General features: G+C 30.2%; 7 protein-coding genes and 1 non-coding gene across 18 annotated transcripts in view; 4 read left to right on the top strand and 4 right to left on the bottom strand.

Annotated features, from left to right (window-relative positions):
- Positions 1-3,799: 3,799 nt before the first annotated feature.
- On the top strand, positions 3,800-5,541 carry LOC101507483 (ethylene-responsive transcription factor 8-like). Its single transcript, XM_004493696.4, has 2 exons — positions 3,800-4,428; positions 5,377-5,541. Exon 1 carries the CDS (start codon positions 3,963-3,965, stop codon positions 4,392-4,394), a length of 432 nt encoding a protein of 143 aa, XP_004493753.1. The 5' UTR covers positions 3,800-3,962; the 3' UTR covers positions 4,395-4,428; positions 5,377-5,541.
- A 10,670-nt stretch (positions 5,542-16,211) lies between these two features.
- On the bottom strand, positions 16,212-23,073 carry LOC101507166 (E3 ubiquitin protein ligase DRIP2-like). 3 transcript variants are annotated; one of them, XM_027332298.2, is made up of 8 exons: positions 22,823-23,072; positions 22,487-22,718; positions 21,758-21,857; positions 20,313-20,646; positions 19,573-20,003; positions 19,152-19,202; positions 17,354-17,426; positions 16,212-16,738 (listed from the first exon to the last, which is right to left on the bottom strand). In XM_027332298.2, exons 2-8 carry the CDS (start codon positions 22,602-22,604, stop codon positions 16,562-16,564), a joined length of 1,284 nt encoding a protein of 427 aa, XP_027188099.1. In that variant the 5' UTR covers positions 22,605-22,718; positions 22,823-23,072; the 3' UTR covers positions 16,212-16,561. The 3 variants fall into 3 exon arrangements, with proteins under 3 accessions (XP_027188099.1, XP_012569351.1, XP_012569352.1); XM_012713897.3 differs by lacking the exon at positions 17,354-17,426 and adding an exon at positions 18,333-18,405 and having other exon boundaries at positions 16,347-16,738; positions 22,823-23,073; XM_012713898.3 differs by lacking the exon at positions 17,354-17,426 and adding an exon at positions 18,333-18,405 and having other exon boundaries at positions 16,347-16,738; positions 19,573-20,000; positions 22,823-23,071.
- Positions 23,074-34,659: 11,586 nt separating this feature from the next.
- Positions 34,660-37,830, bottom strand: LOC101506603 (magnesium transporter MRS2-I-like). Of its 3 annotated transcripts, XM_004493694.4 has the most exons (11): positions 37,386-37,830; positions 37,263-37,292; positions 37,028-37,160; positions 36,789-36,910; positions 36,335-36,409; positions 35,947-36,171; positions 35,673-35,717; positions 35,551-35,595; positions 35,425-35,454; positions 35,233-35,352; positions 34,660-35,081 (listed from the first exon to the last, which is right to left on the bottom strand). In XM_004493694.4, the coding sequence occupies exons 1-11, from the start codon at positions 37,623-37,625 to the stop codon at positions 34,995-34,997; spliced, it is 1,152 nt and encodes a 383-aa protein (XP_004493751.1). In that variant the 5' UTR covers positions 37,626-37,830; the 3' UTR covers positions 34,660-34,994. The 3 variants fall into 3 exon arrangements, with proteins under 3 accessions (XP_004493751.1, XP_004493752.1, XP_027188096.1); XM_004493695.4 differs by lacking the exon at positions 36,335-36,409 and having other exon boundaries at positions 37,386-37,770; XM_027332295.2 differs by lacking the exon at positions 35,551-35,595 and having other exon boundaries at positions 34,777-35,081; positions 37,386-37,823.
- A 6,098-nt stretch (positions 37,831-43,928) lies between these two features.
- Positions 43,929-50,610, top strand: LOC101504348 (probable galacturonosyltransferase 6). Of its 5 annotated transcripts, none has more exons than XM_027332658.2 (9): positions 43,929-44,289; positions 44,382-44,416; positions 44,760-44,798; positions 44,938-45,085; positions 45,187-45,263; positions 46,939-47,258; positions 47,664-48,021; positions 49,032-49,547; positions 49,945-50,610. In XM_027332658.2, exons 1-9 carry the CDS (start codon positions 44,178-44,180, stop codon positions 50,218-50,220), a joined length of 1,881 nt encoding a protein of 626 aa, XP_027188459.1. In that variant the 5' UTR covers positions 43,929-44,177; the 3' UTR covers positions 50,221-50,610. The 5 variants fall into 5 exon arrangements, with proteins under 5 accessions (XP_027188459.1, XP_004493747.1, XP_004493745.1 ...); XM_004493690.4 differs by having other exon boundaries at positions 44,757-44,798; positions 45,193-45,263; positions 46,942-47,258; XM_004493688.4 differs by having other exon boundaries at positions 44,757-44,798; positions 45,193-45,263.
- A 479-nt stretch (positions 50,611-51,089) lies between these two features.
- On the top strand, positions 51,090-51,761 carry LOC101505752 (photosystem II reaction center W protein, chloroplastic-like). Its single transcript, XM_004493691.4, has 2 exons — positions 51,090-51,283; positions 51,382-51,761. Exons 1-2 carry the CDS (start codon positions 51,181-51,183, stop codon positions 51,693-51,695), a joined length of 417 nt encoding a protein of 138 aa, XP_004493748.1. The 5' UTR covers positions 51,090-51,180; the 3' UTR covers positions 51,696-51,761.
- A 148-nt stretch (positions 51,762-51,909) lies between these two features.
- On the bottom strand, positions 51,910-57,543 carry LOC101506071 (phospholipase A1-Igamma2, chloroplastic-like). The gene is made up of 3 exons (XM_004493692.4): positions 56,124-57,543; positions 52,750-52,994; positions 51,910-52,432 (listed from the first exon to the last, which is right to left on the bottom strand). The coding sequence occupies exons 1-3, from the start codon at positions 57,368-57,370 to the stop codon at positions 52,404-52,406; spliced, it is 1,521 nt and encodes a 506-aa protein (XP_004493749.1). The 5' UTR covers positions 57,371-57,543; the 3' UTR covers positions 51,910-52,403.
- Positions 57,544-67,891: 10,348 nt separating this feature from the next.
- TRNAD-GUC (transfer RNA aspartic acid (anticodon GUC)) lies at positions 67,892-67,963 on the bottom strand. The gene has a single exon. It is a non-coding gene; the product is annotated as a tRNA-Asp (tRNA).
- A 5-nt stretch (positions 67,964-67,968) lies between these two features.
- Positions 67,969-71,336, top strand: part of LOC101503710 (putative uridine kinase C227.14) — a 7,064-nt gene continuing 3,696 nt past the window's right edge. For 2 of the 3 annotated variants that reach the window (XR_003471754.2, XM_004493683.4), the window contains exons 1-7: positions 67,969-68,126; positions 68,211-68,350; positions 68,500-68,543; positions 69,038-69,115; positions 70,450-70,642; positions 71,052-71,082; positions 71,169-71,227. Coding sequence is in view for 2 of the 3 variants with exons in the window: in XM_004493683.4 (XP_004493740.1) it covers positions 68,093-68,126; positions 68,211-68,350; positions 68,500-68,543; positions 69,038-69,115; positions 70,450-70,642; positions 71,052-71,082; positions 71,169-71,227 (579 nt within the window). In the remaining variant the exon portion in view is untranslated. The remainder of the gene's footprint in view (positions 68,127-68,210; positions 68,351-68,499; positions 68,544-69,037; positions 69,116-70,449; positions 70,643-71,051; positions 71,083-71,168; positions 71,228-71,336) is intronic. The other variant, XM_004493684.4, reaches the window with a different exon arrangement.

Here is a 71,336-nt window from a genome sequence, read left to right as displayed (position 1 = left end):
TAGTTCATTACTTTAATGGTAGTAACTAGTTGGTCTATTAGCAGTCACTTACTACTTGATACAAGGACACCTACGCTATATAGAACTCCAGCCATTGCTTGATGAATGACATAGTGGCAATCTTGGGCACATTTCAGACAAAAACAAATTGAGTTATAAGTCAAAGAAAAAAAAAAGGTTTGTGTGCTTAAACTAACCAACACAACTTCCTACAATAATACACATTTATTGCTCATTACAGCATAAAGGTGGTGTTGAGCTTGTGATAGTAGAAGCCTTAATCATTCTTGCGGATTATAAATGGAGAGAACTGCAATAGCAGCTGAAAACAAATTACTGTTATTCTATGAACAGTTTGATGTTTAGGTGACGGGTAGAATGCGTCCTCAAAAATGTTATTGGACACACTTTTGACACAAATATGAGACATTTGTATTTACTATTCATCACATATTCATTTTTTTGGATAAGCATGAAGGGAACATTGTATGGTATATTACTAACCACTTAAACTATTTTATTAATCAACCACTTATAACTTATTTAATATAGTTATAAAATAAAATGGCTAAAGTATAGAGATATTATCTCATTAATCACTTGTAATACATAATTAACTATTAAAATGTATTTTATTAACCATTAAAATAAAGTACTATAAATTGTTAATGACGTGCGTTTTAGTGGTTAGAAAGCACTCTAAATAATTAATGAAATATTTATTCACTTCAGTCATTTTATAATTATGTTAAATAAGTAATTAATAACTTTCGTTTTAGTTTATAATTATGTTAAATAAGTAATTAATAATTTTCGTTTTAGTTGTTAACAAAATATTTTGCAATGATACATAGTTAATGAGGCTACTTCATTTAATGAAATATCACTCACTCTATAAAAATATTTTTGTACTTTATTTTTGTTAACCATTAAAATATATGTTATTAATAACTTTCGTTTTAGTGGTTAAAAAAAATAAAGTACAAAAATATTTCTATAGAGTGAGTGAAATTTCATTAAAATTCAAGTGAGTTTATTGTTATCTCCCTTTAAATCAAGTTTTGACTATACTATAGATTTTTCTTTTGTAAACCTTAGTATGTCTCATTAGCGTTGTCAAAAAAACCTCCAACTATTAGGCCTTGTTAATTTTTTTCTTATTAAACCCTTAATATTAGGCCCATATAAAAATAATGTTTTTAAAATTTCGGCTCATTATTTTATGGGGATTAAGAGAGGGGGTTCAGGGGGCTTACATGCCTTCAATATTTTGATAATATTGAGATTTTTTCTTGAAAAATTTTAAAAATTATTTTTTTCGAAAAAAATTTAAAAATATTTTTTTTCGAAAAAAAATTTGTGACGAAAATAAATAAAAGAATTCTCGAATAAAAAAAAATTGAAATTTTTTTATTGGTGAAAAAATCGAAAAAAATTATTTCTCGAAACAAATTTTAAAAAAATTGTCAACTTTTTTTTGAAAACGTGGCCCTATAGGCCCACTATATAAGCCCACAAAATTTTAGGGGGATGGAGTTTACTTTTTGGAGACCTTTTAAATTATATAATTTTTTGGCCCCTCCAACATGTGGGCTGAAACCAATAATTAGGGGGTTTGTCAAATTGACACCTCTATGTCTCACATGCAATTATAGGATTAATCTTGTAAGATAATTAAAATATGTTTGAAGAGACAATGTTTTTTTAAAGAAGTTAAGTATTTATTATTTATGTCACATTATTTTGTTCTTAATCAGTAAACTCTCATGTGAACGGGGTATTAATAAGAGTAATGATATTTGAATACATTTTTAAACACAAATACAAGTGACCCTCCATACAATCTCTCTCTTCATTTAATATTTTTTTTTTTACTTTCTCCCTTTTTATCTCTCTTTTTTCATTTTTTTTATCTTCCTCTACAAAAATAAACTTCATTCATCTTTTCTTTCTTCCATAATCCCTCATTCTTCATTTTATTTACTGATTTTAATTAAATTTTTTATGAAGTAACTTGAGCAACATTATCTCCTCACTTGCAATGTAACTTTTCATTTCATTCTTTTCTACGATGTTGAGTTTCAAATTTTGTCTTTCGTAAATCTAGTTAATGACTTAAAACAATATGGTTAATAGATTTGAATAGAAAGTTTTGTCATTCTAATCAAACAATATAATCTGATTAATGGCTTTAAGAAACATGGTTAATATTGTGAACAACTTGGTTAATGAATTTGAACTGAAAACTTGAGCATTCTAATCAAACAAAATATAAATTTGGTTAATGACTTAAAACAATACGGTTAATTCATTGCAACACTGGGTGAATAGATTTGAACAGAAAGTTTGGTAATTATAATCAAACAATATAAATCTGGATAATGACTTAAAAAAAAAGTGAAAAAAGAGAGATAAAAAGAGGAAAAGTAAAAAAATAAAAATGAAAAGAGAGATTGTGTGAAAAATAAAAACGGAGTAAATTAAACGAAGAGAGAGATTGTATGAAGTCACTTGTATTTATATTTAAAAATATGTTCAAATATATTAATCACAAATTAATAATTTAAAATTTAATCAAAAGATTATAAAGTCTGAATTATAATTATTTCAACCAAAATTTTGAATTTGACATTTTCAATTGGTTCAACCTTTAGTTTCAGTCCAACCACTTGTTACAAGTATTTGGTCAAATCATATGTTTCTGTTTATGCTTTGGTTTCATATTAACACAGTTTTATGCATTATATATATTTTTTCGTCTTAAATATAAATAGAAGTGAGTAAAAGGAATTACTGTCTTTGGTCTAATAATTCTTTTATATTTAAGGTTGGAAGAGGAGTATGTCGTTGCCTCTTCTTGGAACCAAATTTCCCTTATTAAGTTAAAAAAATTAATCTTTCTTTTTATATTGATTACTGACAACTCAAAATATGTTTGGATGGAAGAGTATTTATATGAGATTCTGATTTGATGACAACTAAGACAAAGGCCATACATAGCATTAGGGGGAGGGAAGATTGCATTGCAGCTGAAGCTATAACGTTTGGGTTGCATTTGCATTTGCATTGAGTGAATATATGAATTGTTTTTGGTAAGACAGCAATAAAGGAAGGGGAGCTGTGAACGGTTCTATATCAGGCGTGCCCACCTCATCATTTCATCATGTCAATCCTTCAGTTTCACTGCTTTCATTTTCTTTCTCCTATCCTATCCTAATCCTAATCCTATCATATCATTTCATCTTCCAACCTGTAACCCTATGACCCTACGTCCACACCAATTTGGAGGTTTTATTTTTACAATACCCTCTTTTTGAAAAAAAAACACCAAAATACTCTCATTTGAAAAAAATATACCAAAATACCCCATTTTTTTTTTCTTTACTTACAAGTCGTCATTTGAAATGACGACTTCCTTAAGAAGCCCGAGTTTCAAATGGCGACTTCCTACTTGATTTTTAAAAAAAGGAGCATTTTAGTATATTTTTTTCAAATGGGGGTATTTTGGTGTTTTTTTTTTAAAAAAGGGTACTAAAAAAAAAGACCCCAATTTGGATGTTCTGTTTCTGTAGCAATATAGCATGTGCTGCCCGTACTGCCTCTATTTTTTGAATTCAGGTTGCAAGGTAATGCGCACAAGCACATTTTCACGCTATCAGTATCAACTAACTCATTCATCATTGTTACATCCGAATTCGATTCTAAATACTAATTTATATATTTTTTTATTATCATTTAAATATTAATAACTGTATTTAATGTCTTACACAATGAAATTGAATCCACTTATTTGTACAAAAAAAAAAGTATGTAGAAAGAGAAGTTAATGAGTGAATAGTATACGAGCACTACGCAAACCTGTCGGCGTAAACACAGACTGTCCCTACTCCTATTTATTTCTACTCACACTCTTCATTCACACACTTCCCCACACAAACTCTCTCTCTCTCTCTCTCTCATCCATGCCCATTGACACGTTTCCAATTCAGGCGGACTCTCCGGCGCCGTCCAATCACTCACGCTACGCCGAGCAGTTACCCAAACAGTCCCATTTCAGAGGTGTCCGAAAGCGTCCATGGGGCCGTTTTGCCGCCGAGATCCGCGATCCATGGAAGAAGACTCGCAAGTGGCTTGGCACCTTTGACACCGCCGAAGAAGCTGCCAGAGCCTATGACGAAGCCGCAAGGAACCTCCGTGGACCCAGAGCCAAGACCAACTTCTCTTACGTCGTCGCTCCCATTATTCATCAATTTCCTCCACCGGTTTATTTCATGTCCGGTGCGCCGGTGAGGTCGGAGTACAAAGGTTATAAGTTGGAGAATATTGTTGTGAGTAAGGAAGAGGAGAAGAAGCCGTTCTTGTTTGACCTGAACTTGCCGGCGCCGCTTCTTTGAAATCGGCGGAGGGTAATGTTGTTTTTGGACGGTGGTAAGGATAAAATATTGTTTGTTTTTAATTAAGAATTTGGTTTTATTACTTGTTTGTTGTTGTCAATTTTGGTTGAGTACTACTTTGGTGATGTACAGACGTTTTGAACCTCGTGTTAATTATTCACAAGTGGCAAAATTCCCCATATTTTGTTTTTTCTTACTAGTATCTAATCAAACTAATAAGATCAGCATAACTTAACACATCCAATTTGAGATTTTAAAATTATGACAAATAATTTAATAAAATAGTTGAGGAAGAGAATATTTTAACTCACTTTAATTAAATTTACGGGAATAATTAAATATTTTATGATGCCTCAATTTTCATACACTTACAGTTTTAAAACTCAATGGTAATTTACTTTATATATAAAATACTTTTATAGACTAGATTTCTCGTATTTTTTTTCCAAATATTCTTTTCAGAAGTGCATCTTAATTGAGATACGAACATAATAAGTATCTTTTACCGACGGCTTTCAAACTTTGATTCGACATAAATTTTTATTTGTATTTAATACATAATTTGAATATAATTAATACTTTACTCAAGTTAAAATACATGCTAGCCAGTACTATAATGTGATTGTAGTAGGGGTCTCTACAAAGGACGCGTAAGTCCGATTATGTTCTTTGCTTTGTTCTAATATTTGAAGGAGTCGCTGAATAATAATTAAATATATTTTAGAAAATAATTTATAACATGTAACTTATGATTATTATTATATAATAATATTTAAGTTAATAAGTTAATGGCTTAATTAGTATATTTTTTGAGTAAATTAATAGTAATATAAAATGTTCATTTATTTTTAAAATAATTTGAAACAGAACAAATAATCCAATAAATACTCGAAATTTGATTTTTATTTATTTATTTTGTTCTTGTTTTGTTTATTATTTAGTCTTTATATTTTATGAGTCAGACTCAATCTATTATTTATAGGTCATGATAGATTCGTGAGACAGAGCAACTCCTCCGCATTCACTATTTCAAAAACAAATTCACTTCAGTTGAAGAAAATCGCGAATCCCATTTGTTGCAATGTAAAAACTTGATGGAGGGAGATATTAATGCAAAATAAATGCCTCTTCTTATCTTTCTTTCACATATGGTGGTGTAATCCGTAAAATACTGGCTCATTTTCTCAAAACATAGATTCAAATTTCAGAAAATATCAATGAAAGATGAAAAAAAGTGATGGTATATCGTCTAATTAAAAGAGGATTCTTATTTTTTATGAAAAATTTAAAAAACAAGAATAATTTATAAAAATAAGGTATTTAGTTAATTAAAAACTCATTGACCATACATGGAAAGACCGAGTGATTATGAGTTATAAGTATTATGTGTTTGACACATATAATTCATCTTTTTTTTTTTTTAATAGTAAAGTATCATGAAAATTAGCATTTTCCTTGATTTAAAATATGAAGCGCTTACGGTCCACGTTAATTAAGATTCATGTCGTGGTCGCGCCTTTTATTTTTTACTGTTGCTGTTATCTTACACTTGATGATGAGTTTAAACCGAAAGGTTGCGTCTATCTTATCTAGTTAGTATTCTCCCATGGTGCTTACATTTTTTAAAATCCCGATTAATGAGGAAAGGTGGTAATAATTTAAAATTCGACTGTGATATAAATAATAAAGAAAGTTCATATTAATTTAATTTCCAATAATATAATTATTTCACATTCAAATTGGTCCTCTTAAACTATTCATATGTAACGGAAACTTATTAACTATTTAAATTTAATTAATGGTTATTAGTAAATCAATTTTTTAATTTTAAATATATTTTGAGTTCAATGAAAATGTTAATTGATTTTACATAAAAGTTGAATAAGAATCGTCTTTTATTTATTTATTTTATACTATAAAAGTTAGTTGATTTAAAAGAATATATACTTATTATTAAATATTAATATAAAAAAGTTTTATATTGATAATATATAATTTATTTTTTATAGTCTAAACAAATATATAATTTTTTGTTTTTATTTTTTTTAATTTTTGTGTTTTTTGTCTTTACATATAAATTACTTTTTGCTTTTAGTCTTAAATATTTTGTTCTAATCCTTCTAACTTTTTATGGAAATTGATCCCTGTAATTTTATTCTAGTCATTTTGATGCGTTAATATTTCATATTTTACATAAAACAGGTAGCAATTTTAATATGATTTTCTTTTAGGTATTAAAAAAACATTGACAACATAAAAAAGTAACATATAATTGAAGGATTATAAAAAATTAAATTGCTAAGACTAAAAAAATAAAATAAAATGGTATATTTAAATGAACTAAAAATATATTTAAATTTATTTTTTATATAATCATATTATTTTATTTTTTAAATATTCTTGTTAACATCCCCTGCCTTATACTATTATATCTCTTTAATTTAGATTTTTATTTTTTAATATACATGAAATGGTGAAATAGATTGATTATTGTGGAATACAAAAAAGAAATAAATAAAAATATAGTAGTAGGAATAAAGAAATAAATATTTTATTTATATTCTAAAAATGAAAGATAAGCGGGATAATTAAATCACAAAATTTATGTATTTTTCGTGTTGTTTTTAACATAAAATATTTTTTTGTTGTTATAATCAATTTTAAGAAAAATATAGATTTGTGAAAATCACATATGGTTATTCAGGTTATAATAAACTATGACCTTGCTTATGATTAGACAAAGCCAAAAAATTATATCTTTATAGTCCACTTAAAAAAGTCTTCCTATCGTGCTTGTCTACTTGTTTAAATATAAATAAATTTTTCTATTACTAGTTATACATATTTTAAGTTAAAAACAGAAAGAAAAAAATAATAACATTTAAGGAAACTCAGTTAAATTTACCATAAACATAATAAAAAATGCGACCATATGATATATGAAAAATATTGTGTAAATTATACATGTCTCTTAATCAATTAATACTCACTCCATGGTCAAATATAAGCAACAATAATTCATAGCATATTAATTAAGAACAATATTTAATATCTATTATTTGTTTGATATGCAGGGTTGGTTCAAGGGAATTGCAAGTAAAAGTAAGGCATCCGCTTGAAGCCTCGAAATTTTTTAGACGTCAAAATTATATTTTTTTAATTAATAATATTTGAGTAAAAAAATTAAAAGTATAAATTTTAATCACAAATTTTTGTTGTTAATAGCTCTAAAATTTTGCTCTTATTAGTTTTGATTACCTCATTTTGAATTTTGTTTAGGTCTTTAGATTTGTTGAACCAGCCCTATTGATCTGATTCTATCAATCGACTTAACTTATACCTACTCTACATGCATGAGACGAGTTACTATACTTTTTATTTTTATGAAAGGCAAACTATATTTGTTAGCTACAATATTAATCACACTAGTTAGAAGATTCGTTTTACTATATTGTAACAAATAGCACTAGTACCCAAAAAGCTGCAGTGATGGCAGGCAAACTAAAACAAGAAGCCTTGCTAGAACTCAACATACAAGTCTGGTCAATTTACCGGTCAACTAGCCCGATTAAAATCCAAAAACTATTTGATTACTCTCAATGTAGACCTATAGAGTTTGGTCTGTTTAGCCCATAGAGTATACATTATTGGTTGGATTAGAAGGTGAGGTTCATCCTTCCTCCTCATTTTCGGTGTTTTATCTTATCCTACCATTTAATAGTGAAAAACACACTGATTTGATTATAAAAAAAAAATGAGATTAATAAGTTCATTAAAAGTTTCAATCTAATAGTATTTTTTATTATGTATTTTAAGTAAATATTAGAGATGGATCAACAACCATCAGACAAGAATCTTAACCTTTTAAGTTTGTTTTGTAGTTGTTTTCTAATATCCCACCTAAATGTTAATACGTATATAGTTTTTAGTTTTTTTTTAAGCTAATTTTTTAGTTATTTTATGGGATATACATTTTTTTTTAAGTTATTCTATTTTTTAAAAAAGAAATAGTACAGTGGTTAGGCTTAGTGTAGAAAAATATTGTTTTGGACTAGGGGTGGACAACGGGCCGGGTAGAGAGGGTTCGAACCCAAAAATTCTAACCGACCCACAGATAAAAAATACAGACCCATTTCCGTTCAATAAAGAGTTCGGTTTAGTCGAGTAACATGTAAAACGGGTCACAGGTTAACGGGTGATTTCCTACGAGTTGATTTTATGGGTCATTTAGTTTTTTGATCCAAATAATATTTTTTTGCCAGCTATATTTTTGGTCCATTCATTGTTAGATATTTTTAAATTAAAGTAATTTTTTTAATTTTATTTTTTTGTCCATGATTTCTGTTTGTATAACTATTTTAATTTTTCATTTAAAAATGAGCAATTTTGTCCCAATTTTCTTTTGTAATGAACATTTTATAGCTCTAATTTTTAGTTGTTACATATAAAAAATAACCATTGAAACAACATTAATATATACAATTTATAGGTTGTGATGTAAGCATGTCTATAAATACAACTATCCGTGTGAAATGTAAACTTAATATACGTTATTCATTCATATTTATAAAATCTAAATATTTTATGAAATGTAAACATAATGCACATTGTCTATATAACAAATCAATACAAATAACACAATGTTTGATGCTCATTCTAACATATAGAATCATGTTAATAACCCAATACAAAAAAACTAAATACACATTTCTCATCTTTGCTCGCCAATATGACAAATTGTATAGAAATTAATTGATAATCGCTAATTAGAGTATAAAATGACTATACAAGAAGCTTATCTTACTCTTCTCCTTCAAACTCAATGGATGACTATAAAACAAGTTGACACAACAATTCTCAAGGCATAGAACTTAATAAAAAAAACTTAACAAAACAGCATACTACAATAATAGAAAATAGCTTCAGTCCAACACCAACAAACATCAAAGTAATAGTTAGAAATAATTAATTATCTTTATAAGTGCAAAAATAAGCAAGTCAATTAAAAAAAATGTAATAGGAATACATGAATAGCACATTTGTTTTCTTTCAACAATGCTTTAAAGCATTAAATCTACAAAACAATCACTAATTAGCAGATAAAAAAACACACAAAAATATAGAATAACATAAACATAATCCAAGAAAGGAAAAAACCTTCCAGATCTGGAAACAAAAAAGTAAAGAAAATAGTGGTTAGAAATCATTAGTATTAATATGCAGGGAAAATGTTATAACAAAAAGCAACCCATATAAATATTATCACATGATATTATAACATATAAACATAATATAAATAAAAGAATATTACCTTGCATACATGGAAATCAATTATTAGAGAAAATGAAACAAAAAATAAATATATGAAATAAAATCAACAAATCTAAAAAAAAAATTAAATAAAATTAATAATATAATTTATCTCTTAAATCTGAAAAATGCAGAGACAAATTTAAAAAATGCAGAAACAAACAATTTAAAGTTAGTCATATAAATAAAAATCAGTAGATAAAAAAAGTAAATAAATATAAAAAATTTAACAACAATTTCAAACTAACAAATTGGATAACATATTTATTACAAAGATGAAGAAAAATAACGAGATGAAAACAAAATCCTATTCAAGCAAAAAATTACCTAAATCAAAATCCTAATATAGAAAAACAACAGCAAAAAAAATCTAAACTCTAGTAAACTCAGAAATAGAAAAAATAGCTAAATCAAAACCCCAATCATGATAAAAAGAAATAATAACCCTTATACAAAAATAAAAAAAATAAGAATGATTGCAAAAGAGATTAGAACAAGATCAACAAATTTAAAACAACAAAGATGAAAAAAAATGCATTTTTTAAAAAACAAGATCTAAGAGACCGAAAAGTGTAGAATGATAAATTAAAGAGTAAGGATAGAAGGAATAGTAAGTGATAACAATCTGTAGGAGAAAGAATAGACATTGTCTGTCGTTGAGATTTGAGAGGATTATGGTTAGTTGTTGTGACTTGTTAGAGTGTTGAGTGATAACAACTTGAAGGAATAATTGTTGTGTGTGAGTGTGAGTGTGAGTGAGGAGAGAACTTGAGAGGTTGAAAGTAGGGTTTGGTGATGGTGTGGTTGTGTAAGTGTCATTGTGTGAGTGATGAAATTAAGGTTGAGTCGGATCAAATTAGGCTTGGTAAATATTCAGTCCAATACCAAAAATTATAATTAATAATAATAATAAATAATAAATCTATATTCGGACGGGTTGATCATTGGCGGTCTCAAATTCATGACCCGAACCCGTCTGTCCCTACCTATTTGAACCCTAATTTATTATCCGTTGGATCCGTTAGAAACTAGTCCAACCCGCCCAATTCCCCTCACCCGCATCGATCCGGGCGGTAATGGGCGGGCCCAGTTTGATGTCCAGCCCTATTCTGGACTGGTCCAACCTTAATTCAGGCTCGTACACCGACCCGACCCGGTATCACAATCCCAAACAGATCACTAGAGTTATACATCATTAGGTCATACCTAATTCCAACGCTTCTATAACAATTCCATCAAATCCGCCAACATTGATCACATTCAATGTCCTTGCCATATTCACGTTGGACATCCCTATATAAACAGTGCCTTCATCATTGACACAAATACATCATTCTCATCCTACTACCTCGTAGGACTAGACACGGACCCGAGGTCCGACCCGAAACCGACAAAACCGTATAGAAAGTGAAGCAATCGGGCGAATGGAAGTCGGGTCACGGGTCAACGTTTTGGAAAAATCAGTTTCATTCAGCTTTATTTGGACGAGTGCTAGTGCTCATATTCAACTTTGTTGGTTTCCGGAACTGACCGAGCACTTGTTACTAAAATTGATTTGTTTACTATTTTTACCTAGTCGAAGAGAGACAAACCAGTTACCTTCTGCAACAAATTAACCTAGCGCCTCCCCTCAATCTTTCCACCTCCTATGCTCCGGTTCATTTCTTCGCAGAACTCCATTATCAATCCCTCTCACAAGACTTTCGCGCTCATGCACTACATTGTGGTAGGTTCCAGTTCTGACAAGATTTTTCCAACACAACATTGTTGTTGGTTACATATATGTTGTAGCCTCATCTCAATCTTCCTTATTTTGTTAGTCTCTACATAGATCTAGCAATAATTGCATCTCATATATTTTTCAAGACCAGATATGACCAAATTTCTACCTATTTCCACTGTTTACTCCATTGATCAAGATTGGACCTTAGGAAATGAGTGTTTGTTTTTTGGGGTTGCTCTTTTTTAGTTTTAGTTTTTGTACTTGATTCTAAATTTGAAATGCTTTTGTATCCATATTAATTTTCTCAATTTATTTTTTATCATAAGAGAACTTTTATGATCAAATTTTTAGATATTTTTTTACGTTAAAGTTTTGAAATTGTCAAAGAATTTAGTATCAATTTTTGTTTAATTCAAAACCGACACAAGTTATTCGATCACCCGTTTAAACAATAAAACCGCCACCTCTATAACCAATGCTTCAAATGGTTAGAGATAGGCCAAATATTGTCAACTGTGGTCTCCTTCGGTGTGCCATTTTCAAACCGAATCCGAGCAAATCCTAACTCCTAGTGAGTACCTTCTACTCACCTCAAAAGTCAAATCAATACTTATTTAAAGGTCCTCTTTGGTCCAATCCAATAAAGTACCAATTGAGTTTATTTTTTACTTAAGTCATTTTCCCCTTGTTGAGAACTTGCTGTCACGACGTGAATGAACTAACATTGTTAGTCCAAGCCCAAAATGCTAAAAAGTGTTTATTTTTACATCATGACCGATTCAAAACATTGAATTAGGAAAGAAAAAAAAATTATTATTATAAAAGATGTTTATAAAAAAAGTTAATATGTATTAATATATTTTATATTTATAAATTATAATTATCAATCAATTATTAATTGATCAAAATATTTATTTTTATCCATCCTTCTATTTCTTATAGAAATAATTTCCATACTTAGAGCATCTACAGCGGTGAACTCAATGTGGGTTCTTTAGATGGGGTCCACTGTGCCACATCATCTTGAAGCAATTCCCTCATTTTCTACTTCAACGGTGAACTCAACATATTCAAGTTCTACTATGCAACATCACTCTAAATTAACTCATTCATTTTTTACGGTTTAACTTTTAAAAAATCATATTATATTCCATTCCTTTAACTTATACATTAATATTCCATTTTATTATAACTTAAAAATATTAATTTAAATGAAAAATAAATAAAAAAGTACGTTAATAAAAACTTTAATAAACTTCTATAACAAAAATTGTGAAAAAAAAGTATGAATAACAAATTGTTTCTATTAATGAGCTAACAATAGTAATTAAAGGAGAAAAAAAAGGCTAAGGGTGGTATATTAACTAAAAAAAAACTAATGGTTACAAAATTATTATTATTTAATAAATTAAAAAGAAGTTAACAGCTATAAATTAATAAAAAATGATAAATTTATTATTATTATTAATAAATTAATAAAAGGTAACGATTATAATTATATTATTATTAAATTGTGAAAGTAGATAGAAAAAAAAAAAAACGTAACTGCTATGAAACACCGTTCCTTCCTGACAGTACCGTGATGACACATTGGCACAACTCCAACGGTGAACCCACAAAAAACTGGAAGTTAAGTAATTACACGCTGACGGACGAACTCATTTTCACTCCCGTTGTAGATGCTCTTATAAACACGCAAATATGCAGGCAGATCGTGCATAGTTTCGCTGGAAGTTAGTCACTTTGTTTATCGTTTTGCATCACACGGGACCCACTCCACCACACTTCAGTGCCTTCCAGGTGGATTTCATGCACTCGCTGGCATTGCTTATTACCAAGTAAACGACACCTAACTCGTCCCTCGTGCCTTCTTTTATTACACACAAAACGACATCGTTCATTCCACAACACACAACTTTCTTCTTCTTCTTACCGTCTTTCTCACAATCACTGTTATCAACTGTAACTTCACAATACAAAATTAGGGTTCGTTAATTCAATTATCAATTTCGATCCATTTCAACTATATTCGATCAAACTCTTCGTTGAGTTGTGATGTCATGTCTTCTTCTTCTTCTTCAGCACCACATTACAGTTCCCTCCCTTCACCTTCATCTTCAAATTCCACAGCTCCACACTTCGTCTCACGCGCTACCACAACAACACCAAAGTCCCTATTCGCCACGCGCAGACCATGGGAAGAAGTTTTCGCTCTCTACTCATTCACGCGCCCTTACTCCCTAAACGAAGCAACCTCGCGCGTGAAGCGCAACCTTAACCACTTCCGAGTAAACTACACCATGATCGTCCTCTTCGTTTTGTTCCTAAGTCTACTATGGCATCCTTTCTCAATAATCGTATTCTTGATCGCGCTCGTGGCTTGGTTCTTCCTCTACTTCTTCCGTGACGAACCGTTTGTTCTGTTTGGCCGTGATGTTGATGATAGGGTTTCTGCGGCGGTGCTCGCGGTGGTGACCGTCGTAGCTTTGGCGTTTACCGGTGTTTGGGTGAACGTGCTGGTTTCGGTTGTGGTTGGTGTTGCGCTTGTTGTGTTGCACGCTGCGTTTAGGAGTACGGAGGATTTGTATGTTGATGAACATGAGTTCTATGATGGAGGGTTACTTTCGTTTGCTGGGGGTACCCCTACAAAGCGTTCTACTTCAACAGGGTATCCTTAATATAGGATACTTGTTCATTTTGTGTCCCCTAGTTTACATACATTCTTTTTTTTTTTTTCTTCATAAAAATACATTCAATTTGTTTAGGGGAAATTGGATTGTTCATGTTTTCTTAATTCTTAACAAGAATGGTTTTTTACATGTACATTTTTTTTACTTAAACTTGTTTGCTAGAAGGGGATTCGATTTTGTGTATTTTGATTTTCAATATCATTGTCTTGATAATTTTATTTTGGTATGATTTTTGATATTTGTATTTTTTTATTTATTGTAAGTGAAAATATAGATAGGTAGTTTTTGGTTGAACAGAGGAGTATGATTATAGTTCGTGCTTTGTTGTAATTTTTAGAGTTTGTTTCAACACAATAATTGAAAATTCTAAAAAATTTAAATTTTAAGTAATTCACATACTTCAATTTATAGTTGTTTGACATGAACAAACTTTAATTTAAAGTGGGTTAGTTTTATAAATTTCGGGATAAAAATAAAAATTAAATTTGAGTTAAAATTGAAATTTTGAAAAAGTTTAAGGACTATTTTATATATTTTTAGGGATCAAAGTGTAAAATTGGAAATAATTAATATACAAATTTTGAAACATAAGTAGACACAATTGTAAATGTAAAATTATTATAGAAATCCTTTTGTAATTCATATATTAAAAGATAAAGAAGAAATTTAAATTATTATAGAAATTCTTTTGTAATTCATATATTAAAAGATAAAGAAGAATTTTTTATTTTTTTATTTTTATGTGATTCATATATTAAAAAATAAAGAAGAAATTTTAAATTCTTTATTTTTACGTTATATTAAAAATTCTTTAATTTTGATACAATATTTTATAAAATTTATTTGTTTTGAAGATTTTTTAAATCTATTATTTTAAAAAGGTAATTTATAGAGAAGATTTTGAGTTATCTTAAAAAATTATATTCTCTCATTTAGAAAAATATTTGATGCACACCTATAGAAAAGCAATTGAGCTAAACTATTATTAATACTATAGTCTATTCTTACTGTGGAAATTAAAATCCGGGGATTCCTTGGTTGAGTAGAAATTATATTTGTTTTATGTAGTGTCGTAAAAACATATCACATCGTAAAAGATTGTAGAAGTATTTAAAAAATTAGAATGTGAATTCGAATATGCAGTGCCAATCAAACACATATTGAGATTTAAACTAATTTTAAAGCAAGACTTTGATAATAATAAAAAAATAAAAAGGTCTTTTTAATGCTTATTTCAATTGTAGAAAAATCCATGATTTCTTAGTTGTTCGCTGTGATGCATAAAAAATAATTGTTTTTTTAGAATAAAATAAGTATACAATCTCTTAAGTCTAATTGAAATGGTAAAATATAAGTTTAAAGGAAAACCTTGATAAAAAATAGAAGTATTTTTAATTCTAAGAAAAATATTTAATTATTTTATTGTTTTTGTTTTAGTTTTAGTGATAACCCATATTTGCGGGTTGGTGCTGCATTTAAGTGGTTGAATTTGAAATACTTAGTTTTTCATTTAAAAATCACTTATCAATCAAAATTAATTTTACCAAACCAAAAGCAGAAAACAAAAATAGCACGAAAATAAAATTCATAGACATCGCCACTCCGCTAATGTTATTGTACTAACAAAGCAAAACTTGATCGTACTGTAGTACTAAGAATTGTTTTCGTATCTTTCGACGTTGAACTAATTCTTAACCAAAACATTGCTTTGTTTTTAGTCAACACGTACATTGCAAATAAATACAAGTTGTTTGATTACCTACATGCATTCATATAGTATCCATACCAAGTACCAAAGCTGATATGCCAATATTGAGTGCAAAGCCTAACTCAAATAGTTGAGCTGCAACACTCGAAATAATTTGATTAAAGATTCAAAGTTCAACCACTTACAACAAACATAACATACTAGTAAGAATTAACATTTATCTATAAAAAAAATTGAATGAGATCTCAATTGTTCTTTTGGACTCAAAGCCCAAAAGAATAAAATGGTAATGAAGTTCTTCAATCTTATTTGGTTCATTTTCTGCATGTCAACTATTCTTCACGAATTGTTGGCTTGCAAAAATCATTCTTCTCGAACGAAAAAAATATAAAAAGAAAATCTCTCCATTCAAATGTCAAATTCCCAACAAATTATATCTTTTGACCAGTATGGTGGCCTGTAGCTATCTAAGTCACATGTGCACTCCAAATTATTATTGGAATAACAAGATCATTTAAAAATACAAAAAAAAAGGTCTTAAAAAGAAAGAATGATCATTACAAAATGACCAACCAGATCATGGTACTCTAAAAGGGGTATGTTTTTATGGAGAAGTAAGAATTTCTATATAAATTATTTCTTTTGGCAACAAGGTGACAGAACAAACATATATTCAACATACATTGCATGCGACGATGCAACAATGAAGATTTCCAAGGTGCGATAAAAATGTGAATCAAGGGTGTGGAGTCTTTCGAGCATAAGCCAGGACCATGACAAAATCTTTTGCCGAGGACCCAATAATCGCTGGAATTCGGTGTGATGTGGACACCGTTGAATCAAGCCACAACTCAACCAAATTATGTAGTCTCAGTGTAGGGAGCACTGGTTGTCCCATACATTTAATCTCAATCTGCAAATTGAATTAACCAAAGTGTGAGGCAACATGTGTGAGAATTGCTTAGGATCTTGGAACCCTCATGAAGTTGTGTTAAAAGTATATATTACTAAAATAGTTTAATTGGTATTACACTATAGGTGAGTAAAAAAATTTGTACACACGCATTCAATAATATCTCTCTACATAGATATTTGTGGAGGTATTTTAGAAATTTATATAACAAAGGGACATAGTGAATATGATTATATTAAGAGTTGCTAAAATTTCTCCTTGGAATAATGCAAGCTTGACAAATAAAACATTAAGGACACCCAAATAGTGAGGATATTGGTTAATGTGAGAAACAAGAATATCTAATTACAATCATTATACTGATATTGACGATTGAGATTACAATATTAATTACAAATTCCACGTGATCTTCTCTCATATTTAATAAAAGATACATTTGAGATTTGTTACTAATGATGCAATCTAAATTTTTTAATTTTGATCTAATATTTGTAATCAAATGTTCTTATTTCATATGATAATTAAGAGTTCTTACCTAATATACTCTTTAATTTTGATATACATACATACATATATATATATATATATATATACACGAATCGGAATCGATGTTACCTCAGCTTCACTGGTGAGATCTAGTTTCTTCACTAGGTATTTCTGGATAAATGAGACAGGTACACTTCCATCCCTGCGGCAAACAAAAGCAATATTGTATTATACAGGATGTCATATTATTCTATTTCAGTTATACGTCATCAATTTAAGCTTTAGCAGCAGCAAAAGATACAGTAAAAATAGTTCCTTCATTTCTCTATTGATCTTCTGTTTTTTCATTTTTAGTTTTCCCTATGCAAGAATAGCTTACGTATTTCCTTGAGTGCACAACTTGTCACATACAAAATAGGGTCTGCTGTGCACTGATAAAGAGTTGTTTAAGTCTACAATAAGTAAATATAGATAACACTTAGCTAATTATGGCCTCCAATATGAAACCTTACAAATAACTGAGGATGATGATGACATGACATTAGGATCTTGGAACCCTCATGAAGTTGTGTTAAAAGTATATATTACTAAAATAGTTTAATTGGTATTACACTATAGGTGAGTAAAAAAATTTGTACACACGCATTCAATAATATCTCTCTACATAGATATTTGTGGAGGTATTTTAGAAATTTATATAACAAAGGGACATAGTGAATATGATTATATTAAGAGTTGCTAAAATTTCTCCTTGGAATAATGCAAGCTTGACAAATAAAACATTAAGGACACCCAAATAGTGAGGATATTGGTTAATGTGAGAAACAAGAATATCTAATTACAATCATTATACTGATATTGACGATTGAGATTACAATATTAATTACAAATTCCACGTGATCTTCTCTCATATTTAATAAAAGATACATTTGAGATTTGTTACTAATGATGCAATCTAAATTTTTTAATTTTGATCTAATATTTGTAATCAAATGTTCTTATTTCATATGATAATTAAGAGTTCTTACCTAATATACTCTTTAATTTTGATATACATACATACATATATATATATATATATATATACACGAATCGGAATCGATGTTACCTCAGCTTCACTGGTGAGATCTAGTTTCTTCACTAGGTATTTCTGGATAAATGAGACAGGTACACTTCCATCCCTGCGGCAAACAAAAGCAATATTGTATTATACAGGATGTCATATTATTCTATTTCAGTTATACGTCATCAATTTAAGCTTTAGCAGCAGCAAAAGATACAGTAAAAATAGTTCCTTCATTTCTCTATTGATCTTCTGTTTTTTCATTTTTAGTTTTCCCTATGCAAGAATAGCTTACGTATTTCCTTGAGTGCACAACTTGTCACATACAAAATAGGGTCTGCTGTGCACTGATAAAGAGTTGTTTAAGTCTACAATAAGTAAATATAGATAACACTTAGCTAATTATGGCCTCCAATATGAAACCTTACAAATAACTGAGGATGATGATGACATGACATGAATTGGCGAAATCTGGAAGATAAATGTATCCAAGAGGTAAAGGCCAAAATCTAAATAGCTACTAATATAGGTGAAATTCTATAAATAAGATGTCAAAAAATGTATTCTCCTTGATAAAATTCTAAGACATTGTGATTACTCTAAAGCAATCAATCAAAGGTTGAATGAAGTAAGTGATTCCTTCTTCAGTCATTCAATAAGTTGCTCGAAATTTGCTATATATAGACAGGCTTAGCTTATACATATTATTCATAAAGATTCACATATATATTATTCAATAACCTATGGTGGTATGCATTGCTCCGAGTATAAAATCCCAATTTTTAAAGCATGCAATATTATGACACTAAAGTAATTAACAGAGTCAACACTCAACATATGTCCAAGGAGTCTGAAGGAACTTACTTTATTCTCACATAACTTGCAGGAATTTGTGGCAAGGGTGCATCTCCTTCCCTGAAACATTAGTCTGAAAATTAGTACATGATATATTTCAATACCCAAAAAGAGGATTTGTACATAGATTGAATTGTCTGCAGTCAGAAATCACACACATTCACACAGTCAGCCCATTGGTGGCCTTGGATAAGATCAGACGGATCATATTTCAAGCTTGTTATTTTGAAGTTAAAAAAACAATCAAAACATGCTTGTTTTCTGCACCGTCTGATCTCAATTCAACGGCCATAGATATGCTAGCTGCATGAACGCGTGAATTGTGACGGAAGCAAGTCCAAATTCATTCATGGTTTTACGATAATATGCACAGGATTTCAAGATATAAAATTATAAATTATCAATTTAAGTTTCAAAGATGGTATCTCACTGGTTTTCAGAAGCCACTAAGGAGAACCAAATTGGACCACTCTTAAAGAGTTTATCGCTAGTAGAATCCACCACAGCTTGGGGTGATATGCCAGATTCTCCAAAAGGTTCCTTTTTCCTACGTACTCTGCGTGATTTATTCGGTTTTGCTGTATCTGAAGAAACCGGAAAAGGGCTAATCTTTTCATCATCGACTTTTGCCTTGCGTTTATTTTCCTTATTTTTTATTTTCTGCACTTGAGAGTTATTCTCAGTTACGTGAACAGGTTCTGGTTTAGCATCGGACCCTTGCGTATTCGACTTGAAAGATTTAGTCCTGCTTGCAACCTCTACTAAACAATTCAAAGGTTTCCAAAGATCCAACTTTGCATCCCATGTTTCAGCACCGTTTTCTGTTTCTTTATTTGGTGTTGATTGACTACCCTCACTCTGCTAAAAGTAACAGTTCAAGCATAAGAATATAAATAAAACTAGTGTCAATCAGTGTTGTCCATAACGGAAAATAGTGATTTGTTCAAATTCTGCTACGCTATAGGCCACTATTTGACTTCATAATGTACTAAATAGCGTATTGCGGAAGAATAGTGAATTGTTCAAATTCCGATGCGCTATAGCACTATTGCTTCGCTATGACCGCTATTTAACAACACCAGTGCCAATACAATTTTGGAAGTCAAATGAATAAAACGAGGAAAGGAAACACAACAATGTTTAGTGAGCTAAATTGTCACTCCAGCTAACCTGTCCATTGTTTTGACCAAACTTATTTGAAGTTTCCGGTGAGTTTGAACTCTCGGGACAATCATCCAATATTTCTTCCTCCTTTTTAACTGTCTTTTCAATGGAAAAACTAGAAGACCGCATACTGCTAGCCTTTCTTGTAGGTTTTGTTCTTCTTCCCGTCATGGTTGTTTGTGCAGATACTCTTGGTGTGTTGACCACCAAAGATGAAAGTGATCTTTCCTTTCTTTTAGCTGGCAATGGTACTGAGGCGGCAACAACTTCAGGTTCTTTAACCTTTTTTCCCTTTATTGGGAAAATTTTGGACCTTACATCTTGCTTACTGTGGTCAGGCCTGATAATCAGAAATCAAGGTTGTAACTTAGCATGCAGCATTTTCAAGGAGAACAACAATATCATTAGTTGTGTTTTACATTTTAAAAACACACTTTTATGTGTGTTTCATTACCAATTAACACACATTAAGTGTAATACAACCAGTTATGAACCTTTCTATATTATGCTTCCAGTTAAAAGGTCAAATAAAAACTTAGTAACTTCAATCAGCTCATAGTAAACCATAATTGTTACAGTTAATCATTACTTCAATTTCTGATTTCACCTGTCTTAAAACATATTACATTTATTATGCTATATAAAATTAAACATCTGGAAGAAAAAAACATTGAAAAAAAAAAAACTACCAGCATTATTATTATAATACATACACCATCAACTAAATTATTAAAAGATGTAAAATTCAAATCATTATATCTCCCCATATACTATACTTAACATGCATGCATGTATTATTATGATAAATTTCTCATGCGGTAAAACTTAAAAGCTAGTCTCATAAGGAAACAAAATGATCATATAATCTTTACAGCACCAACTTATCATAAACCATTCTTATTAATTCTTGAAGGAAGGTGCATCAGCATGCCAGCTGTTTTGTTTCCTTTTTCTTCCCCAAGGGGTTGTTTCTACAAATGTTGAACAATCAACATAATTCAACAGGTTTATAATATATAGCACATGTCTAATGTCTCCACCATTAACATTATAATTCGCTATTAAAAGAAAGTTTCCTATCTTGTATAATTGAATCTCCATTTAGAAGCCTTATAAAAACACTCATGACCTATGAAGTACGTATGTTGACACAGACACCGGACACGACACTGAAATTGAGACGGCGACACTAATAATAATTTAAGAAAATAAATTAATTGAGAGTAATTAATGTATCATGTCGATGTCAGACACCGAGTTATGTCTCGATCAGAAGTGTCGGTGTTTAAGAGGTTGTGACGCAACATAACTAGTTAACTGCATCCAAACCTTTCATGCATATTCAACAAACTTAAATTATGCTAGAGGCACATTCTAATTTTTTACTTTATCTGTTTTAAAGGAAGAAGTAGAATTGAGAATTGGTCAAAGGCAGAGGGAATTGAATTGACCTTAGTTTCTCAAGAGGAACACAACCCAAATCAATGTTGCATACTGGACAGCATTCCAAATCTTCATCTGTAATTTTGTCATAAATGCACTTCCTGCAAACTGAATACAAATAATACAACACTTAGCTGAAAAAAGTGCACTCAAAATTAAAATTGACAAATAACTATTCTATCATAAAAATAGCTAATTAGAGCAAAAACTAAACTTCAAATGACAAATAACAAACACTTCCATTCCAAAAGCCAAAATGTATATAAGAAACAACAACATAGTATAATAATGTTGTCGCTAACACGACAATTGTGTTAGTATGTTGCATGCTGGAAGAGTAGGTAAAAGCTAGCAATTTTACTAAATGAACAGTTGTTGTTGTAGTAAAAAGTTCAAACACCTTTCCACCTAGCTAAGACATTAATGGAACAGCACAAGTGCAAGCAAAAACACACACACAACAAAAAAACTTGACCAATCCGAACAACAATGTTTCTGAGCAAACACCATTGACGTCCTCGTCAGGTTAATAAAAGAGAGAGCAAAAAATAATATTTTTTTAACAAGAAGCATTAAAATTACAAAATAAGCATACCCATTTGGTTGAATAGTGAAAGAGGCAAACCCCAGAAGAAGAAAATGAAAAGTAAGAAGATGGGTAGTGTTAAATCGTTGAAAAGATTGAAAAAATTCGAAATTTAAAATGGGATTGAAGGAGAGATCTCGAAAGGGCTTACACGTGTGAAGACATTCAGATATAGTTGTAGCTTGTTTGAACAAGTTGTTGCAGAGTGGGCAAGTCATGCATGTTGCAATCGTTTCTCTCTTTACTTTCACAACTTGATTCGACGACATGGTTATTGATTTCCACAATCTCACTCACTCACAACGTATTCAGTTACTGCATGCTGTCGCTACCATTACGCGAAAACCATTCAATTTTACGTCCATTATCGTTGGAATCATCACCTGCATTAATTAATTAATCAACCAGAGAGAGAGAAAGGGTGTGAGAAAAAGGAAGAAGTAAAAACAAGTGTTGTATAGAATGAGAATTGAGAAGAAAAGAGAACCTGAGGGATCGGAGAAAATGGTTTGAAAAAGGGTGGTTGAAGATTTAAGGGGGGGTGTTAATAGAAAATGGGTCGGTGAGATTTGACGTGGGTTTTGATGGATTTGTGCGAAGGGAGTTTGTGTTGTGTTGTGTTGTGGATGATCTGAATCGAGAGGACCTCTTCGTCGAAGAAAAGAGCATGAACCAAAAACACCAACTCGTTTTTCTCTCTCTCTTTTTTTTTCTCTGTGTCTTCTTTTATTTTTATTTTGTGAATATTTTTTATTTAGCTTTTGGGTGAATTTTATTTTTGTTTTTTTACAAACAAAATATTTTATTTTATGAACATATGTTCCACACTTCAACCAACGACAGCTAGAGAGGTTGTGGGTTTTGATAACGTGCGCTGAGGTTAAGATGCGCGGTGCTAGGCGGCGTGTTAGTCAATAGGGTCCAAAGTTATAACTCACTTTAATTGGAGTATTTTCATAGATCCCTAAATAAACAACTTTCTTTTCTTTATCATCACTATTGGATTACCTCTAAAACTAGGTGTACTTTTCTGGATTTTCATCCTCTCCATTCTCTATTTCTCTTATAAATTCTTTTATTTACTCTCTATCTTCAAAATTTATTTTCTCTGTTTTTCTCGACAGACATAGAGAGTGTGTAGAGGGATTTGTACTACATTAAATTAAAATAGTATGCAATTGCTCCCATTCTAGTTATTCAATGATGGTCTAAATATTAAGATATTTTTAATCATTTTATTTAATATAAAATCTAACTATGAAATTTAGATATTCTAATCTTAATCGAATAGTTAAAATCGTTGTTAGAATTATATTGACCCCTAACTATATATAATTTTAATTGTATACAATTCAAAATGTATATAAATAAATAGAAGATACTTTGACAACTTTTTTATTTGAGAAACTTTGACAACAAATTAGATAGTTAACGCAATTTAAATATATAGTTAATTATATTTAATGAGTGCTTAATGAATATAGTAAATTATTGCAATTAATTAATCATCTGATGAACAAAGTTAATCACAATTTTAAACATCATTAACCACAATTTATAAGTGTATATTTTAACCTAAAATGTGATCAATAAATATCATATACATCTTGTGCTAAGCATTAACCATATATTAAAGGTAATACCACATATTTGATTTGTATTAATATCTAAATTGTAGTCGATTTTTAATGGCCAACGAATCCAACTCATATAATTAATATCAAAAGTTGATTGTTTGGCATTAAAAGTGCTTATATTGTTGCATTAAAATGTGGGAAGAATATGAATCTTTACATACCTACAAAATGTAAGTTCTCCTTAGTAGTAAAAGTTGTGGAAACTCATAATTTTTCTCGAACAGATCAACATGACCTTGAAATATTTTGCATAGTGGTCGTCCTACAAAAAATAAATGTTATCAAGAGATTAGTGTTGACTAACACTTCGTGTCCTAGATGTAATGATAAGAATAGGACAATGACCATGTTTTCAAAAGTTACACCTGGATTCAACAGGTTTGGGTTCCAATTCTCCTTTGGATCATGTTTGAAGACTATACCACTCCTTTTTATAACAAGTTTGAAATGTTATCTTTATCTTCTCTTGATATAATTAAACTTATTTTGTCTATTTTCTATGACATGGGGTTTTCTAGTAATAAATTACATTTTGAAGGTAAATATATTGGATTTTGGGAGGTTGTCTACAAAGTGCTGAAGGTCATTGAAGATTATGAGTTGATGGAACGAGACTCTCTAAATTAACATGACTCGAGTTATGCTTAGTTTTTCCATAGATGACTTCTATTTTGACTTAGTACGTTGTTGTTAATTATCACAAAATTACTCGCTTTTGATCTTTCTATTTAGTTACTCGTGTGAGAAGAGTTGCAAATGTTTTTGCTCATAACTTAATTAAATTTGCTTTACTTTTTGATGACATTATTTTGATTGAGGAATGTTCTCTTTATATCGTTCATTTTATTGCAATTGTTTTAACTCTTGAATGAATTAGCATTTCGACTAAAAATCAAGAATGAAAAAAAATACAAATATGCGATGTAAGATTTATGGGTCACATATGTAATTAATTAATAAAGTGTGTTAGGGTCATTATATAATTAGCCAATAAACTAGGGGTCAAATAAAATATAATAGTTTATGGCTAAAGAGCATAATGGTTATGAAAATTAATAGTGTAGATACCAGGCAGTTTCTAATTTAATGAGGGGCTGAATTGGAAATACTGCAATTTGGGATATAACTAATAATAGTTATATATAGGGGTAATGGTCCCCAAGGCAAACACAACAAGACTATTCAATTTCAAAACCCTAAAGGAGAAAACTCTCTGGTTCTCTCTATCCCCATCAAGAGAGCAATGTCTTCAGGGTGTTTTGCTGAGGAAGATCACCCAACCAATTGGATCATCCCAGGATTTCATTAATGGCAATTCCCACAGGTACGCTTCCGCCTTTGCTATTCATCATGTAGTTGACATGGATTGTTGAGCACAACGTTATTAGGATTTTTCCAACAATTGGTATCAGAGCTTACCATGTTTAATTCATGATGAAATTCGGTTATTGTCTTTGTTTAGGATTCAATTTGGGAATTTTGACATGTTTGAAAAATTAGGGTTTGTAATTTGGGAATTTGGGAATTTTGATATATATATTATGGAATCCATATTTTTAACGTGTTTGAAAAATTAGGGTTTGTAATTTGGGAATTTGGGAATTTTGATATATATATTATGGAATCCATATTTTTAACGTGTTTGAAAAATTAGGGTTTGTAATTTGGGAATTTGGGAATTTTGATATATATATTATGGAATCCATATTTTTAACGTGTTTGAAAAATTAGGGTTTGTAATTTGGGAATTTGGGAATTTTGATATATATATTATGGAATCCATATTTTTAACGTGTTTAAAAAATTAGGGTTTGTAATTTGGGAATTTGGGAATTTTGATATATATATTATGGAATCCATATTTTTAACGTGTTTGAAAAATTAGGGTTTGTAATTTGGGAATTTGGGAATTTTGATATATATATTATGGAATCCATATTTTTAACGTGTTTGAAAAATTAGGGTTTGTAATTTGGGAATTTGGGAATTTTGATATATATATTATGGAATCCATATTTTTAACGTGTTTGAAAAATTAGGGTTTGTAATTTGGGAATTTGGGAATTTTGATATATATATTATGGAATCCATATTTTTAACGTGTTTGAAAAATTAGGGTTTGTAATTTGGGAATTTGGGAATTTTGATATATATATTATGGAATCCATATTTTTAACGTGTTTGAAAAATTAGGGTTTGTAATTTGGGAATTTGGGAATTTTGATATATATATTATGGAATCCATATTTTTAACGTGTTTGAAAAATTAGGGTTTGTAATTTGGGAATTTGGGAATTTTGATATATATATTATGGAATCCATATTTTTAACGTGTTTGAAAAATTAGGGTTTGTAATTTGGGAATTTGGGAATTTTGATATATATATTATGGAATCCATATTTTTAACGTGTTTGAAAAATTAGGGTTTGTAATTTGGGAATTTGGGAATTTTGATATATATATTATGGAATCCATATTTTTAACGTGTTTGAAAAATTAGGGTTTGTAATTTGGGAATTTGGGAATTTTGATATATATATTATGGAATCCATATTTTTAACGTGTTTGAAAAATTAGGGTTTGTAATTTGGGAATTTGGGAATTTTGATATATATATTATGGAATCCATATTTTTAACGTGTTTGAAAAATTAGGGTTTGTAATTTGGGAATTTGGGAATTTTGATATATTGTTGAGATGGAAAAACGCTTTGTAAAAAGTGATAAGGCTGAAACAAGTTCTTTGCTTCAGAATTTAATTTCCATGAAGTATCAAGGCAAGGGAAATATAAGAGAGCACATTATGATGATGTCCAACATTGCTTCTAAGCTTAAAGGTCTAAAGCTTGAGTTGTCAGATGACTTACTCATTCATTTAGTATTGCTGTCTCTTCCTTCGCAATTCAGTCAGTTTAAGGTGACTTATAATTGTCAAAAGGAGAAATGGACTCTTAATGAGCTCATTTCATTATGTGTGCAAGAAGAGGACAGGCTGAAGCAAGATAGGACTGAAAGTGCTCACTTTACTAGCATCTCTAAAGACAAGGGCAAAAGGAAAAGAATTGAGGAGCCCAAGAACAAAGCTGCTGCTAAGGGTCCAGAACAAAAGAAGCAGACTAAGGATAACAACTGCTTCTTCTGCAGGAGTTCTGGACACGTGAAGAAGGATTGTGCCAAATATCACGCTTGGCGTGTTAAGAAAGGTATGATTCTGTCTTTGGTCTGTTCTGAGGTTAATTTAGCTTCAGTACCTAGAAACACTTGGTGGTTAGACTCTGGTGCAACTACTAACATCAGTGTTTCAATGCAGGGTTGCCTGAACTTCCGAAAGCCTAGTGATACTGAAAGATGGATCTATGTAGGAGATGGGAAGAAGGTAGAAGTTGAAGCCATAGGAAAATTTAGATTATTATTAAGTTCCGGTCATTATTTGGATTTAAAAGACACTTTTGTTGTACCGTCATTTAGACGGAATTTGATCTCTATTTCTTATTTGGACAAATCAGGATATTATTGTTCATTCGGGAATAAAGAATTTACTTTGTCTTTAAATTCGAATGTTGTTGGAACCGGTTTACTTTCTGGTTATGATAATCTTTATTTGTTGGAAACTGTGGCTAACTATAATGAAACCTTGAATGTGGAATCACGTGGTACTAAGCGGAAAATTGACAATTTCAATTCAGGGGTGCTTTGGCACAAGCGTCTAGGTCACATCTCTAAAAATAGAGTTGAACGACTTGTGTCAGATGGAATTTTAGATTCCATTGACTTCACAGACTTTAACGTTTGTGTAGCATGCATTAAAGGAAAACAGACTAAAGATAAGAAATTAGGCGCATATAGAGCTACAGACGTCTTAGAATTGATACATACGGACATCTGTGGGCCATTTCCAACTCCTTCTTGGAATGGTCAACAATATTTTATATCATTCATAGACGATTATTCTAGATATGCCTACCTTTACCTAATTCACGAAAAGTCCCAATCAATAGACGTGTTCAAATCCTTTAAGGCAGAAGTTGAGAATCAACTTAATAAAAGAATTAAAAAGGTCAAATCTGATCGTGGTGGTGAATACTACGGCAGATATGACGGTTCAGGTGAACAACGTCCGGGACCATTTGCCAAATACCTAGAGGAATGTGGAATCGTCCCACAATACACTATGCCGGGGTCACCCAGCATGAATGGTGTAGCTGAAAGACGAAACAGGACTCTTAAGGATATGGTAAGGAGTATGATTTGTCATTCCACCTTGCCAGAGTCACTCTGGGGAGAGGCATTAAAAACAGCAGCATACATTCTTAATAGAGTACCAACTAAGGCAGCGGCTAAAACACCTTATGAGCTTTGGATTGGGCGTAAGCCTAGTCTGAAGCACCTTCATGTTTGGGGATGTCCAGCTGAGGCAAGGCCTTATAGGCCGAATGAAAAGAAATTTGAACCCCGAACAATTAGCAGCTATTTTATAGGGTACTCAGAAAAATCAAGGGGCTATAAATTTTATGATCCTAATTTGAGAACAATTTTTGAGACGGGAACGGCAACGTTCTTTGAGGATATTGAGTTTGGGGGGAAGATTAAGGTTAAAGATTTTGTCTTTGAGGAAGAATCGGTAACAATTCCAGAACTGATTCTTCCACCAATTGACTTTCCCATTATTGAACAAACTCAAGATGATCTGGTTGTTCAGGAAGAACAAAATCCAGATCAAATTCAAGATCCTCAAGAACAAGTGCCTCAAGAGCCAGCTCCATTGCGGAGATCCACTAGAGAAAGGAAAAATGCTATTTCGGATGATTATGTAGTATTTATCAATGAGGTAGAGGAAAATGTTGGCATGACGGAAGACGACCCAGTCAACTTTCATCAAGCCATGCAAGATTCTCGTTCAGATAAGTGGATCGAAGCAATGAATGAGGAGTACAAGTCTATGCAAGACAATTCAGTTTGGGAACTTATCCCATTACCTGAAGGAAAGAAACCCATTGGTTGCAAATGGATTTTTAAAACCAAGCGGGATTCCAATGGTAATGTGGAGAGATATAAGGCACGTCTTGTAGCTAAGGGTTATACTCAAAAGGAAGGGATTGATTATAAAGAGACTTTCTCTCCGGTTTCATCGAAGGACTCTTTAAGAATAATCATGGCTCTTGTTGCTCACTTTAATTTGGAGCTTCATCAAATGGATGTAAAAACAGCTTTTCTCAATGGCGACATTGATGAGACGATCTATATGGTGCAGCCAGAAAACTTTGTGTTGGGAGACCCAAAGAATATGGTGTGCAAACTAAGAAAATCCATTTATGGGCTAAAACAAGCTTCTCGTCAATGGTACCATAAATTTCATCAAGTAATTCTCTCATTTGGTTTTGAGATGAATACAGTTGATGATTGTGTGTATCATAAGTTCAGTGGGAGCAGACATATTTTCCTGGTCTTGTATGTTGATGACATACTGCTTGCCACTAACGATATAGGCATGTTGCACGAAACTAAGAAATTTCTATCAAAGCATTTTGAGATGAAAGATCTTGGTGACGCCTCTTTTGTATTAGGAATTCAGATACACCGAGACAGATCTCGAGGTATTCTTGGATTGTCACAAAAGAGCTATATCGATAAGGTTCTCAAAAGGTTTGGGTTACAGGATTGCAAACCAGGGGACACCCCAGTTGCTAAGGGAGACAAGTTTAGTCTCAAACAGTGCCCTAAGGGAAGTTTGGAAATTCAAGAAATGCAAAAGATCCCTTATGCTTCAGCTGTAGGGAGTCTTATGTATGCCCAAGTATGTACGCGTCCAGACATAGCGTTCATAGTAGGGATTTTAGGCAGATATTTAAGCAATCCAGGTCTTGACCATTGGAAAGCAGCCAAGAGGGTCATGAGATATTTGAAGAGAACAAGAAACTACATGCTCACATATAGGAGGTCAGACCAGTTAGAGATCACTGGGTACTCTGACTCGGATTTTGCGGGATGCCAAGACAGCTTAAGATCAACTTCAGGCTATGTCTTTCTGTTAGCTGGTGGAGCAGTTTCTTGGCGTAGTGCCAAGCAAGGTCTTACTGCTTCATCAACCATGGCAGCAGAATTCGTAGCAATTCATGAGGCATCTGACCAGGGCATTTGGCTGAGAAATTTTGTCACGGGGCTGCAAATAGTTGAAGGGATTGAAAGACCACTCAAGTTGTATTGTGACAATAGATCAGCAGTCCTGTATTCTAACAATAATAGGAGCTCAACCAAGTCAAAGCACATTGACATTAAGTTCCTAGTTGTTAAAGAGAAGGTACAAAGTGGACAGATATCCATAGAACACTTAAGGACAAACTCCATGATTGCGGATCCACTCACTAAAGGTCTACCACCCAAGGTCTTTCATGAGCATACTGCTCACATGGGTGTGCTACAGTTTGAGGAATCTTGATTTTAGTGGGAGTTTCGTCCATTATGTAATTCATGTTCTATGTTTAATTGTAAAGTACAAATACATTGTATTTGGACTTTCTGATCAGAAATAAAGTTTAAAGTATTCAGTTTTTGGTTACTTTGTACATTTAAGTTATGGTATGATCTCATTCGATAAAGTAGGACCAGTTGAAAATTGACATGCATTGACCAACTTCATGTAATTTTCATGCTACACTTTTCATAATGGGTCTATGTCATTTAGTTGTGTCAGTACGGATGATCATTGATGGGTTTAGTTATGCTTATTATGACGAAAGCCTCTTTGGTTCCATTTGCTGATATGATTAATGGACGGGACAATTTGGATTATACTCAAGGTATAATGACATTTTTGACGTCATAAAGTCTAACACACTCCTAAGGATACATGTGTGACCAGTGGGAGATTGTAAGATTTATGGGTCACATATGTAATTAATTAATAAAGTGTGTTAGGGTCATTATATAATTAGCCAATAAACTAGGGGTCAAATAAAATATAATAGTTTATGGCTAAAGAGCATAATGGTTATGAAAATTAATAGTGTAGATACCAGGCAGTTTCTAATTTAATGAGGGGCTGAATTGGAAATACTGCAATTTGGGATATAACTAATAATAGTTATATATATGGGTAATGGTCCCCAAGGCAAACACAACAAGACTATTCAATTTCAAAACCCTAAAGGAGAAAACTCTCTGGTTCTCTCTATCCCCATCAAGAGAGCAATGTCTTCAGGGTGTTTTGCTGAGGAAGATCACCCAACCAATTGGATCATCCCAGGATTTCATTAATGGCAATTCCCACAGGTACGCTTCCGCCTTTGCTATTCATCATGTAGTTGACATGGATTGTTGAGCACAACGTTATTAGGATTTTTCCAACATGCGAGACTAATAATTTATTGTTGTCTTTTTGTTTTTTCATAAAATTTATTGTTGTCTTGATACATGTAAATAATAACATTCAAATGACAAATAGATGGAGTATTATTTAAAAATACAAGATCAACACCATATTCGATTACAATATAAAAAGATGAGTAAACACCTTTTTTTAATTTTTAAATACGTTAGACATTGTAAATAAAATTTCAAAGTGTATTGGAATTATAAACATATGTCCTCAAGTGTTGTAGTAATTTATGTACTAAATTAATTAACAGAAACTAGATTGTTAAATTAATTATTAGAAGACATATTCGATGAATAAAAATATTGATAAAAAAGTATTTAAATTTTTTTTAATATTTTTAATTTTGATAAATTTAAGAATATATTATTGTAAAAGTGTCTCACATTTAATGAACAAAATTAGTGTTTACTCATAAAAATACCTTTTTTACTAAGTAAAAAGACATTATTAACCTCTTTTTTTCATGTGGAGAAGAATGAAAGAAAAAATAATAATAACTCAAACATTTCATATCTACTACGATTCCGCAATAAAGTGTATTTGGGCAAAAATATTACTAAAATTAGTGATCTTTTACGAAGTTTTCGTGTGTACTTCGGCCACTCTTTTATTATATATTTTGTTGATATTTTATTTTTTGTGGCAACGACATTTCTGATTATGTTAATATGGCAAGTGCTAAGGAAGGAATGTACAATTGTGTTTATTTATAGAGAAAAAGTACAAAACAGTGCAAACTTGCATCCATTGAACTAGAAAAAAATATTAAAAAAGCTATGAAGTGGGATGCAATTTGGAGGTCTTTAATCCTTTCCTTTAGAGAAATCATGTTTGTCTCATTTTGTTTTGCGGTTTGATAGAATCGAATCTGACATGTACCGAAATCACATCGGTGTTTTTTCTTTTTTTTCTTTCTATAATTAAATTTAAATATTTTATTTTAATATATACTAAATAAATTTACGCATAAGAATTTAGTATGATTTCATCAAATAAACAAGAGCTATCTTTTTCGTAAAAATATAGTAGCATATGATGATTTTGTTAAATAATAAAAATAATGGACATTATTGCAAAATGCAAAGCAATATTCATTGATAATATTATTTTTTATTTTAATCGATTCTTTCGTCAAATATAATTATATTTATGATATAATATAAATTAAATACTCATTTGCTAGTAAGATAAAAGACATAATAAAATATAAATTATCATATTATATTTCAATTATTATTTATGAATCAAGTTAGAAACTAATATGATATAATAAGAAAAGAATTTGCTGAGTTATTCTTATAAAATATAAAAAAAAAGGATAGCTAACAAAGTATGAATATAAATTAAATTTAAAAAATAGAATTTGATATAAAATTTAAAAGTAAAATATTGATTTAAAAGTATATGATTTTATCACAGTAGCAATTTTATCATTTGAAATATTTTAATAAATTAAAAAGCTATTTCTTATAAGACTATTATTTTCATTTACATATAATATTTATCATATTTTATTTAGCTTATTTAGCATTAAAATAAACTATGTTAAAAATTTGAAATTATTTAATATTAATTATTTTTCTTAAATATATTTTGCAAGTAATTTAATATTTTAGTATTTGTTGTTAATTTATAAATTTAAAAATATTATAAGTTAATTTGAAAATAATATATTTAATTGTTACAAAAGATAATTGTATCATTTAAATATGATATAAATTATATATCGTCATAATAAGATGTGCACAAAAAATATAATATAATAAAATAATATTATTTTATTTATTATCATTTGCGTATCAATTACGTTACATGATTATTATAAGTGTTTATCACTTTCTATCACATCATATTATTTTATGTTCTATATTATGTAAAAAATTTATGCTATCTTCACCGTCGTATTTTAACCTTAAAATTTAATTCTATAAAAAAAATGTAATTTTAATAATAAAACGATGATTAAAATAAATTTTTGTTTTTATAAAATTTTATTTTAGTTTCTGTAATTTCTTTTTTAACTTTTTAGTCCATAAAATTGTTTTATTAACTTTTCGTCTTTATTTGAAAAAGTTTTTATTTAAAAAAAATAATATTTTTAGTCCCTAAAATAAGTTCTTATAAAATCAAAATAGACACTAGAAATGAATAATTTTTTAAAAAAAAACTAAACTTAAATTTTTATAATTTTAAAGAGATTAAAAGTATATTTAAAAAAATATTTACTTTGAACCACAAATCAATAATATTTAGAGACACACGCATTAATAGTAAATAAAAAGTTAATTTAATCATATCATTTTATTTTATTTTTTTCATTCATGTGTATCAGATATTATTGATTTAGGGTTGTCTCAAAGAAGTATTCCTCCAATATACTGTTGTTGATTGATAAAGTAAAACAAGGAATGAAATCTGTGTCCGAATTCTCGTAGAAGTTGGGTTACAGGTACATTTGAATTTGATTAATTAATCGTACTAATGCAGCAAATAGGTTAAAATAAAAGGGTTTGGTGGTTGGTTCAGATGGCACTTTTTTTCAGCAAAGTCAAAAGGATACATCAACTGGCTTTGGCTTTGTTGAGAAACGAGAGAACATCAAAGTAACATACATGTGACCAATGTAATCTCCATGTTTTGCTACTAATTAATTGCAAAAAGGTACCTCCCTCACCAACAACACTGCAGTGTGTGTTGAGTTCACACTTGAGAGTGATTAGCCATTGATAAGGCCATAATTGAGACCCTGCACAACAATGCCTTACACAAAAGCCCTATTATTTAGCCTAAGTGAGGCTAAGGCGTAGCCAGCATTTTTTAAATTTAACTAAATTGAATGTTACATAAAATTTGATTTCTTTTTCTAAAATTTAAAGAGGCTCGTTCGTCCTTCCATAAAAAGTTGAGAATATTTTTAAATATATTGAATGTTTATAAAAATATTTATATTTATCTCGTTATAATAAATATTAAATCTATAACATGTTAAATTTAATATATATTTTTTACTATTAAATTAAAACAAAGATTTAAAATTTTAAAATATTATATTAAATCTAAAAAATAAAATTAATCTCATTAATTATTAACTCAAAAAGATCGAATTAAACATAAAAATAAAACATATGACAAACATAGATATAATTTAATTTTATTTAGACATACTAAACTTAAGTCTTACAAAATATAATTCTTCTTAATCAATCTCAAGACAAAAAGTAGATATTCCAACAACATAGAAAATTTGCAACTTTTTTCTGCAAATGTACATAGAAATGACGAGTTTCCTCCAATAATACTAGAATCAAACAATTCAAATCAAACGTCGATGGCAGTTGAACTTATGTTATTCGGGGAAGGCAAAAAATATTTGTCTTTTCCTCTTAATCAAGAAAGCATAAAAACTTGAATTTTACACTAATTACAATGTATCTGAAAAAATAATTTATTCTACAAAAAGCTATTCTATCTTTACCAACTTTCACTTAATAACTATTTTGCGCACAACTAAAAGCCATTATAAATCAAGCTATTGTGCGCATAAATTAAGTAACACGATACAACAAATATAGTATTATTGTCAACCAAAAAAAAATAGTATCATTAATTTTGGTGCCCCCAACAACTCACATCGATCTTTATGTATTTCAAGACCCAACAAGACCTTTGCGTCGAGCATACGATACTACGGATAAAAAAACTGACGAACAAGCCATTCCGGTAAAAATCACCACCTAAAAATTGTAATTTAAATTATCAGATCTCAAATTAATGATCGAGATTATTTACTACATGTTTTCGATAAAGAAGTATTTTAAATCGCATTTATGCATTTATATATAATTTTTCCCCCATATTTTTTTGCAGGGGCATGTGTGTACATACCCATTTAAATACATATCCGTGATCTTCTCTCCATGTATATGGAATGTTCATACCAAATATTGCAACCACCAATGAATATATGGATAAACAAACAGTCCCGGAACTTAGGAAAAGCTCTAGCTGCATTTCATGAAGATATTAATAATTCAAATTCAAATTGAGTGTCATAACTTATAATAAAAGCTTTTATACCTGAATCAATTTATTTCGGTGATTATCAAGCTGCATGCAAATACACACATTACAAAGTGTTGTTAATATTTATGCAATAGTATATGCAAAGCAATTAATTAACTTAATTTTGTGCCTAAAACTTACTTGTATGTTGATGTAATCTTCTGTGTCATCAATATATTCTCGTAACTAAAGTGAAATAGAAATCAAATTATAATTAAGAAGAAAAAATTACAAGTAAATGCAATTTAGTTCTATGTTATTACCGTGGTTAATTTATTTAATGTGCCATCAATTTGTACGAAATAGGCCTGCAAATAACAACCTTATTCAGTTTAATATACCATAGATCAGTTCATGTAACTCACACTACTAAAAAAGTTGAACTACGATAAAATTTGTCTTTAATTATGTGATTTTATTTTGTTTTTGAGTTTCAAAAAACTGTTTTAAAATAAATTTATATCATGAAAATATTACTGGGTTCAGATTTTTCTAGTAATACAATTGTGGGTGTCACAAAATAAAGAATTTAATTACCTCAAGTAACATCTCAAGCTCCTCAACATCATTCTCCTCTTGAAGTGTTGTAGCACTTCCTCTACTTGATTTGTGTATTTTTGAACCTTGATTTGGAGAGTTTTGATGCCAATTAGGACCACTGGAGCTACTTGAGGGAGAGGATGAAACACCTAACTTTCTTGATAAGTAAAGTTCAGCCATGTCATCATCGTCATCAAGTAAATTTTCTAGTTCTTCTCTTATCTACAAGATATTAAATTATCAAAGTAAGTGCAAATTAGAAGTTTTGAGTTCTAAGTAAGTTAAGTAAAGGGAAATTAAAAAATGAGAATGAAGATTTTGTTGTAAAGAGAGAAAGGAAATAAAAATTGATGTTAAAAATCAATTTGTTATTATTTCAACCTACCTTTTGAACTCGGTTGGTCAATCTAGTCATTGCACTTTTTAATTTTCGCACTTTATCCAAATTGCGACTGCTAATCTATTTCCAAATATCAACAAAACATAGTAATTTTTAAAGAGTAGAAAGATATAGAGTATAAAAAATTGTGACATTATATTATAGGAAAAACCAATCATTAACCAATATTATTTTTAGGTGTTAATTACAACTTACTATATCATATCATAGGTTCAGATATGGATATATTATAAATTCAATCTAGATTATAAGGGCAGAAAAACAGTGTTATTTTTTTTATATAAATGTGATTCTTTGATCACAAAACAAACTTTAATTTTTTTTTGTCAAGTTCGGCTGCCAACCATGTGATTAGGTAAAAATACAAATTCATTTGTACATTCTGGTACCGTGGTAAAATAAATCAATACATAAGACAAAATCACATTAATGAAAAGACCTTAGAGGTTAGTTCATCCAAAGCTGGATAAGCAGTAGTCTCTAACTCTCTTGTCCGTGCATCAAGGAAACTACAAATTGCCTCTAACACAACTTCCAAAGCCCGAAACTCAAAGGGAAATTCTACAAACCAACAAGTCAATTTCCCATTAGTAATGCAACACAAAATCATAATATATAATAATAAAATAAAAATGTTCACCGATACAATGTACTTGTTTTCCACAAAATCTTAATTACCATTTTGTTCACCGATTGAAGATTCTTCTTCTCCTTGGTCTTGACCACCAAAACTTACCTTTAGGGGTAACCTTCTTCGAAGCTCTTCAACAACAGGTATAACATCATCATCCATTGGGTCTCTAACCAATACCTAAAATAATAAATCAACAACAAAGTAGTAAATCCATTTTCACTGCAACATTTTTACTTAGGCAAATTAAAAAGCTCTCAAAAATGAAATTAAACACTATACCTCGTCAGCAGTGATAACAGCTTTTATATGCTGCAAAATAAAAAACAAATAAGAAATAAAATAAAATAAAAAATAAAAAATAAAAAAACAGGACAGAAACAGAGTAGTGTTTTTTGTGTTTGCCTCTAGATTGAGAACAATGACTTTTTCTCTACCGAGAATGGTGGAAGGATATGAAAGAAGAGGGTCCAAAATTCGAAGATCTCTTGCGTTAATTTCAACAAGACGCATAATAGCATACTTATCAACATCTAATACGGTGTCTCTTCCATCACGGTCTAGTAAAACCCAGCTTCTTGAAATAGTTGTTTTTATCATAGTTGCTTGAACTCGAAGCTCCGTTTCAGACCCAGAAACTGCCATTTATTTTGCAGACACAAAACAACTTTGGTTGGAAAACTGGTTTGAGATAAGATTAAATGTTGGGTAAGAATTTTGTTTTGGTTTTGAAGAATAAGAAGAGGATGAGATGGATGAGAAGAATTAAGATGAGTGAGAGAAGAGAAGAGACAATGATGGCATTTGGAAGAATAAAATTAAGATGTGTGCATGAATTGAATTGGTGAATGATAGGTTGTGTTGTGGGGTACTTGAGTTAAAGTGGAGGATAATAAAACAACACAATAATGCCTGCCTTTCAAATTTCACCTATCATAAGTTGATACTCACTTCTTATCATTAATTTAAATTATAATCAAAATCCTAGTTAATTTAAATTAATAATTATTCAATTTAATTAATTATATATAGATGTCTAAGAAACGTTTTTGTTGAACTTTAGAAGCAACTTATTTTAAGGAAACTCATGGTTGCAAACTTCCCACGCAATTTTCTTTCTTTTAAATTCTTTAATAATATGGGTGGAAATTCACGGTTGCACACTTGTACCCTTTTTAAAATAATAATAATATTTAATATTGGTGTAACTAATGGGAATCGTTAAAAATTAAGCATAGAAGGTATAAATATTAAAAAAAAAAATATGGAAAATTTTGCGTTGAGTGTATTCAAAAGCTACAATTCCAAAAGCTTTCTATTTTGATTTTACCATTTGATTAGGATTGGTTCGATTCTTCCGTGGCTTGTCTTTCTTGTTCAATGTTAGCACATACCCTATAAAAGAGTCCAATGTAAGAACCAAAATTCGTCAAAATTTCATCGACCGTGTTAAATTCTTGTCCAATGGATCACTTGTATAATATCCACCATGCTTTTGTGAAAGTTTGGATCTTAAAGGGTAAATCACCTTTTTAGTTGTTAAAAATATAGTGTTATAATTTTGATTTATAATTTAATTAAAATTTTAAATTGATCATTAAAATGTCAATTAATTTAGTTTCTTGTAACATTCCTCTTTAACATAAATAGTTGATAGTAATCTTTTATGTTTTAATTATTAGTATATAATTATAATTATAATAAAAAAAAAAGAAAAAGGGGGATTTATAAACTATAGGAAAAAGAGAAGAAAAAAAAAACAAACAAAAAAAAGAAGGGAGGAAGAGGGAAACTAGAAGCAGAAAGAGAAAGAGAGAGAGAGAGAGAGAAAAAAATGGTAAGATAGAGAAGAAGAAACGAGAGAAGGAGAAAGGAAGAAAAAAAACAACAAAAACTTTGACAAGACAAAAAAAGAGAAAGGAAAAGTGCAATTCTTACAAGAAGTCAAGGTACAAAGATTTGAGAGTACCATTATCTTCTTCATTATTTTGGAAGTCAAGAGGTGAATTTTCTTTTTCTATTTTTCTCGTTCATGCATGTATGAATTAATATGTTCCATAGAATAAGGATTTGGGGTTTAAAGGTTTGAAAAGAAGAAAATGATTTTTTTTAAAATTTTATTCTTGGTTAGATTTAGGGATTTTGAAATGATGGTTAAAATTATTTATGCATGTGAAGTTCTATAACTGAAATTGAGAGTAGATTATTATAGTATTGAGTTTCATTTATGACATTAAATTATCCTCTTTTGATGAGTTTGAAATTAAAGATCTTGAGTTTCACCTTTGTGACCAATTAAATTGAGTAAATTGAAAATTGTGATGTTGTTTTGATGTGTTCATTACTGATTTACTCATAATTTGTAGCATTATTGTTGCAAAGAATTGTTAGGAAATTAGTGTGATTGAAGGAATGTTATTAACTTGAATTTTGCAGGACATATGTGTGATATTTTGGTCATAATTTTTTCTATAGACCTTCGTTTTGAATGATTTTTAGTTTTTTGGAAACTATACTCAATTACCTTCAAATTGAGTACAAAATTCATGATTTTTGATTGAGTATTGATGCTGAAAAATGGGTTACAAGTTAGACTAGAGTTGATGTTCTGTTTGTTTTCTGTCATTGTGTTTTGTTTTGATAAACTACAAGAATTAGGGGCTTAATAAAAATAAAATAAAATTTTATCTATAAAGTAGACATCATAAGCTTTCCAAAGAGTACTCATTCACTCAATTATGATATTTATAAGTTTCTGTCAGTTGACTATGTAGTTAAACCCAATTTTAAGTTGTTATAACATAAATTTGGGGCTGTTTTTGAAAAAATACATCTTAAACATGTTCTCTTGAATTTTATTTTACATTATGTGATTAGTATGATATAATTGCCTTAATAGTTTATGTTATCATAATAATTTTCAAGGTTTAGTGCATGGTAGTCTTTAATATATTTTTTAATAGATGATGTTATATATGTTTGTGTGGATTGTTATATATAATTACTATATATTTGATTAAGGTGAGAAGTATAGGATTCATCTTAGCTAGATGAATTCTCCTTCTATATACGACGGAAGCGAGGGTAAGTAAGGCACCACTTACGAACGTAATTATGTCAAATCTTACCAAAATAAAGCTATTAACAAGAAGAGGGCATTAGTAAAACTAATGTATGTTAGATAGAGTTTAAATCATTAGATTACTCACGTCTGATGGCTTGAATATTTAAAGTCAAAACTATACATAGAAGAGAAACTCATAAGATAAAGATAGCTATGAATTAGAATGTTAATTGATTTAGTTTCATTCCTTTGAATCCACTGAGATGTAATTTCATTCAACGTTATTCAAATGTTTTATAGGTAAAAATGCTTAGATCACAAGTTGGAGAAATGAAACATATCAGTTTACACTATAGTTTGCTTAAAATTTATAGGGAATTATTTTGAATCATGGATATATTATGTATTCCATATTTGTTTTTTTTTTTTCTTTGAAGGATTAATATGTGTATTAATACATTTGCATGACTTTGTGTCAAGATTTGTATTAACTATCTCTTTTGTCGAATTATGCTAATGCTCAAGTTATATTCTAGACAATTAACTTATGATATTACATCTCTAATATTATAATAGTTATGAATTATTAGATTATTTCTTTCAATTTTTTTTATAATAATAAATTATATATTTCGACATCTATTTTAATAATTAAATGTCTAATTTGAATTTTTTACTGAATCAATAATGAAAGTGATATAATCTTACATTTTTTAAAATTACAATAGCGGTCTACACAAACATTAAATTGTACTTTGGGTTGATATGTTTTCTACCTACTACGTTTCTCTCATAATTTTTTTTTGTCTATTACTTTTTTTTTCTCTTTTCTTTCAATATCTCTCTTTTGATTGTGTTAGACTATGAGGCGATCTGAATAACATCGCATTGGTTTATAGTAGTAACTTAAATTGTTTGGACATCATATTTTCGCTTAAAATTTTAAGATATTGTACATATGTGTTCCGTCTCTTATATTGAGCTCAAAATTCAAATTCCAATCCAATGCGAGACTTTTACTAATATTTAGAGTCGTCAATAAAACTCTAAAGTTCATCTTCAAAAATTTTCTACTAAGCCCCTTAATATTAGGTCTCTATTAAAATAATTTTTTAAAGTTCTAACTCATTATTTCATTATTTGTTGTGGGTCGAGTGAGGGGATTTATGGACCAAATATTTTGTTAATATATAACTTTTTTTGAAAAATAATTTGAAACTTATTTTTCTCGAAAAAATTTTAAATTATTTTTTTCTAATAAAAAAATTTGTAAATTATTTTTTATTGGTAAATTATTTTTTAGGGGACTCATTTTTTTTCCTTTAATAACTATGGAATTTTTTACTCCTCCAATATATAGGTTATGATCAATAATTAATGAGCTTGTGAAATTAACAGTTGTACTCACACACGTGGTGCACCAATATATTTCCTTCAAGTGTGAGTTCACCTATTCATATGGATATGCTCCCCTCAATAGAAAGTTTTTCATCTAAGTACATTTGCATTGTTGTAGGCATCACATCAACCAGACATGTCCTATGACCTTCATTGTTAATTTTTTTTTTTAAGTCACTAAACCATCAACTCTAACACCAATGAGGTACGAAGATCATCATATTAAACTAAAAACAACTATGATGTTATTAGAAAATTTCAAAATAAATGAATTAAAAGTGACAACAAAGAAACAATATTAAAAATTGAGGCAAAGTCAAACATTTTAAAATTGTAAGGCTAGAAACAACGATGAATATATCAAAAAAAAAAAAGCAGAGAACATCGACATAAAATAAGCACTCGACAAATGTAAACTAACAACGATACAAAATTTAGATGTGTGTCGGCCTATAGCGAATATATTTGATAGTTTAACATAAAATATATATTATGAAAGTTATTTGTCACTGAAGTAAAAATTACTTACTTATTTTATTTTGTTTATAAATAGAAATTTATAATAAAAAACAAGAGGACGAATATAAAAAATCGAATACTTAATTTTTGAAACATTCTCATAAATTAGAAATTAGTTTAAGATTTTCATAACATAAATACGTCTTTGAAGAATGTAAATTCTTTTAAATTTCTATAATCATAGTATTCATTTAGGGCTGAAAAGAAGTTTATCAAAAATAAAAAATTTCTATAGAAAAAATAAATTTTTAAATAATTGAAAAGACAATTTTCAGTATACTTCTAATTAAATATTTTTGTATTTTAATTTCTATCTAATCGTTGAACAACATTCATTAATATTCGCCTAATTCAAATTTTCTACAAGTTACACTCAATTTTAAATTACATATGATGGAGAATGATTCTTTCCATTTAATTTTTTTCAATAGTTATATTTCAACCATCAAACATAAAAAGAGATATATAATGATATAAAAAATAGGAGATTAAATTTGATACCTTAAAAAATACAGTTGATAGATTTGATTATCCAACATATTTGGAGGTTCAAGATCACTTCACTTAAAATAATTATAATGAATAGAATCCAGTCTTAATAGGGTGATTATGGTTAGATATCAATAGTTTAAAGTGCATATAAGTGGTATCAACTATCAAGATATCAATATATGATCGATAGACCGTCACAACTCTCATCAATGACAACCTAACACATACCCCTCTAATAATTTTTATCCTCATCTCCACAATTCATCACTAATGTTATTATAATTATCCATTGTTTTATTTCATCATAATTAGCTCTTACCATTATATTTATTTAAAATTTAAAGATAATAAGCATCCATCTTACTACTACATAATTATATTATAAAATTATTTTGAAAGATAAATGACAAAAACTTATTCTAATTGATTTTCAATATAAAATTAGTTTATTTACCAATAATAGATACTTTACTTTCTAAAAAGTAAATAAATAATTACTGCGTTTACTATTTTATTCTCATTCTTTGTATTTATTTATTTATTTCAAAATTTAAAATATCTTATTTTGCAGGATACAAAAGAAAATTAAAATACTCTATTTTTTTAGTTTTTACTAGACTACATTTTTAAGATGCGATTATATGTAAAGCAAAATAAATAATAGACTAGGTTATGATTTTATATTTATTTTTTATAATAAATAATTAAAAATTAATAATAAATAATAACAATATTAATTATTAATAATATAAAAATGATTAAAATCAATTAAAAGAAATGCAAAAAGTTAGAGAGACTAAGCATAATTGTTTGTAACAAGGAGATAATAATTTGGATAGTGGTTAGACAACCAACATAGTACACATATGTTATACACTTTAGTCTGCATATACTTGACCCCATATGAACATTTAAACTTAAACATGATAGTTTAAAAATATGAATGAGAGATGAGTGATCTGAAATTTAAAAGATTGAATTATTGTCATTAAAATAAAAATTATAGTGTGTAGATCTTTAGAAACTTGTTTTATGGTTTAAATTGGATCATTAACCATATCAAATTTAAATTATTATTTTAATATTATGGACAATTCTACTTCATTTTTATAATTTTGTTATTTTTTCTATTAATTTTAATTATTTTATATTATTATTAATGAATGATTAATATTTTTTATTATTTAGTTATTATATTTCATTTTTAAATTATTTAATATAAAAAAAAATATAGAAAAAATACGACCTACTATTAATTTATTATTATTTTTCTTTTAGACGGTGGTATCCTGAAAATACTTTAATAGAAATTCAGAAGAAAAAACATTTTAGTATTATTTTTAAACAGAGTAATTTAGAATTTGAAAAAAAAATATCGTAGAAAAAAATTCCCCATACCTCTCACGTGTCAACCTACTTGGCGGTACAAATCTCGAGGCAACCGCTAAAGTATATAATGTGAAGAGAAAAAAATAATAACTATACCAAAAAAATAGAGAGAGAGAGAGATTTAACAAAGGCATTTCTTGCAGGGGGAGAACATGAACGATGAAGCTGTTTCCAGTCTTTCTAATTTTCTCTCTCTAAAAAGCGCAATAGCGAATAACTGAAAGATAGAAACCCTAGCCTCTATGTGATTTTGTAGATTACTTGTATTCGACGCATCGAATTCATTCTCTTTGATCCGTTTTCCGTGAAATGTGCAGAGCGAGTGAACAACATCGATGAAGCAATCTCATCGGTGGCAGAGGTCTCTGATCCTCTGTCTTCTCTCTCTCTCCGTCGTTGCTCCTATAGTTTTCGTCTCTCGCAGGCTTCAAGTTCTCACTCGCGATGGTCAAACTCTTAACTCTGCGTCTTCCGAATTCTCTATTCACTATTTCCGTTTGTTCATTGATTTTTTGTTTTTCTGTTGAATTTTGTTTCAGGACGAAAAGAGTTTCTTGATGAATTATCTAGTGTTGTAAGACTCTTGATTCTCAAGCATCGGCACTTTATTTTTATTTTTATTTATCTATCTGAATTTCGTCGATAGCTCAACACGCTAGTAATGATTTATTGTGAAGCGTTATGTTTTTCTTACTTGTAGAATTGACTTTTTGATTTGTGCTGTTATAGTGTTGGTGAATTGAAATTTCTCTTGGTTTATTGAATATTTAATAATGGTTAATCTGATATTTCATATTTAGTTATTTTAGCTGGATGTTTTTTTTTGGTATGCTTCCTTAACTGTCAATTGAACTTTCAACAACTTTTAATGCTCTGCTTCGGAAATCAAATTGATTGTTATTTGTTTGTTGCAGAAGTACAGGACAGATCCTTTAAAGTTAAATGCTATAGAACAGGTAATTCATGATTTGATTAGAATTTTCGCCATCATGTGTTAAATACTTTTAAATGTTACTTCTTTTGTCCTCCGTTGATTTGAATGATAAATATATCTAACTTTTGCTTGTGATTCGGACCTTTTTTTTTGCGATTCAGGAAGACAGGGAAGAATTAGAAGGGCCAAAGCAAGTTGTTTATAAAGAAAATGATTTTGGTTCAAAGTTTAGTGACAGTTCGGAAAACTTTGATGATTCTGAGGATTCTAGAATTGAGGGGTCCAGAAATAATTTATTGGAAAAAAATGGTTGGTATCCTTAGGTCCACTTCTTAATTTTTGTTGTCAACTTTATCTCACTGAAATGCTAAACACTGTTATTACTGTCTGAAATTTTAATTGTAACAAAGTTTCAGAAATCGACCATGACGAAACACAAGACCAGGAAGCTCAGCCGAAAGAATTGTGCTCCACGGGTCGAGATCAGGTTTGCACTAATTCTTTTGAATTATTGCCATTATAAACTGGAGGCTGTATGATTGTTGTTTTCCTGTTCTAAAAGTTAAAGTTTAACACAATAGTGTTCCCTAAAGGAAGTAGCCGTGCTCTTGAATTTCAGAAGATGCAAACATATAATCTTATTGCCTGTCAATATCATTTCATTTCTTTAAAGTTTAATCTCAAATGTTTTTGAGTTCAAAGGTATTACTGTAAATATGTGATGAAAGCTTAAGTTGTTTTTATTTTTGAAAAATCCTGGAGGTGCATTTAATGATAGTTAAATGAACCATATTGACAGAAAAAACATATCTGATATATGAGCTATGTATTTGAGGTTTTTATTTTCGGACTCTAATTTCTCCGACCTAACGTAAATGCTATTCATGATAAGAAATTGGAACATAAACTTGGACTTCCTATAGAATGCACTAATGCGCCTATTATATGCTTTCTTTGTGCTAATATTAATATAAGAATACCGGTAACCGGTTACTCTACTGCTCTTTTACACGTTTGACTACATACAGAAACAATTTATTACTTGCTGATCTTATAATACAAATTTATCAAAAAGCATAGCCTCATTTTGGTCACTTTTGATATTTTGTTTGGGCATCAACTCGAGATTGATTCCTCTGAATGCTCTCCATTTTTCTTGAACATTATCAAATATGAAATCATTCCTAGTGGTCGGTTTTATTTGTGCCTAATGTCTAGCTCAGTAGGAAGGTTTAAACTTTGAAGGACTTTGGCAAATCAATAACCCACGAGGTTTACTAGGCCCCTAGCTTGAAATTTATGATTTAGGGAGAGGATTGGAGTGTTCTGGTCAGTTTTCTAGGGAGATTAGCTTTTATAAGTGAAGCCAACCTAATTTTATTGGATATAGCAAGGTCTTATTGGTTGCTTTGATCTTAGCTGATCTGCTATTGGAGTGTTAAAAACAGATCAAGGGAATAGCTATAAAAAACATGTCTTTATAACAGATGTTATTTATCAAGAGTTTAATTTTCTTACGCTGTTAGTGTAAAAAAATTTACACTGTCAAGGCATCACAACCGCTCATTTGTGTGACTTTGAAGTAGTTACGATTAAAGATAAACATTTTTAATAATCTAACGGTTATGATTCATTGACGGTGTAAAAACTCTTTACACTCACATATAAATTAAACTCTTTTATCTATTCAGTTTTTAAACACAAGATTTCGTTTTTCTTTGTATTACTCTCTCTGGTCCCATATATACTAACATAATAGGAAACTAAAATCATCTAGACCAAGGAGTTTCATTTAATGTTTTAATTTTGAAAGTTTACTCTAAATATAATCCTTACATTAAATGTTTTCGCGTCCACTCATGGAGAATAAATACATTTCTAGTGAACATAGAAAAGACATCAAAGTAATTTAAGCAATTGATACATCTTGAAAATTGTGACTTTTAATTACAACTAGGACAAAAGAAAGTCCATGCTTTTAACTAGATGCATAGATCTTTACTTGGCAGGAAAGTGACTTATAAAATCAAAGAAATAATGATTCTAGATGGAAAACTTTATATGTGTGTGTATGCATATTCAATGTTTAAATGCAAAATATATTGTGGAGAAACAATCCATGTAATCAAATATCAATTTTTTAAAATTGCTTTTATTTCCAGAAGAAATTCAATGTAACAGTTATGCACAATGAGAATATAAAAACTCACTCTCAAAGAAATACAGACGAGATTACTAAAGTGACAGAAAAGCAATCTAGTTCAACGTTAAACCAACATCATCAGATTTCACGCCATCAGTCTCGGAGAGCGACAAATCATACGGTTATGGAGATTAAGGATCAAATTATTAGAGCAAGGGCTTACTTGGGCTTTGCTCCACCAAGCAGCACCTCACACTTGGTGAAGGAGTTGAAGCTGAGAATTAGAGAGATGGAACATGCAGTTGGAGAAGCTACCAAGGATTCAGATCTTTCGAGGAGGTAAAGTATTCTCTGTAATTCTTCAATTTGCATTTTGTTCAGAAATTATTACAATGTACAAGTCTGAAGAGAACACTAATCCTTTAGTCCTTCACTTCATCCCTCTGCTCTACTACTAATTTTCTCAGCTGATTCCCAGTATGTTTCAATTTTCTTCTATTTGTTCCTTCATATCCTCTTTGCTGATTAAAGCAAATCAAATGTACAAGATTTCATATAGAAAATTAGATGTGGATGAATCAAAACATAAGTTTTTCTAAAAAATTCAAATTCCAATATGTGAAAATATGGTGTCTTCCAGTACAAAAATAACAATAAAGAGAACATTCATGTATACTTTTGGCGACTTAAACTGTTAAAAGAAAACGAGGATATTTTCAATCTGAAAACAAGTGAAGTTCACAGTGCTTTGCAGAGAATGAGACACATGGAAGCTTCACTGTCTAAAGCCAACCGTGCTTTCCCTGACTGCATTGCTATGGCTGCTAAGCTCCGTGCGATGCATCAAAATACTGAAGAACAAGTTCGTTCTCAGGAACACGAAGTAACATATCTTGTTCACCTTGCTGCAAGGACCACCCCGAAAGGTCTTCATTGTCTTTCTATGCAACTAACTTCTGATTACTTTGCCCTGAGACCCGAGGATAGAAAGCTGCCAAATGAAAATAAGATTCATGATACGGAACTTCATCATTATGCTGTCTTCTCTGACAATGTTCTGGCATGTGCGGTGGTTGTTAACTCCACTGTCTCCAATGCCAAGGTAATTAATACATTTTATGAAATTGATTTAACTTTTTGTTTCTTGCCTTTGTTTAGTTGTTTGTGCATTTTCTTTTGTTGAGCCTTGATTCAACTCATGAAAACGAAATTCAATTTAACTTTGGACAAATGATGACACTCAAGTCTTCTACATTTAGTGCACTTCATGTGTACTTAATTGTTTGATGCTTGAGGATTTTCTTCACTGTATTCTTTACATTTGAAGTGGATGATGATAGGGCGAGGTGGTGAGAAGGCACAATTTAACTTCATTTCCTTTTTATCCTTCATTGAACGTGGTTGTGTTTTAGTTGGAATTTCATTTTTAGCTATTTTGAGTGAAATTTGAAGTTTACTTCTACAGCCTGGAAAGAAGATTTGTCTTAGATTTGCAGTTTTAGTTGCTGTAGAGTGCAGATCTTACTTCACAATCAAGTAGTCAAACCAGTTAAAGCATAGGTTGCTTATTTTTGAGATGAGAGGGAATAATCCTTTAAGATATGTTTTTTGACATTTAATACCTTTCTCAATTTATCTACTGCTCTTATAGAAGAACTATATTGTTATAGTTTGCTTAAAAAAGTTATTTCTGATAACATCACAAACACCATTAAATAATGAAGAAACAGTGATTTTCCAGTGAGGATGAGCTCTTCTACATTGTTAGTTTTGTTAGCAATTTATAGAAGTGTCTTTATTTTAGCAAATACAAGAGATGCAGTGAGATAGGAAAGCTATGCCTATATGAGATCCCCTAAGAAGTAATTCCTCTTATTAAGTTGATAAATAAATGCTAGATTATTTTTAATTAATATACGATAAAATGTTATTGGTATCGATTGATCCATGTAACTAACCTTACCAAGTGAGATAAAACTTTTTAAAGTGTTTTAACACTGTTTAGAATTTTTTTCTGTTTGAAAATTTCTTGAGAAAGTTCTCTTTATTGAATCCAATGTTAAGGATTAAGTTTGTATAAGAAAACTTAGCTATGGCTTTTAAATTGCACAGGAGCAGGAAAAACTTGTGTTTCATATAGTTTCCAATTCACTCAACTTTCCTGCAATCTCGATGTGGTTCTTATTAAATCCTCCTGGGAAAGCAGCCATCCATATACAGAACATAGACAATTTTGAATGGTTGTCCAAGTACAATACATTAAAGGAACAAAATTCCAGTGATCCAAGATATACTTCTGAATTGAACTACCTGCGTTTCTACCTGCCAGATATCTTCCCCACTTTAAATAAGATTTTGCTCCTTGATCACGATGTGGTGGTGCAACAAGATCTCAGTACACTATGGAATATTGACATGAATGGAAAAGTAATTGCAGGAGTTGGGACTTGTCAGGAAGGTGAAACTTCATTTCGCAAGATGGATATGTTCATAAACTTCTCAGATCCATTCATTGCAAAGAGGTTTGATGTCAATGCTTGCACATGGGCATTTGGGATGAACTTGTTTGATTTACAGCAGTGGAAGAGACATAACTTAACTGGTGTCTATCACAAATATTTGCAAAGGGTATGCTTAAAGAAATCTTTATTTTGTTATATGCTTTTAGTTCTTAGTTCAGTGTAAACTATTTGATACCTGTCCTCATAATCTCTGGTTCCTTGCATTGGTTATGTAATGTAGAATTAAAAACATTTTTATTGTTTACACTGTTTCTTGTAAAATAAAAAATAAAAAAAAACTAGGTGGCTTTTCTGTAGTTAAAAGTAAAAAATAAGAAACTAAAACATAAAAATATTTGAAACTGAACAACTCCTTAGATTTGTTATCCAATGTTTGATTCTATTGAGAAATGTGTCAATGTTATTGTTTAAATTGCAGTTAGATGGAGCAGAAATTTAATTTCTATAAAATTTTGATGCAATGATAATCTGATGCATATTTTTCTCTGGGTAATTAATTGCAGGGCTCCAATATGCCATTGTTGAACAGCGGCAGTCTGCCTTTAGGCTGGCTCACCTTCTATAACAAGATAATGTATTTGGACAGACGGTGGCACATTCTTGGCCTTGGTTATGACTCGGGCATCGACAGTAATAAGATTGAGCAGGCTGCTGTTATACACTATGATGGAATTAGGAAGCCATGGTTGGATATTGGAATGGGAAGATACAAGAGTTATTGGTCCAAATTTATCAAGTTTGACCACTCTCTTTTGCGACGTTGCAATCTCCAGGCGTAGCCCAACATCTAAAAGTACTCTATTTGGCTGGTGTTCTTTTGACTAGTTTGCTGGCACATTGATTGCCTGCTTTAGTTATTTCTTGGTCTTGGCAATTCTTCTTGTAAAGCTCTTCATAGCTCCCAGAATTTTCTGACATATATCTTCATAGAAAATTAGCTTATTTGTAGTGTCATTAAAGATGAAATAAGACTTACAATAGGCATTTTAGCTGTTTGGAGATGCCATTCTTTGTTGTGTAAATAACGCATTCCCGTGCTCTATTATTACAGGTTACACTACCATCATTTGCCAGTAGTTTACACGATTTCGTGCAGACTAGAAATTGAAGCTGTGTTTTACTTTGGAATACAGATTTACATAATATTTAAATTACGGCTATCGTTTCAATGGTAGAGTCAAATGTTGTCTGTGCTTGATTTTCTTGTTGCATGAAAAGCTAGAAAACTGTGGGTAGTCAAGTATTATTCGTGTAAACTGTATGCTAATTTATTTATTTAGGAATGCTGTCGCAATCATATAATTTTGACAATATAATCATCTATTACAGAACTTTAAACAAATTATTTCTCTTAAATGAATCTTTACTATACATCTCATCCCCGAAGAATACAAAATCGGGAGAATGATGTATGTTCAGGAATTTTTTTTTTACTGTCTTGTTCTATGGTTGAAGGAGTGGTACTGAATTACTGATGAATGCGGGGAATCTCTCATTGTACTGATTGGGGGAGCGAGCTACAATTGTGCAAGTGAAGTATTGGACAGATAACAAATTATGTGACACGTGGATAACATTAATTTGGTATTTGCAGATACGGATATCTAGCCACGGGTTTTCATTTGTGAATCTATCCACGGTGTGTGGTGCATAAGCTGACAATAATTATTATTATGACATATTTGCCCATTCGTATGAAATAAACAAGAGTCTGAAACCTGAATCAGTATTGAAGAAAAATGGCAACCATCATTGCTGGCACCCCAACATCTTCTTCGATCATCCGCAGTACAGGTATTGTGCATAAGCAACCTCTTGGAGTCTCATTCCAGACCCTCGTTGGTAAGTTTTTCCTCAATTCATTTTCCTACTGAATCAACCACCAATTTCCTTATATTAAATGACATAAGAATTCATATATTGCTTACGTAATTTTATAGGATTGCCATCAATGTGTAAGGTGGGAAGAGTGAGGTGTTCCATTATGGAAAAGTCTTTTGTAAAGGAAAACAGCTCAAACATAGGAATGGGAGCATCATTGATAGCAGCTATCTGCGCTACAACGTTGTCAAGCCCAGCAGCAATTGCTTTGGTGGATGAAAGAATGAGCACCGAAGGAACTGGGCTTCCTTTTGGGCTTAGCAACAACCTTCTTGGTTGGATCCTTTTTGGTGTGTTTGGTCTTATATGGACTCTCTATTTTATCTACGCGTCCTCGCTTGATGAGGATGAAGACTCTGGATTGTCTCTGTAAAACTAAAACTACTTTGTGTATTTGTTCCTAGTTCCGACTTCACAATATCATTCCACTTTTATGCTACTTTCGAATTGTCTATTCTTTCTTTGTTTAATTCGTTATTCATTACTCACGATCTAATATGTACAAATCAATTATGTACTAAACTTCACTATCTAATATCCAATAAGGGTAAGAGGTTGAAGAATTGTCTTGGGAAAGTTGAGAAGTATTGAAACAAATAGAGAAATTAGAGTTACCAATGACCGAATTTACATTGTGAGAATAGAATATTTAAGCAATTCCACTACTAGGATCTTCAGGTGCTGAGGAAGAAGGAACTAACTGATTCTTCTGAAGCATCTTGAGTTTCAACAATTACATTGTTTGCCAATAAACCAAGATCTAGTAGGAATAACATATAAAACATGTAAAGAAAGATCCATATCATGACCATGTACGGCGAGAGCGTCATCACAAGAATTGGCCTCACGGTTGGTAAGAAGAAGTTGTGTAGTTCCAACTTGGAAAGTGGAGAAGAGAGATAGATAATCTCGTCAATCAGCGGAATATAGAAGGACATGAGAATTGAGCGGGTCTTCACCATATTGGCAACATGTGGAAGAGATAGTAGAATAAAGTATAGAAAGTGTATGCAGAGATGGAAAGAGGTTGAGAAAATCATATCATTTTGTTGGAAGCATGAAATCAATGTTTTTGAGATGACTACATGGTATGGTATGTCCCTGAAAGAGCTTTAGTTCACCAAAATGTTAATCATATTAATGATATATTATTGTCTTAAGTCTCATGTTCCATGAGTAAGAAGAAAGACAAATTTTAATCGATTGTTTGATTAATAACATTGAGAAAATGATTGTTTGATTAATAACATTGAGAAAATGATTGTTAAACGTTTTTGCAGTTGTAGTACTTGTACATATATTTGCAATAATTTCATGAACATTTTGTCACTAGTAGTATAGTATACTCAACTTGATAGAATATTCGGTATGCACCAAATTAAAATCAAAGTATGCATGATGACATGGATATCTATAGAATTACTAACTTTTAGTAGATGAAGAGAGGCCTAGTTGAGAGAGATGTGGTTGAATGTCTTCATAATTGTCATCAAGTTGTGGGCGTTGAGCAAGAACCCACTTTCCATCTTCAGTTTTAACCATATTTCTGTTCAAATCTTGCCTCCAACTTGGTGGCACTGAGTGCTCATCTTTCACAAAGTCACAAGCTTTATTCACCAAAGCTATGTCCCTATTAGTTGTTGCCTCATATCCACGGTTTCTCCCATGGTATCTGCTCATCATTACCAAAGTTAATTATTTAGTACTCGATTTCATTACCCAAGCTAAACAATAACTGAGTAATAAAAGCTTTGATACAAAATATCATTGCTTAAAAATTTAAGAGCCGTGTTATTTATCACAATTCACAATGTATTTTCTCACAACAAGCTTTCTTAAATGACACATTCTTTAATTGGAACCTATATTGATTGCACTCAACAAATTGACACAGTCACGTTTTCACACATTCGTAATCGTACAACCAAGATCCAACCGTTTAAATTCAAGTTTGATATTGAATTATAGAAATAAAATTAAATGTGTAAGGACAGCGACCGTGAATGGATCCATTTGTCCTTATTTGTTTTCTTGATGGGATGATCCTTTTATATAATGGATGTGGTCCTTATAGTTTGGTTACACGTCATTTCAATTGTCCGTTTTCATATGATGGACCCAATTGCTACTAGTCCCCTCCACCCTCAAACTTGATCGGGAAAATACCCTATACTTCTACAAATTTTAAAAAATGGCAAATATATGTTTGATTTTTCTTTTACTATTTTATCAACTGAAACTCACCTTTTTTTCTACCTATTAAAAAAATTTGAACCAAAATAAAAAAAAAAAAATCCGGTAGATAAAAGTTTTTCGGAAGTTATCTCAAAATAATTTAGAAGATTTCTAGTACAGAAAAGTTTTTACTAGAATTTTTTTAAAAAAATTTCATTACAAAAGAGTAAAAATGTGTCACAAGTTTTTCGGTACACACCAAATGACTTTAACTGCAAAATAAATTAAAAATAGATTGAAGATATTATTTATTGAAAATGTTTGAATCAAGTTTTCCGGAACGGCATATGAATCGAAAATCTTTTTTGAAGTTTTTTGGAGTATGTGTACCGAAAAACTTAAAAAAATTTCCGGTAAAATTGAAAAAAATTCACTCACTTTTTTACCGGAAATGTCAAATGATAGAATGGTGAATAATTACTAATTTTAAGATTGATACAAAAGCAAAAATGTCATTTCCTTGCATTTGCGGGGTAAAGGTTAAATGTGGAGGGTATAAAGTAAAACCATCTTTCATAGATCACGATAAACTAAGAAATTGATAGCATCAATTGTGTTTACCAAAAAAAAAAAAAAAACACATTCGTTGCTAATATCTGTGACGGATATTAGACATATAATTTTAGAATTTAGATCGAGTCTAACACAATTATACAAAATCAATTTGTAAAGGGTAACAACTCTTCGCTTATCTCAATCAATATAAGATTCTTAACATGAAAATAATAATTTTTTTAGATTAAATTTGTAGATTAAGAATAAATAAACATAACATCAATATCATTAAAGAATTTTCAACTATAAAATTGTATTTTAAAAATTTTGCAATATTATTTCTTTTGAACAATTCATAATTTATTATAGTATTTTAGTCTCTTCCTACTTTGAAGTTTGACTCTACAGTTGGTAATAATATCTACGAAAAATTTGTCACGCAAATACATTCTAGCTACAAGTTGATATGAAATATATTTTTATTTAACATGGTGGATATCGAGAGACTACTATGCATACATCCTTCATCTCGTACACTTTTCTAATTGTGTTTCATGAATGCAAGATGATTGAAATGAACCAGACAATATATTTCATTTAAATTGCTACTTTAGCTAAAAATAAAATAACTTATACATAAATCCAGTAAAAAAAACATTTTACATTGTAAAGCTCTTAAGGATGATGCTAATAATCAACACATTAGATTTTTCATTAAAAGATATTTATTATAATAAATATTTTTTAATGTATATTTGTTTTCAATTACTCTAGAGGTTCTAAATTATTTGGAGTTTTTGTAATATATTAATCGCGAGTAAAACAAAATTGTAATTGAGTTTCTAAGTTTGTGAACAATTTTCCCTAAAAGAATTTAATCAAATTTATAATCTTGTATTTTTTTTATTCTAAAAATGAAACTCACACATACATTAAGTGTGAAGAAGTGAGATTATATTTTTGATATTATATTATAGATTAATTAAAATATTTGCTCCAACATATAAAAAATTTCCGCAACCTTTTATTATCGAAGTTGCACTGGATAAATTTTTTGTACCAATTTATGTCCTTTAATAAAATAATTTGAAGTTAATTCTCTAAATTTAGAGATTAATTTTATTATTACAAACTAGTGTGACATGTTCTTCTCTGTTTTAACCAATAAAAATAATATTTATAAAATTGTATGCGATTATTTAAAATATTCAATTATTTGATTGACAAAGAAAAAATGTCATGCCAAAATTGGTATAATTTTAAATATGAGTATAAATATTTCAAAAAATAATATTTGTTTATTTTTGGTCCATCTATTTTTACTGACTTACCAAATTGATTCTCCTATTGTAAAAGTTGATAATTTTTGTCACTTTCTCTGATTTTTTAACTAAAAAATGATGACGTGAGAATTTAAATAATGTGACATATAATACAACAATGTAGAATGATTAATACCCATGAAATTTGAATAAAATACCGTAAAAACTTAAATTAGATGGATCAAAACTACAATTAAGTCTTTATTATTTAACTAAAAGAGATAAAATTATAACTAAAGTAATATAAATGAAGTATAAAATTGAAGAAAAGAAAAAACCACACCTAAACTATCTACTCCTTTTATATACAATATAGAAGATAAATTTAAATGTCAATAAATTTAATTATAAATAATAAATTGAGTGCTTCTAATATGAAGCTCTAAAAACTCAAATGTCAGCCTTTACTATTTCAAGTATTTCAAGTGGATTAGTGGGTTTTTTAAATAAATAAATATGGAAATTAAAGAGTATGCTACTTTATATTGACCATGTTTATTCTTTAATTTTAATATTTATTATTTTTTAAAAGAGTTTAAATTTTATGGACTAATTTTTTTTACACAATTGAATGTAGGTGAATTTAGTAATAATTATGACAAAAATTAAATAATTTTAAAGATCTATATAAAATTTTATTATAAGTAGTTAAAAAATTATTCATGTGACGCATAAGTGCATGATTTTTGCACTTATCATTCAATAAAAGAAAGCGAAGATTCACATGCAAAAAAAGACAGAAAACTTACCCGTCGAGTACATGCAAGTGTGCCTCCAAATTATGTGCACATGCAGCATCCCCATCAGGATTCAAAAAAGGTGAAATCTTATGGTCCAATTCCAAATCCACTCCAACATGTGTATAACACCACGGCATATCAAAATCCTCCGCAATCTTCAACAACCATGCTGGCGATGTTTCATTAATAAAAAACCCCGGCGATTTCGGCACCAAATCATGTTTATTACGAACTCTCAAAACCTTAATCCCTAAATGTCTCTCCAACCTCCCTTTAAATTTCACGTTCCCAACCCTCGGTCCCGAAAACGAAAACACTGAAACATGTATCTTTTCTCCGTTTTCCCTAATATTTAATCCCGTTTCCGCTATATCAAACGCACTTAACGTTGCCATCGCGCTTCCTAAACTATGTCCTGTTAACGTAACACTAACTTCTTCGTTAGAGTATTTTTCTAACAATCTTTTTAATTCCCCTAAAACTTGTTCCCTCGCTGAGTATTTACAATAACCGTCTTTAATTTGTTTATCCGTGTACATATCGAGAAAACCAGCTTCTACTCTAACGTCATTATCGGGACAAGGAATGTCTTCGTAAATAGGTTTAAGGAAATTTTGAAGATTCGCTACCCATTCGACATGTGTAACGGTTCCTCGCCAGGCGATAACGATGTCTCTACGACCTAACCGTTTTGTTGTTTCGTCGTTCGAAACGGCGACGTATCCCATCCAATTCGCGTGTTCGCTCCAGTATTTATCTGGCCATCGTGATCTTTTGAAAAAATCTGGGACGTTAACATTCGCTGTGGCGTAGAGGTACCGTGTTACGGTGTACCCTATGTGTGGAAGATCTAACGATGGGAAAAATTCTTGGGATCTGAGTTTGCAACTGCCACAGTATTTTGAGTATGGGTCGAAATCGAAGGCGTCATAACATGCTTGGGCCATTTCTCCGTAGCGGATTAGTTCGGATCGCATTAGTGGGTCCATTGGGTCGAGAAGTTCGGCCCAATTATCTTCGCCGTGGATTTTGCGCCATACGTTTTGTATGAGTTGGTTGTTTGCTTTTGAGTTTTGTGATTTGAGCTGTGTGTTGATTTGGGTTGCGTTGCATTTTGTGGTGTTTTTTTTTGTTCTAAGGGTTAGTAGTGGTTGTGTTGGTTGGGATTTGAGGTTGTTGGAATTGGATCCTAAGAAGATGGATTCTTGATGGGTTTTGGGAAATGCTATGAGTATGTTTGAGATTGATGAAGCCATGTTGGAGTGGAATAATGAAGTGAAGTTGGAGTTGGAGTTGGAGTCTCACTTGTTTGATTATGTGAATAAAAAATGATATATTGTATGCTATTTATAAAATAATAATGTTCCCTCACCTCATGTAATTGTAAATAGAATTGAGAAAATAATAATGTTCCCTCACCTCATGTAATTGTAAATAGAATTGAGATAAAAACATTTGTAACGATAACACAAATATGTAAATTATATTTGAATTAATCAATAAATATCAAATGATATAAAAATATATTCTTAATTAATATTTTTATTATCTTCAATTAAGATAATAAAAATAACAATAAGAGAAAATATAAGAGACTATAATCTATAAACTTTAGTGTTATTTGAAATGACTGTGTAAGTCTCTAAAGAAGATTTGAAAAAGAAAAACAGTAGGTTGGGCAACACTTCCTTTGAATCTGGAAGTCTTTCTCGGATGCAAGGAAATGAAACACGTGCCCGCGAGGTTATAACAATAATAATAATATAATAATTGGTGCGTGCATCACGAGGAGCAGTGTTTTTTTTTTTTATTTTAACAATTGACCTAATTTGGATCGATTATGTCATTGATTTAAATGTGTTTCTGATAAAAAGATTTAGTGGACTAGACTATTGGATAAGATCAAGTTATCAATATCAATCTTTGATTGGATTATTTTTTAAGTAAAAATTTTCTCATACATTTTTTAGTTAGTTTCTAGAAAGTGTTTTTCAAAATGGTCCATAACATAAGTGAGAGAATTGGATGTCGTTCGAAGTCATTAAATAATTTGAGTCATCCTAAAAATATAGAAAGAAAACGAATTAAGTAAGTGAAATTATGTCTTTTACATCTAAGAATTTCAATTCTCTAATCCACTGATCAGTTGAGTTTGATAATCCTGGACGGAATTTTCGAACCTACAATCAATTGTAACAACCCACACTGAACCATCTTTAATCATCTATTTATATTTAACTCTATCGAACCCATCCATTTTGCTAAAATATATAATGGATTCGATCTGATAAACTCAACCCGCTCAGCTCTAATTTTTGTGGTTCGACAACATAACTACGCATTTGTGTCCCATAATGAATGAATTTTCATTCTCTCATTTATTATTTTTTAAATTTTGTTTAGTATAGTGCCACCTATGTCTCGTGTATAAAATTAATTATAATATTAAATTAATAAGAGACATGTGCATCTGCATGGGTTTAATTTTTTAATTCAAAATATGTCTTGTGAATAAAATAATTAGTTAAATATTATATGAATAAACATGATATGTTATTTTAGTTGATTGACTTAGATAATGACATAAATATATATTTTTTCTTTTAAGTTTTTTTCACAAATATTAAAATGAATTATAACATTATATTGTTAATAATTTATGATATAATCAAAACACAATATTATAAGTTGAAACATAGACAATCAAATTATTATACAATAAAGACAAACATTAAATTAATCTTAAAAGGAAAGTTGGACAACAATATATAAATAGTTGAAGTCGTGATGGTTAATAAATTTATAAGCTCATGGTACGACATAAGATTTTAAGAAAATTGTATCTCATATATACAAGTGATTTCATATTTCTTTTAGAAACACGAAAAAAATTATTCAGATTAAATATCACAAATTTAAAATGAATTTGATTTTTGTTAAGAAGTCATTGTGAATATAAACTTATCACTATCTAACTCTTAAGAGTTAAGAGTTTCAAAGTTATATGTCTATTATATTCCGCAAAATTCACATGTAGAATCTAAACATATTAACAAAATTAATTGTAGAATCTAAAATACATTGATAATACTTAACTAATCATGATTTATCTGGTGTTTTTATATTTATCACTGATAAATATTAATCTCGCATTTTTTATTTATTTATATTTATTAGTATAAATATTTATGCTATGTTTGTATATATGCACTTGTGACAAAGATTTATCCTGTGTTATTTTTATGTATCAATGACAAATATTGATCAAATGTTTTTTATATTTATCGATTATAAATATTTTTTTATATTTATAAGTGATAAATGTTTATCTTGTGATTATTTTTTTTTAAAATTTATCAGTGAGAAACATGTGTCACGTATTTTTTTATTTATCAATGACAAATATTTGTTAGATGTATTTATTTTTATTTTTTTTATATTTATTAGTGATATTTTTTTTTTAGTTTCTATCCTCTCAAGAAAAACCCCTCTCAATCTTTATTTATTTTAATTTTACATTTTTTTTGTTTGGTTGAAAGTTTACATCGTATTAATCATACATTTAAAATTTTCCACAAATCTAAAATCATTTAACATGTCTAAGATATATCAAAATTAACATCTTATGTATTTTTATTGTTCGCTATTAAGCTTTATGAATTTCAATACCATATCAAATAATTGTATATTCGTGTAAAATTTTATTTGTAACTCAAAATTTATCTTATGTTTATTTATTTATTTATTTATTTATATTTATCGATAACAAATATGTGTCTCATATTTTTTATGTATCAATAATCTATATTTTTCCTATGTGTTTTTTATATTTGTCAATGTCAAATATGTTAAGATGAAAATTTATAAGATTTAAAATTTGAAATAGAAAAATATAATGAAAAATGGAAAGAAAATGAAGATAAAATAAATAGTACATTGGTTAATAGATAGTGTGATAAACAAATAAGTGTGCCAAAGTGATTAACAGATAAAGAGATGTTTTAAACTATTATATCATTAATTTTGAATAGATGTCAACAAATAGAATAAGGGTAGTAAAATAAATTTTATTGCATGTTGTTTATATATATATATATATAATTAGATTTATTGATAATTTAATCTGTTTTATTAATTTAACCTTTAAAATTGTGATTTATATTTTTATTGGAATATTTATTGCACATTACAGAAAAATAAATACAGTTAAAAAATTAAAATAAGTCATTTTTACAGAACATTTTGAAGATAATATTCAACACTAAATTAGTTAAAGATAATTTATTTCTTATATTTAATTGGTTTTGAACAATTTAAATTTAAAATTAATCTTACTTATATTAGTAACCACTTTTTTCGTTAGTAGTTAAGAAATTTCTAGAAGGAAGTAGAAGCTTATGTGAATAGGTTGCAACATTTTTTTTCCTTTGTGGTTGATTCACAACAGTATAGTAATGATTATTGGTGTTAATTTCATAAATTTATTAATTATTGTCATCAGTTCATATATTGTAAGGACAAAAAAAATATAGTTAAAAATATTTAAAAAAAAAAGAAGTTTTAAAATTAAAAAATTCTAAAAATTTTGTGGCTAAAACCATCTTTTAAATTTTATTTCAAAATTTTGTGTTCTTTTGAAATTTTTTCAAGAAACAATCTTTTTTTACTGTTCTTCAAAAAAAAAATTGTAAAAAAAGTTTCAATTTTTTTTCTGTATAAAAAATGATTGAATTTTTTTTTTCAAAAAGAAAATCAATCTTTTTTTTTATTCTTTTACAAATTTTTCTAATATTTATTTAAGAAAAATAATAAAATAATTAATTTAAAAGTTATTTCAATAAAAAATATAATATTAAAAGACATTTTAAAAGATAATTTAGACTTTGTAAATTAATTGAGTGACGCTACGGAAATGGTAGTGGCTATGGAAGAAGATGGTTAAGGTACGGATGTACAATATGGTAGGGCAGGGGAAGAGAGGGTAATTTGTAGAATTTATTGATTGATTCATGGATGAAAAACAATTTATTCTTATTATAAGAGATATGTCACTTAGTACATTTATAGCTAGAAAGATAATCAACTAAAATTAATATGTTTTGTAAATTTAAATATTTATAAATATAAAATGACATAAAAATACATGATTATTTTATTTAAGAATATTAAAAATTAGTAAAATTAGATCTTAAATTATGCAATGCACAAGTCAAGTGAACGTATGAAAATTATTTACGAAGAAAACAAAATACAACTTTAAATGAATGTTTTATTTTAAATTTTGAAATATTTCTTTATAAATTATATTTGAAGTGATATTTGTTTGTTGATTTTGATGATCAACAATCATTATCTTTCGACCATTTCTCAACGCCACTCTTGAGAAGGCAACATATAGATGTATATGAGAGTAAATAAATTGTGGTAGGTAAACTTCTACCCGTTTCAAAGATTGTTCTTGACTTTTATTTATAGTCATTACAAATGATAACACCAAAGGAAATCACCTTCTTTGAAACTTAAATGAAACTTTTGAATTAGAAAGTGGTAGTAACAATTGAGGTAAGTAGATCTTATTCCCAATATTCCTTCACGAGAGTATTGTTCCTTCAATAACATACTTGTCCATTTTGGTGATGATTAGTCAAGTTCCATTACACAACCCAACAATTTGATCAATATTTCTCAACAACATCATTAACACTCCCACTTTTAGTTTTAACATGTGATGTCAAAGACTTTATGCAATTGTTGTATTTAAAAACTCTGGTGTGTGCAACATCATTCATACCATTAAAATCAAAATTTGTGAAGCATGAAGTATCAAAATTTAGGTATGTTTTTTCTTCACGAGAAATCAAGATAACATATTCTCATTTATAAGTTCAACAATTATATTCGTAGAGGTTAATATATCTCAATTTTAGAAGAATGATGAATCAAGATCGACGGGTAAATGGTATGAACAACATAAAAAATTAGACCCCCTGAACTATGTATGAACAAATAGTATGGAATTTCTAAAGTGATCTTCTCATCATTTGTCTACACCTAATGTACCATCACAAATCCCTAACACCTCTTATGAGAAGATCTTTCTTTGGATGCCATCTGTAACACCCCGTTTTTCAAAGCGAGAGTGTATTTTTTTTTTCAAAAGAAATTAAACTGAAATAGAGAAATAAACAAGAAAATGCCTTTGGATAAATAATTGAGTCATTATAATTTACAAGCAGCGGAAAAGTTTCTCCAAATATAAATCCAAAACATTTACACAACAACAAATGGTACATGAGACCCATTCAAATAAGATGTCAAACTGACAATATTAGTATAAGTACAGTTTTCCAAATCAAAATACTCCAACCCAAAAAGTAGGACGTCTAGTCCCTATACATCAACCTAATATGATCATCCTACCAAAAACTATACACCCTGAGTGATCTCCACGCGCCCCGTGAGATCCTCCTAACGTAACAGCAGTCAAGCGTTCCCATCTCCATCCCTGTCCGTAGGGTACGAACCGGTAGGGCCGTCCTGACTCTCATCTGAGGGCAAAGCCCAGATTTCCACAATAGTTGTAAAGGGTCACCAACCAGAAAATAACAGTTAACACATAGCAATTAAGTTTTTGAATGCTCAAAACAACTTTTCAACTAAGCATGCACCTTAACAGGATTTTCAATATGCGAAAAGTTCATACAGTACATTGCCAATGAAAATGAAGGTAAAATGCAGTTCTCGATCTCCTAATTAACACATAATAAAACAAGACATGGATAGATTCATGAGCAATTAATCATACAACTAAAACTGAGGATTTTCACTGAGCCAATCGATTGGGCAATCGATTGGGGTGAAGATTTTTAATGAAAATAGAATCCTGGGCTGAATCAATCGATTTGGCAATCGATTGACAGGATAACGGAGCCCCTGACTTAATACCAATCGATTTCCAAATCGATTTCCTGAAGGTTTTTAGTGAAATTTTGAACTCTGGCTTGATTCAATCGATTGGGCAATCGATTGACAGGATAGCTGAGCCCCTGACTTAATGGCCAATCGATTGGGCAATCGATTTCGTAAGGGATTTTTCGAAAACTGATTACAAAATCGATTGGCTAATCGATTTTGTTCATTTGGCCAAGCCCCTGACTTCCATCCAATCGATTGGGAAATCGATTTCCCTGATCATTTTTCCAAAAATTCATGAATTAACCTAAGTCATTCCTAATCAAGTTCACAACTTAACACTTAGCAATTTCTACGCGATTACCACGGCAATTGGGATCTCGATAACCATCTTACTTACACACAATAATCAACACATAACACTTAGCATTTTCAACGCAATTAACACGATAAATCAAATTCAAATCACTCAATCATAAAACTCAATCAAACACGACTCGTGTGCCAAGCACCCTAATGCAATGCGTATATGCCAAAATGCATGGACTCGGAATTCCAAACCAAAACCCTCCTCGAAGGGCCGTAAATCATAATTGTACCGCCTATCGCAGGCCAAAGTACCAATTACCGAGGTGCCACCTATCACGGGTCAGCACGATTTACTAAAATGCGTAAATCATAAACGTACCACCTATCACGGGTCAGTACAGTTTACCGAGGTGTCACCTATCACGGGTCAACACGATTTACTAAAAGAAAAAGCGGGAATCGTAAACGTACCGCCTATCACAGACCAGTACTGTTTACCTAGGTGCCACCTATCACGGGTCAGCACAATTCACCAAAAATGTAAATCGTAAATGTACCACCTATCACGGGTCAGTACAGTTTACCAAGGTGTCACCTATCACGGGTCAACACGATTTACTAAATAGTAACTCGTAAACGTACCACCTATCACGGGTCAGTACAGTTTACCAAGGTGTCACCTATCACGGGTCAACACGAATTACTAAATAGTAAATCGTAAACGTACAACCTATCACGGGTCAATACAGTTTACCAAGGTGTCACCTATCACGGGTCGACACAATTTACCAAATGAAATGCATGAGCATACACAGACTCCATTCACAACAATCGTTAAGCAAATGCAGATATTAAAAGATTCCCCATTTTTAATACCCATTTAACTTAAACGACTTTCAAACAACATTAATTAAATAAGTCATTAAGAGATTCCCCGTTCTTAATACCGATTTAACTTAATGATTTTCAAAACAAAACGTTAAGCAAACAGTCATATTAAGAGATTCCCCATTCTTAATATACTTTTGACTTAAACGATTTTCTCGCAAAACATTCAGTAAACGAGTCATTAAGAGATTCCCCATTCTTAATACTCATTTACCGAAACGATTTTCAAAAACGATAGTTAAGTAACCGAGACATTGAGAGATTCCCCATTCTCAACGCCCAGTTAACTTAAACATTTTCCTCAAATACACATTAAGTAAACCGAGGTATTAAAAGATTCCCCATTTTTAATACTCGTTTAACTCTAATGGTTTTCAAATTCCACAGAAACAAATTCAAACATACTTTCACATTCAAACCATAATTCACAACAACCACACCAATTAACAAACATCAAGTACGAACACACCAAATACAACGAACACAAATCACGCAACATAACACCCAGATACATCAAATTTCATTTACCACGAAACATTCATCATTATAAACAAAACCTAACTCTAAGGTTTTACCCATAACGCACTAGTTTCGTTTTTCCCCAAATCGATACATTTAACCCTAACAAATTCCTTCCCACACAACTACAGATAAGTCCCTAATGCAAGCTAGAAGTTTGGAAGGAGCCCTTACCTCAACGTTAGCTTTAACGTGCGTTTCCGGTACCGCGAGTAATTCCGGTAAAATCTCCGCTCGCAACGACGCTTCCAAATTCGTTCACTAGCACCGTAGCGTGGTGGTGAGCAACTTTCCCTTCTATCTCTTCGAGAAATGAGGTTTGGATCCAGAAGAAACGGAGGGGTTTGTGTTTGGATCTCAAAAACCGTTTTTTTTCGTTTTCGAATCAAATAGGAATAGTGGAGTTGCGAAAACCTTGATCTAACTCTCACCCAACCTTGGGTTACTAGTTTTGAAGAAAAGAAAGCGACGAAAATGAAAACGGGAGAAAGGAGAAAAATGGGTCACGGTTAGAGGAAGAAGATGGAATTTTTCGTTTTCCTTCCTTTCTTTTTCTTTCCTTTCTTCCTTTTTCCTTCCTTCCTTTTATACTATTTTCTTTTCCTTTTCCTTCCTTCTAGTTTTCCTTTCTTCTAGTTTTCCTTTCTTTTTCCCTCCAAACAAACATAAATAGATAATAAATATAACTTAACAAATATCTCAAAATACCTAGACATTTGTTAAATTACCGTTTCACCCGAAACGCATTAAATTCTCCGTAAAGGATTCACCGCACTTAATTTAAATTTATTTATCGACGAGAAATTTTAATTGGCATCAAAACATCTTTTTGATTATTAAACTCCAAAATATTATTAACTTTGGCTTAAAAACCTCCGAGCCAAAATCCAAAATACACCAAAAATACATAAATGGTACTTTAAAATTATGGGTCTTACACCATCAATGTTCCCACCATCAATAACTAGTTTCATTTTTGTATGTAACATCATGACTTGACAATAATTCTAAAAGTATGAGGAGTTAATTGTAGCATGATACACATATATCTAATGACATTTGGAATAATCAGAAGAATTTGTCTAAATCGCCACAAAAAACAACAATTTTACTTATGAATATTGATAGCGTTTCAGCAAGTGTACTGAATTGTTGCAAGTAATAATAAAAATGGTAGTACCGAGTGTCGAACTCAAGGATTGTGTTTTACTATCGAATTATATTTAATTACTGAAATTGAACAAAAAGTTTTCGAATTAATTGAAATAATATTTGAAATTAACAACAGTAATAAAATTGATCCTTTATAATGAGAAAAATGCCAGGGATGAGTTTCACTTCGAATCCAACCTTGGTGTCTAATTTGATCCTAGTTACTGAATTCCTTTATTGAACTATTACCGAATTCTCTTTATTATTCTTGCCCTAATGTCTTAGTGACAGAACCTTTAATTCCAAAGTAACCCCTAATTCCTTAGTAGATTTAAGATTAGAATTAAGCATTACCGTATAGAAATTCTCTTATAAATTATTGTTTTGCAACTAATTTAATTGGTTGCATGACCTGCATCTATGTATAGATTACAAATTCATGAATTTCTCATCTCAAGCATTCGTAAAGTCCACTTCCGTTTCAAAATAAAAATCGTAGAACATTTTAATATTGATCAAGCAATAAAAAGCATTAAGCACAGAGATGACAAAAATAATCCAATAAACTCATTCATATAACTAGAAATCAAATCATAAAAATAAGGGTTTCATCTTGTGACACTCATTCCTAACAAATAAGGTTTAATTACTCAAGACATAGATAAAAAATATAGAGATTAGAGAAGAATTACAAGAAGGATTCATGAATGATTCTTGATAAAACTGCTCTAATGATGTTAGAAACGACCGTCTTTGAGTTTCTATGCTAGGGCTCAAGTCTCCCAACTTCCCAAGAGTCAAAAGATCCCTAAAATAGTGAAAAATTGCATTTTTATGAATGCTGATGCGCGTCGCACGCCCCAGGCGCAGAAAACGTGCTCCAGGCACGCCTGGACAGTGCATAACGGCTGGAAATGCGCCTCAAACGCAGCTGGCGCGCTTCAGGTGCACATCATCTGTTGTCCGACTTATATTGCATTTTACTCCTCTTTCGAGTCTGAATTTGGTTCCGGTGTCTTCATGAAAGTTGTAGATATGCATCTTAGATTTCATCTACACTTGATTTGACTCCAATTGAACATCTACAACTTCAGATATGACTGAAATACTCTACATAAGTCATGTTGATTTCTCACCAAAATTCAGCACTGCACTAAAACAAAGTAACAACGCAAAACTCCGAAAAATCTCTACTTAATCAAGGAAATAAGAACATAAACATTTTATTAAATCAAATAAATAAAATTAACAAAATATATCAAATAACTTCTTAATTTAACTAATGATTGAAGATAAATAAGACTAAAACAGTGGAAAAATATGTATATGATGAAAAATCATCAAATATTATTAAACTTTCATTATTATATTATGAAACACATCTCTCAAAGTTCTATCCACATCTTCGAAACAATATTTATGTAGCCACACTTGCAGTAGTATCATATTTGTTCAAGGACATTGTAAAGTGGCTATTTGATAATAATTTTCGAATGAGATAATGAATAATAAGGTGAATCCAAAAAAACGAGGTGACTAATATAAGGCTATATATAAGAGGAATTTTATAGTAGTATGAATAGCCACCCAATATTAATGGAATAATGGGGGATTTTGAGATTTCAATGTCTTATTGAACATATTGATGATGACTTATGAAAAATGTATCATTTCGATCGGAGTTATGGTTGCTTTATATTGATAATGAAGGATTATTGAATTTCAATGCTTTAATGCACATATTAATGATGACTTATGGGAGGTTAGAGAAAATGATGCTATAACACTTACAATATTTATAAAATTAGATAACACATTAAAAAAAAAAAAGAAGATAATATGAGTTATGGATCAAATCTCATCTCTTTCTTTCCTTCCCAACAAAAGAATTGGATATGAGAAGAATAGCTGGCTTAGTTGTCACCTTCTAGTTATTACAGTTATTGGTTTAAAATAAAAAATCAGAGAAATAGTGTATATAAAATTAAAATGAAATACGCCGTTGCCGGGGATCGAACCCGGGTCACCCGCGTGACAGGCGGGAATACTTACCACTATACTACAACGACTTGTTGAAAGTTAATCCAATAAACAATTTGGTATCTAATTACAAATAACTTGTTCTTGTAACGTCACTTTTTGTTAAAAAGTGTCGCCGTCACCGTTGTTGAAGGTGGTTTTCATGATCGATTAAGTAAATGGAAGTAATCTTCTCCTCAACGACGGCAAGAGGTAAACGTCTCTTAAATTGTAGCCATCGTCATTTTGATTTCATTTCAATCGAATTTCATTTATCTCCAATCATATCCCTCGCAGCAGTTCCTTCCTTACCGATAACAAAATCAGGAACTCGCGTTCGGAATCCGTGTTTACCGTCCATCTTGCGGCGTAACAACTTCGTGAAGTTATCATTTTATCCAACATGCAATCGCATTAACAAGAGTGCTCTCTTCAAGGTACATATTTTTTTCCCACGCTTCTATACTCAATTAATTTATCGAATTCATTTTATTCCAATAATTTTCGTACGAATTTAGAATAGTTCATTTGCATGTTTGAATTCCAAACGCACCGAATGCGTTGTTGATTCTCATTGCTCTCACAGGTTTTATCTGCTGAAAAGGAACATGTTCAAGTTGTAGAGGAAAGGTATATTACAATTCTTGTTCTTGATACAAGTCATAGAAAAGAGATAACATTAAACTGAAGATAAATTTTAGAATGAGAAAATGATACAAAATGAATTCATGAAAGACTCTATATTGAGTTAGTGGAGGTTTAACAAATTAATCACCTAGAAACTTATAACTAACTAATGAGAGGTAAAGAGAAAATGATATAACTATAACTACTTATTCAATAAGGTACATCGTGTTTCCAGTTACAAATTTGGCTTGTTTTTATTTACTAATTGTTCTGAGGGAAATATTTTCAGAAAATAGAAATCAATTTTGCTTATATAATGATATAGGCTAGATTAGAAAGAAGTGTGAAAAAGCAGTATATGAAGGTGAAAGTGTGAAACTGTGAAGTGAAAGTAACATTATATAATTTGTTCACAATTTAATTTGGTAGAAAAAGCTATTACTTGATTATCTAAATGTTTCAGTTGAATTGATTTAGTTACTAATATTGATTTGTAGTGGTGTTGATGAGATATATGATGCATTGGTTAAACGACTTCTGCCTTCAACGTCAGTGTCATTAAATCCTAATTATAAGTAAGTTCTTAATTTTGGAATTATGGAAGCTAGTAAAGTTGGTTCTGAATATTAAATATTAATGTAATTGTGCAGAATGATATTTGTCCTTACCAAATGATGCATGTTCAACAAATGCATGTATTAGTACCATTAAATGTGTGCGCTTCACCTGTTTTATTTCCTATATTCCAAATGCTTTGATGGTTGTTATGTTTTCGGTCCCATTCAGCTTTATCATTCTGCAGAATATTGCTAGGGATTGTCATTACTTTAACATCGTTTATTACTTAAACTAAACCTTCAACTTGTTATCATGACAGAAAACTATCTTGATTGTATATTATTGTAGCAATCTAGGTAGTTAGTCCCAGCGTTTCTTGGCGAGATCCCAGTGTGGTGCAGTGCCTGACTGCGACAACGTGAAACAAGATCCCACTATCCCGGCATAATTAATCCCAGTGTTTCCTAGCGAGATTCCACTATTATTTCTTCCTCATCTGTTTTGTTGTTTCTACTTTCACCAAGGAAGAAGAATATGCTAATGAATATGATGCTTATATTTGATTCCTATGCTAGAACATGCATTTGAGTTTTAATATTTAGTTATTTTACTTCTCTCTATGTTAAAGACTTCGATATGAATCTTTATTTCCATGACTTTGTTGGTATTTCAATGTATGTTTTGACTAAGAGTAAGACTTGTGAATTTTTATTGTTATTTACGAATGTTTCAGAGTTAGAGTCATTTGTTATTTTTGAATTAAATGTAGGTTTATATAGTATTATTCATGTAATTTGTTCAAAAAATAGCAGTTATACCACCTATCCCGGAACACACTATCCCACTGTTCCACTTTTGGGGTTGGCTGCGGCGCACCGCTATGTGGGATTAACTACTTAGTGTTTATATTGTATTATTCATGTAATTTATCCAAAAAATTAGTGGTCATCCCGGTATCCGGCAACTTGCTATCTCATTTTTGGGGTTAGCCACGACACGCCGCTATCTGGGATTAACTAACTAGGTAGCAATGAAATTCTTTTACTGTGAAAGCTTCTTTTAAGCTGTGCAAAACTATTGTTTTGCACGTCGGCTGTTTGTCATTCTGCATTAAATTTTCAAGTAGAAAGTCATCTTTAATTATCTTATTTGATTAGATAGATATGTCTCCAATGTTATGTTATTTATTTATCATGAACTTACAAAGAAAATAGTTAGATCTCCCTCCTTTTCTACTATTGTTATGGGAGGTCGAGGTCGGCAAACTTGAACGATAATGTCAAATGTTATGTTTTTGTGTGCTATGACTTTATATTAATTTAATCATCATAATTTGTATGATGTTGCACAGGTTGTTTGTTGGCCTGGCTGGTCCTCCTGGTGCTGGAAAAAGCACCATAGCACATGAAGTAGCAAAACGCATAAACAAGCTTTGGCCAGAGAAAGCTTCTTCCTTTGACTCTGAGATTCAACCTCCTGATGTCGCTATTGTGATTCCCATGGATGGTTTTCATCTTTATCGTTCTGAACTAGATGCAATGAAGGTTAGTGTGCTTCTGTTGCCCACACTTTTTGTTATCCATCTAATGTTATTCCTAGTTCATTTCATTGTTCATATTAATGAACTAGAGTTGATAACTTGAAGGCATCAAATCATAAGTTGTTGAAAGTGCAGTAATTGATTGATACACTGTCATTTTCCATTTGATTAAGCCAGAAAATTGTTGGGATAGGAAAACGTAATGAAGTTTTGCTTAGTGTTTTCTAAATTGATGCTACATTCAGTTCATACTATTGAGATATTCGATAAAAAGTTATATTCCCTCTCCATACAAAAATTATCTGTAATGTAAACTACTTGGAGTACACTATAAATTGTAATGAACTAGAATCCATATTTATTATCACGAGGAGTTATTATTCTGACATTGTAAGTGATCTTTTTGATAATAGAATCCGGAGGAAGCACATGCCAGAAGGGGAGGTGAGGTACCTCTTCATAATTTATATTACCCATCAATTTCAAACACTATTCATAGAAAATCATTGATCTTTTGATTGGTATATCAGCTCCATGGACATTCAATCCCATGCGACTACTTACGTGTCTCAAGAATCTAAGAGTTCAAGTAAGGTTTACATGTTTTTAAGATCTAATGGTTTTATTAATTCATTTTATTGTTATTATTATTATTATTATTATTATTATTATTATTATTATTATTATTATTATTATTA

The sequence above is a fragment of the Cicer arietinum genome, chromosome 3 (assembly GCF_000331145.2).
Source record: "Cicer arietinum cultivar CDC Frontier isolate Library 1 chromosome 3, Cicar.CDCFrontier_v2.0, whole genome shotgun sequence".
NCBI classification, from domain to species: Eukaryota; Viridiplantae; Streptophyta; class Magnoliopsida; order Fabales; family Fabaceae; genus Cicer; species Cicer arietinum.
This window is presented reverse-complemented; position numbering and strand designations above follow the sequence as displayed.

Coding starts and splice junctions, on each gene's coding strand:
- LOC101504348 (XM_004493685.4), top strand. CDS start 44,178: ATGAAGCAATCTCATCGGTGGCAGAGGTCTCTGATCCTCTGTCTTCTC. Junction 44,417..44,756: donor TTGATGAATTATCTAGTGTT/GTAAGACTCTTG, acceptor TGTTTGTTGCAG/AAGTACAGGACAGATCCTTT. Junction 44,799..44,937: donor AGTTAAATGCTATAGAACAG/GTAATTCATGAT, acceptor TTTGCGATTCAG/GAAGACAGGGAAGAATTAGA.
- LOC101507166 (XM_012713897.3), bottom strand. CDS start 22,604: ATGTCGTCGAATCAAGTTGTGAAAGTAAAGAGAGAAACGATTGCAACA. Junction 20,004..20,312: donor TTGGTCAAAACAATGGACAG/GTTAGCTGGAGT, acceptor TGTTACTTTTAG/CAGAGTGAGGGTAGTCAATC. Junction 18,406..19,151: donor GCAAGTTATGTGAGAATAAA/GTAAGTTCCTTC, acceptor TGTTTGCCGCAG/GGATGGAAGTGTACCTGTCT.
- LOC101507483 (XM_004493696.4), top strand. CDS start 3,963: ATGCCCATTGACACGTTTCCAATTCAGGCGGACTCTCCGGCGCCGTCC.
- LOC101505752 (XM_004493691.4), top strand. CDS start 51,181: ATGGCAACCATCATTGCTGGCACCCCAACATCTTCTTCGATCATCCGC. Junction 51,284..51,381: donor CTCATTCCAGACCCTCGTTG/GTAAGTTTTTCC, acceptor GTAATTTTATAG/GATTGCCATCAATGTGTAAG.
- LOC101506071 (XM_004493692.4), bottom strand. CDS start 57,370: ATGGCTTCATCAATCTCAAACATACTCATAGCATTTCCCAAAACCCAT. Junction 52,995..56,123: donor CACTTGCATGTACTCGACGG/GTAAGTTTTCTG, acceptor AATGATGAGCAG/ATACCATGGGAGAAACCGTG. Junction 52,433..52,749: donor CCTCTCTTCATCTACTAAAA/GTTAGTAATTCT, acceptor GGTGAACTAAAG/CTCTTTCAGGGACATACCAT.
- LOC101506603 (XM_004493694.4), bottom strand. CDS start 37,625: ATGGCAGTTTCTGGGTCTGAAACGGAGCTTCGAGTTCAAGCAACTATG. Junction 36,172..36,334: donor TGACCAACCGAGTTCAAAAG/GTAGGTTGAAAT, acceptor AATATCTTGTAG/ATAAGAGAAGAACTAGAAAA. Junction 35,353..35,424: donor ACCGAAATAAATTGATTCAG/GTATAAAAGCTT, acceptor CATGAAATGCAG/CTAGAGCTTTTCCTAAGTTC.